At 46.6% G+C, this 70,825-nt stretch overlaps 3 protein-coding genes across 4 annotated transcripts in view; all 3 read right to left on the bottom strand.

Moving 5' to 3' along the window:
• Positions 1-8,341, bottom strand: part of FNIP1 (folliculin interacting protein 1) — a 68,320-nt gene extending 59,979 nt beyond the window's left edge. For both annotated transcript variants that reach the window (XM_068408509.1, XM_068408511.1), the window contains exon 1: positions 8,174-8,341. In XM_068408509.1, the coding sequence (XP_068264610.1) occupies positions 8,174-8,262 (89 nt within the window). In that variant the 5' untranslated portion in view covers positions 8,263-8,341. The remainder of the gene's footprint in view (positions 1-8,173) is intronic.
• A 4,042-nt stretch (positions 8,342-12,383) lies between these two features.
• On the bottom strand, positions 12,384-22,524 carry MEIKIN (meiotic kinetochore factor). Its single transcript, XM_068409250.1, has 14 exons — positions 22,353-22,524; positions 20,638-20,725; positions 20,340-20,418; positions 19,779-19,839; positions 18,946-19,089; positions 18,383-18,502; positions 18,225-18,264; positions 16,934-16,989; positions 16,077-16,171; positions 15,574-15,753; positions 15,191-15,271; positions 14,351-14,499; positions 13,932-14,062; positions 12,384-12,491 (listed from the first exon to the last, which is right to left on the bottom strand). The coding sequence occupies exons 1-14, from the start codon at positions 22,522-22,524 to the stop codon at positions 12,445-12,447; spliced, it is 1,443 nt and encodes a 480-aa protein (XP_068265351.1). The 3' UTR covers positions 12,384-12,444.
• A 2,272-nt stretch (positions 22,525-24,796) lies between these two features.
• On the bottom strand, positions 24,797-65,314 carry ACSL6 (acyl-CoA synthetase long chain family member 6). Its single transcript, XM_068408331.1, has 21 exons — positions 65,241-65,314; positions 54,179-54,399; positions 52,699-52,813; positions 52,003-52,067; positions 51,687-51,788; positions 51,444-51,543; positions 50,722-50,900; positions 50,162-50,194; positions 48,920-48,971; positions 44,471-44,544; positions 41,793-41,870; positions 39,359-39,493; positions 38,174-38,308; positions 35,380-35,475; positions 34,079-34,151; positions 33,003-33,091; positions 32,309-32,425; positions 31,926-32,069; positions 30,968-31,069; positions 30,240-30,311; positions 24,797-28,300 (listed from the first exon to the last, which is right to left on the bottom strand). The coding sequence occupies exons 1-21, from the start codon at positions 65,272-65,274 to the stop codon at positions 28,160-28,162; spliced, it is 2,157 nt and encodes a 718-aa protein (XP_068264432.1). The 5' UTR covers positions 65,275-65,314; the 3' UTR covers positions 24,797-28,159.
• Positions 65,315-70,825: the final 5,511 nt, after the last annotated feature.

The raw sequence follows: 70,825 nt of genomic DNA, 5'->3' as shown, positions 1-70,825 counted from the left end.
AAGATAGGCAATACATAAAAGCCGGAAGATACCTCGATTATCACCCCAAAAACATCAGGCAAGACTGTTTAAAATAAAGAGCTTTTACTTGGAGTCAAGCTGCTTAAGTCCAGAAGTTTAATCACTTGATAAGGGCTATGAAATTACTTTTCCAGAAAAGACAGAACACTTCGTACAAACACACTGTACTCATGGATGCACGCTATATGCACGCACCGTTAATATTCTATATGTAGTGTGTTGTGCTGCAATTCACAGGTTTGAACAAGTTTATCTGTAGCGTGTTGTATTCCGAATAATAGTATCTACAGAACTATTGGTTTCAGAAAAGAAAAAGGTCGTATTACGCAAATGTGCAGAATTACCTCAATTAAAAGCTCTGGCTGAGCACCAAGCAACAGCACAACGCATTGTTGTAAAAATAAATAAATCCTTTTTCCACACAAAGGCTACGTCATAACCGTTCACACTTCTACGGAGCAGAACACATTTGGGCAAGTATTTTTAGAAATAGGTGATTAATCCTGCCGAGAGGACTGCCCCTTTTGAGTGTAATCGTTACGGTCACATTCCTGAGGAGCAGCACAATCACGTGCGTATTTTGTGCAAATGAGTTTTTCCAAAGGAATATTTCCCATATAGGAATTCTGTCAGTACTCAGTGTAAGGTGGAGTGGCTGCTGCATTAGCAAGTCATTTACAGATGAGTAAAATTACTTCCTGTTTTTCATGGGCATAACTTATTTTTTTTTCCTCCAGCAGGTATTTTATAGATTAAGGTTCTCTATCTACACCAAAAATGCAAAATTTTTCAAGTCCTCAGAGACAAATTCTGCTCTCAGCCGGTTCTGGAAGCCCAGCACAACTACACTGTGGATTCGCTGGTGCAACCCAGCTCTGCATTTTTCCTGATGTTACTCACAAACATGTGATCTTGCAGACATTCTGCTCCAGATGTAGCAATAGGAGGGAACACAGCCTCTGAGCATGAAACCGCCGTGTGCGTTACTTTCCACTCATAAAACACGCTTCTGAAGTGGTCACCTCCAGCGTTCAGCCAAAATTACAACACAAGTTTCAGGCTCCAGGTCACACTGGACCAGTTTATTCCAGAACAGAAGGCTGAATTCATCCAAGCTGTCACCATGAGCACACACTAACTCAGAAGCATACACACAGCAAAGGATAAACCCCTTTGAAAACACAAAGACAATCCACCAGTCAACCAGAGGAGCTGATCATCCCAAGAGAGCAAGGTTTACAACGTGAGACACGCAAACACACCTTCAGTTGCCACAAAACAAATGCTGGAATTGTTTCAGAAAAGGAGAAGACCTCACAGTGAACAAACAGGTACATACACCCCATGCTCTTGGCACATCTTCATACCCCTGTGACCTCACCTGGAGAAGGAGGGGAAAAAACAGCACCCTTAAGTTTGCAGAGACACCTTCTTACAACGCTTGCCAGCATAACCCAAGTATAAAGAAGCATTTTTACTCTAGTGTACCTACATACCTATTTCCAGACAGAGAGAAACCATGGCAAGAAGTCAACATACTCTTTCTCCCACAGTGGAGATGATGTACCAGCTCACCCTGTCTCCACAGAACAAGCACGGGAGCAGGCTCTGTCTCAGCCCTGTCTGGTGAAACCCACGGGGAAGAAGACAGCAGACATCCACGCCTTCCAGAGGGAAAACTGCCACACTCGCCTGTCTGACACATACCATCGGAAATCCAAGAAAAACTCAAAGTAAAATCAAAGGATTCACCTGATCAGCTGGCAAAATCCAAACTAGTAGCGTGGCCTGAAGGCCTAACCAGCGGTGATCAAGGCACCACGTGATTCACTCGCTCCAGCCTCTCCTCAAAGAGATTTCTAACTCAGAGGAAGGAGCTGAAAAGCTGGAAGGGGAACTAAGAAAGCGATTGTTCCAAGGGCTGCTTAGCAAGGCAGGAGACCGCAGGCCATCCTCAGACAACCCGTGCCATCCCAGGGGGAGGAAGCGATGGTGCAGGCTGGGAGGAAGCTGAGCGTGCGCTGGCGGCACCGACCTTGTGATGTTCACTAAGGGCAGCGCGACCTCGTGATGCCAAGTTCGCAAGTCACCGCAAGATCCCAACCGCCACGGGAGATGCCAGCATGAAAGGCAATAAGGGTGACCCTTAACCTGGGTATTAGCTGGTTTTGTATCTTTACCTCCTTCTAAAATAGCAGAGAAAAAACGAGCAGAGGGCTTTTCCACCCCACTGTTCATGTTCCCTCTTCCACTGGCAACGGGAAGGAGCTGAAGCGAAGTGAGGGCACATTCCCACCAGGGCATAGGATAATTTTCCAAGACACAAAAGTGGGTACAAAAACCCCAACAGTTTTGAAATTATTTGGTCATTCTCTGCATTCACGTGCACCTAGCACGAGGGAGGTGCTGATGCAAATTAATTCCTTTGGGTCTGATGATAATACGAGCAAATAACGATCACTGGCTGGACCCCCGACCCTCTGATGTGCAGCTCCTTCAGGGACTGCACAGACCCAGCTTGCAGTGCTGCCTTATTCAGAGCTAGCATATAATTTTCAAGGACATGCCAGATCTTTCAGCAGCAACGCATGCCTACCCGGAGAAGCACTTGGAGACCTACAGAGTGGTGTCAAGGAGGGCTTGGAGAGCAGCCCCTTCAGCAGAAACTGTCACAACTTTCTCCATGCTGCAGAGGTGCTTACTGGAACCTATTAATTTATGTGTCTCTGCTTCCAAGATGAAAGTTGACTTAAAGCACTGGAAGGTACAAAAAAGCTCAGATGACAGGAAATGCAAAACAGAATTTGGCAAAAAGAAGTACTTTAGAAAACAGCAGTATATTTCAAAATACAGGCCAAAGTCATCTCAGCAATAGAGAAAACTGTGCATAAATCAAAGTGCAATATTTATTAAAATTTGCTACACTCAAGCTAATGAATACAACCAAAAAGCCAAAAACTCTTCCAGAGATGTTACAGAAGAGATGGGTTTTTTTATAAAAACACTAAAGGGAAGAAATGAGCTTAATAAAAACACGAGAACATTTCAGATGTTTAAGGATTTGAATAGTCTTCAAAAATCTGGGGACAAAAGCTTTTTAAATTCATCAGATAACTGGAAAAGATGAAATGCTGGAGCTATTACAAAATGAAATCCAGCTAAAGCTCTTTTTGAAGACAGGCTTTGAGGTGGTGAAATTCCAGGAGTTTTACAACTATTGGTGAAAGACTTGCAGAATGCCAGAAGTGAACAAATATCAAATCACACTATTTCATTAATAGCAGGTTTTGGTAAGGCTGGTTTGATGCACTGACAGCACTGTTGAGGACCAGCTTTAAAAAGCCTTGTGCAGTGCTGTTAGGATGATGGATTCGCTAGCTGCATCGCTCACAAGGACTGATGGCTTGGCAAGAAATTTGCTTCCCTGGGCTCAGGTAGGCTGTATGTGCTGTCGATAGAAAAGCCTCTGACTGGGTGGAGTGGGATACCTTGTAGAAGGTTAATTCAGTAAGAATTTTGGCAGTGTTTTTGTCCGTTTAATTGTTTAAGCTCTCTCAAACCTCAGACCTGATGATGCTGCAGTGTCTGGACACCGCTGGCTCTGAACTCCTTCAGCACCTCATGAAGGCTTACCTTAAAAATGGAAAGCAACGTGGCAATGTGTGATGGTTACCCCTGCTCAGAGCACAGGAGGAACAAACGCAAAACAGTCCCCGTAACACCACCACATCATTTATGTCACCAGTGCTAGCCACCTTCAGAAATAATGTAAAAACTTAGAAAGAAATTTTGTGGGTAAAACTTTTGACTGGAAAATCAACGTAAAGACAACTTTCATGTTCCTCCTTCACCTTACTCCAGCCTCCACTTTACCAAGTCCCCAGCTACACATCGTTAGATGTCTCCAATCTCTTCACAGTTTATTTCAAGAAATTAGCCCCTGGTTCAAGAAGCAATTATGCCTTTGTAAGAAAACATACAGCATTTTTACTGCGCAAGACAGCTCTGCAGAGGAACTGGCTCGTGAAGCATCTTTGTATCATGCTACCCATATCCACCTCGAGGTTTATTGCAATTCCCTTGATGAATCCCGCTGCCAAAAATTATGTGAAAGGAGACAAATCTCAGGGTACCATTTAAAGTCTCTGCCATGGAGAATAGAAGGAGTCTGGGCTGATGGGGGTACTTGCCTAGACAGATTTCAGGAAATACTGCTTTGCAGCCAGCCTCAGGCCTTTCATATCTCAGGAACCTGGTGAACTATTCTCTCAATAAAGGAGCAGCACGTATCACAGAAAGACCCCAAGAAAGCACGTTTCCAGGAGGACTGAAAATGGCCTTCTCCATAAATAAAGAAAAGAACGTTTAAAGTTATTTATTCCTGTACCTTCCCACTTGGAAAACCGAGCTTGTCCTCAGAAATACGCAGATAACCAAAGCAAACCCCTAAAGAAAGAATGTGCCCAAAGATACTCTACACCGTTGGTAAGACTTGAAACTGGAAGGGGTTCTTTCAAGCTTGAACAACTACCACACAGCTGTACCTCTACAGCAGGTGCTTTAACGAGAGCAAAACAGAGTCTGCAAACATCGGTGGAATGCCCCTGGGGGTGAGACGGTTCTTTAGAGCTCCCTAGATTAAAAAAAAAAGACACACTGAAACTTATCGAGCTGTAGTGTAAAAAGAACTCCTAATTAGTAATCCCTCTAACCCCCAGCTAGGTGGGAAGGATGTCTAGAGATACAAGGGAACAAGTATTTGAACTTCATACGTAAGATGGAAAGAAACACTGAGTTTTCCTCCTACATACAACCCCAAAATGTACCAGCCCCAGAATTCAGTATTAGGGGACCATCCCTCTCCCTCTGAAATAGGTTAATAGTGCTCCCAGCCCAATTACTCTCTGAACAGACGCCCTCTCCTGCAGTCCTTACAGCTGTATTTACCTTTACCACATATCTTAACAACAAAGATACAAAGCCTGAGACCTCTGAGCAATTTACTGAGCTTTGGGCTCATTCTACTGAGCCCATTTTGAAGAACCAAAAGCTGTTTCAGTTATCAGTGGTTTAGCAGCTCCCTTCTCTCCAGAGCACTGAAGCAGACCCCTAGAAAGCCAGAAAAAAAACCCAGTAGCTCAGCGTTGGTATCTGTGGCAGTCAGTAATGTCGATGTGCACTGGAATGCTCTGTGTGCCCATATAATATTTAGCAGAAATGTGTAGCTGCTTCTGCTTAGTTTAAGGAACTATTTGTAATATTGTTGCCATTTTACCAGGGAAATTGATCAGAAAATTCTGGAAGAGGGTTCATTTAATTGCTATTTACAAGTGTGTACACATTTTAGACACAGCACACAACTCGTGAACAGCTTTATATATTGTTACAACAGGAATACTTTGGTTCTAAAATTCTAGAAAAGAACATACACGAAATCTCACATTCCTCGTAACTGTAAGAGCCCGAGCCTGGGCTGAGCTCTCCTGTCACCAGCAGCCACCAGTGCCAGATGCTACAGTATGGCCAAGAGCTCCTATTTATAGTAAAAGTTACCCTCGGGGAAAATCCACTCATGTGAGTATTACTTGCAGTAGACAGCGGGTGCTCTACACCTTGGAACTTACGGGTTTGTCTCTTCTCTCGAATACTTCCAGGTGTTTCTGTGTTTCTTGTGAACAGACTTTACCACTAAAATTTTGAATATTCTTATGTATTTTTATGGCTGTTCCACAGAGTCTCCTCAGTAAGAGGACCAAGCTTTCAAAGTGAAGACAGTGGGAAATAACAGCGCTCAGAATATTTGGAAAGTGTTCTGTTACTTAGAATATAAACAGACAATAATCTATCAATCCATAAACATAACCTTGCCCCCCCCAACATTGATGAGGTTGTTGCCTTCAGGTTTACTGGAACCAGGAACAGTCTAAACACCCAGAGTGCTTGTTTCCAGTCTCTAAAACCCCAGCTGTAATAAATAACGGTCTTTATTTTGTATATTATCCAAAAGTTTCACCAGTAACATAGTGAGGATTAACTAAAGACTTATCCCCATTTGGAAAATGAAAGCAGCCATTAGGCAACATGCCTAGAGGGCACCTGTATCAGCCTTCAAAAAATAACACTTGGCCCTCCTAAGAGCCGGGTCTCCCCCGCTCCCAGATCCTTAGGCAGAAGAGCTGTCAGCCTCCTCCTGGGATTTTATACCTGTGGGTCCGTCAAAAAAAAAGTAACTGCAAATTCCCTAGTTACCAGTTGACAGTTCACATCACAAAGTGAGACAGCACTACGTAAATAGAGGAAGGTAAGAGCAGACAGTGACAGATCTTTTAAATTTCACATCCAGTTTGGCACACAACGATGCAGGTGATGAGGGAAGAAGAGCCCTTGCTGAGTACTCTCTCTCGCTCCTTTCACCACACACAATCCCCACATTTCTACCCCAGGGTCTGCGCTGCAGCTGTGGAATTAACCACCAGTCTCTGTACAAATCCATCGCTAACAGGGGAAAAGGCAAGGCATTATACAGAGCAGCCCTAGAGCCCCTTCCCCACCGAGGGGTCTGACCCCAGTATTAAGCTGATTTAGGAAATAAGATGACACCTCTTAAAGAAGATAATTACAAAAAAAAAGGAGCCACCTTCGCAGTAAATAGCAGAGAGGTGTGTGAGCAGCTGTGAGCAGTGTCTTTAAGAGGTGCAAGCTAGCAGTTACAGCACTGGACTTCAGGTGTGTCCAGGAGCGTGGCCTGACTCTAGAAGGACGCAAAAAGACCCATCAATACTCTGTGAAAACATGATGCTTAAATTAGTGCAGATACGCTGTTACCGACCTAACCTGCCAAGCTGTATCACTGCAGTTAAAAGGGATATCCCACCACCTAAAATTCAACCCATCAGTCAGAGATCTCCCTTTCCAGAGCAACCCAAGGGCTGGTCATTTGTAGGTAATAACTTCCAAGGCAGCGGGTGGGAGGAGAGCTTCACCGCACTGTCAGAAGTGCTCCAAGAAGCGCGTAACTCACTAATGAAACATATTGTGTTTGTATCCAAGGCACAAACTCAGCGCTTTAAAATGATTCTGCAGGTTACCTCTTCGCTACGCCAGCCTGGGACCGCATCGCTTTTACAGCCACAAAAACTACCTGTTCCCAAGCTCCCCAGCCCCCGAGGAGGCCCCGGGTGATTTCTAGGCCCCGGTGCCCAGGGAAGCCTCTCCCCACGCAGGACCGCGACCCAGAGCCGCCACCCACACCCCGCCGAGGGGCTCCGCCACCCCACGGCCGCCCACCGGCCCCGGGGGGCAGGGAAGGGTCTCCCGGAGCAGGGCTGCCCTTCCTGCCTCCCGCCTTGCGCTTGGCACCGCTCGGCGGATCCCGGTTTGTTGCGGTTAGAGCATGACAAATTTCACGAGAAACCCTACACGGCTCTTGGCAGCGGCCAAAACTTCACGTTTTCTCCCCCCCCGTCTCCTTCCTCCGCGTTTCTGAGGCTGCTCCCCGGGGACCGCCTCAAGCGGAATGGCGCCTCTCCCCCCGCCCCGACCCGCAGCATCCCCGGAGGGAGCCGCGGGGGGCCCGGGCCCCACACCCGGCCCTGGGGACGGCAAGGGGGGGGCGCCGCTGATCGCGATCGGGCGAAACCGACACGCAAGCGGCGACGGGCCGACGTGGGGCTGAGCCCCGCTCCGCTGCGGGCTGCTCCGGGCCGGGGGGGCCGCCCTGAGGGGAGGCAGCACGGGGAGAGGGGGAGAGGCACGACCCAGCCCTGAGGAGAGGCGGCCACCGGGGGGGGAGAAGGCGGAGGCAGCCGTGAGGAGGCAGCACGGCGTCCCCGACGTGGCGGCCCCGGGGGGCTCCCGCCCAGCGCCCGCCTGAGGGGCCCGGGCCGGGCACCTCAGCGTCCCGGGGGCTCCCGCTACGGGGCTGGGGACGGGCCGAGGGGCCAGCGGTACGCGGGAGGCGGAGGAGAGCGGGGGAGCCGCGCCAAGCGGCCCCACTGCCGCACGGGCGGCCGCCAAGGGGGAACGGGGCCGCGGCCGGGAAGAAAGGGGGCTGCGGCCGCGCTCCTCCGGGGCAGGGCAGGCGGCGGAGGGCGGCGGGGAACTCGGCGCAGAAGTTTGGGTCAGGGGAGGATGGCGGCCCCGTCGCGGTTACCTGAAGACACAGTCGTCCCTGGCGTCCCTGGCCGGGGAGATGAGCCCGTGCTTCTTGTTGAAGAGCTTCTGGAACAGGGTGGGCGGCATCTTGGGGCGCCGCCGCTGGCCCCCGCCGCCGCCGAGGCGCTGGGCTCCGCGCAGCGCCGTCCCCTCGCCGCGGCTAGTTCCGCCCGCCCGACTCCATTCGGTGTCACAGTCATATGACAGACATTAGTCACCCGGCGCTGCCAGAAGGGGCGGAGCGGCGGGGCGGGGCCGGTGCGGGCCGCTGGCTGGCGGCGGCGGGGGGAGCCCCCCGGAGCCCCCCCGGGGAAGCGGCGTCCGGTGGGGCCGCGGCGATAAACGCCGAGGCGATGGCGAGCGGGGGGGTTCCGCCAGCCCCGCCGCCCTGGGCAGCTCCTGCGGCTGAGGGGGGGCCGCGCCTGCCCCCCGCCGTGCCCGGAGCGCCGCGGGTCTGTGCCGGCACCGCGCAGGGGCAGGGCCGAGGTGTTCCCCCGAGGGGCTGGGCAGGGAGGGGCGGCGATAACGTGCTAATGGTTTGTTTTGCTTCTTCAGCGGGAAGTTAAAAGACAGAAGCAGCAGAACCATAGCAAACGCTCCTTGTTGCTGTACCCAGTGCTTCAGGGACTCTTCGTGAAGGGGTGCAGCAGAGAGAGGGGGTTTCTTTTATCCTAAACCTACACAATCCAGCTGCTGCCCCTTTCTTCCTCCCACGTCCAGTAACAGAAATAGCTCAGCTCAGATGTGTTCAATCCAAACCCCACACGGAAGGTGGGACAGTGTATTTGCCCCCATTACAAATAAAACCTCCCTCTACAAAATAGTACTTGGGATATAATACCCAGCAGGTGAATCCAGCACAAATATATAAGCAAAAAAAAAAAGAAGTGTGATAGATTTTATAAAATCAACAGGATATGTGGATTTTTGCAAAACTTTTTATTAGTAAATGTTTAGATGAAATGGAAGCACTGGTTGCAGTTAACAGCCTCCTTCAATGCCTCACTGTTCAGATAAAACACTACTAGAAAGTTTAATTAAGGACTGACAAAACTGACTCATCTGCTTTCCCTAGAACATGGAATTAAACTAAAACAGTGTATGATGTAAGATTAAATTAAGCAGATTATTTTTAAATGGCATAATTTAGTGCATGTGTAATATATCTATATAATGATTCCTCACAATCAGCCATCTGTAGGAACTTTGTTTTTCATCTACGAGAAGTTGAAGATAATTCTAATAGAGAATAGGAATTAAAGTTTAGATGCATCTTTTTGCCTTGTTCTGTATGGAAGATACACCTGCCTGCCACAGATGTACAGATGACCCATCTTTATATCCTTTCACCATGTGAAAGCCTCCTAGCTTCAAGATGGGCACGTAAATACAGTCTCAAATATAAAGACTCCTCGGGGAACACTACGAAATAACAGAATTTTGGCCAGGATACACAACTCAGGTTTCAGTAGTTTCACAATTCACAGCACTGCAGATTCAGCTGATCTCAAGTGCGTTACAATTCAAGCTGATAGAGTCCCTTTAAAAGTAAGTACTAACCTGTTCCAAAACTCCTAAATTAATAGCAAGCAATTCTGATAGGCTCGATGGACATACCTTAACGAGGGGAGCGGAGGATGGACAGTAAGAGGAAAAAGGGATTAATACAAGTTTAATCATCCATTTTCCTGTAAAAACCTCCCTGCAGGCAAATCTCTGTACCTACACAAAGCACATGAATTTCACCTTACGTGTCCGTCCAGCATGCATTGCCTTGGGCCCCAAACCTCTCCTTTCTGTGTCTAGGGATTATGAACCAAAACAGAACCATTTCCATGTCAGGTCTTACCCTCCAACAGCGAGCACACGTACCCCTACAGCACTCCAGTGCCAGAAGCGCACATCTTTCATCGTCTCTTGAGCACTTTAAGTCAGTCTCCTAGAAGTACACTTCAGATAACAAAAAACTGAACAGCATTAATGAAAAACCTCTTACAGATTTATGCAAAATACATTTACTAAACATGCATCTGCAGTGCACAGTCCCTAGCGAGGAAGTACTGTCACAGATCATGGACTGACTCACTGTACGCGATTCCAGTCAAGCCATTAAGCCTTCATCATGTCTAGGATGTGACGAGCAGCCCCACTGACACTGAGCAGATTTCTCTCCTGAATCACTGCACAAATAAGCTCTTCTGTGCTACCCATTAACTGGCCGTGACCCATAACCTTTATCTACTAATATGGAAGAGCCCGTTTCCACTTTGAATGAGATTTTCTGTAGTCATTCTTCAGTTGAAAACCAAAACATGGGGAAACGCTTTCCCTTTGAGAAAAGCAGAACAAGAGTAGATATTGTTGCGGCCTCAAAATGAATAAAATTCCCTTCCCTGGGGCAGAGCGCTAGCCTGGTAATTAATTATACTTTCTCCAAGAGTCAGACAAAAGATGAAAATAAGAAGCAGCGTTTTCATAACTGAAGAGAAGGACAAGTGAGACTGTGGTGCATATTTCTGCCCTCCTATATAGCCTCATCACACCAAGAAGAACAGAACTTGGCAATTTTCAGGCTGCTACAGCCAACTCCACAGTTACATGCTGTATTTTCTTCTCTTGTACTCTCCACTTTGTCAGTATTAGTCTGTTTCTTGCATAGAATCTACAAAATGGTTTGGGGCAAAGTACATGTTTTTTCCTAGGACTCCTAGAACACCCTTACAACAAACACTTCTCTTATTCTGGGCCATCCTTTACTTGAACAATCATCATAATCACAACTTCAGATACACAACTTTCAATTTTGCTTAAAGCTATATCAAGAAGCTCACCTCTCCCTCCTGGGGGCTCTAGATTCTTGCATAATTACCAGTGGCTTACTATTTGTAAGAACAAGGGTATTGATAATTAGAAGCATACCCAAGAGGACTCCAAGGAGTTATTGGCAGAACTCATTCTAAAGGAAATAACACTTAATGGCATCATTTTTAACCTTGAGCCACAGAGTATGTTTATACAATACTTGTTCATAGATTAATCCAGCAGCATTTATTTGCACTTCCTTCTACCTCAGAGCAATGGGAAAAGGCTCAGGGTCTCAACTTTCAAATGTAGTCAAACTAATTAAAGTTGTGGGTTCTTGACATGCTCTTTTTGGAAATACAGAACTATTTTCCAGGGCATGAATATTCTGGCTGACAACACTGAGAAACAAACTCAGACTTCAAGAGGTTTGGAAAGCCATACTATCATTTTAAAACACTGAAAAACTTCCTTTATGTCTACAAAAGAGTCAGAGTAAGGGGTGTTGTACTGAGAACACTGCAGGGATCCAAATTACTTTAGCCTGCAGTGAATGCAAGTGGAGGAAAACTGTGCTCTTGTCAGTGTTTTCCAAGGCATTCAGCACACTGCTGAAAAACAACACTTAGGGATTAACAACCACAAGCTGAACTGGAAGCACTGGGAATCTAACCTATGTGTGAATACCCTTGTGCTCATGTGAGGTGCCTACTTCCTCTGCACAAGTCTGAAGCCACTAGAAGAAACAATGACTGAGATAGGTGATATTATAACTGTGATGAAATGGGAAGGACTCCAAGGTGACAGCAGTTGGGCAGTGGATGTGCCTAGAATGGTGACAGTGCTGACCAGGAAAAGCCAGCTGTACTGCAGTGATGGCAGGGTGAAGGCCACTTATGTTTAGAAATCGACTTAGAGCAGAACAGAGAGTCATGTACCTCCGAAGTTCTGCAGACCCAAGCATTCAGGTAGTTTAATGGTAGCATAGTAGTGACTTCTGAGAGCTCACGAATGCTTTACATACCCCTTTTCAGGACATGCAGTTACCTGCAGTTAAGAAGTGTTAACGCTTCTTAATTCAAGTAGAGGTCCCACCTTTAGATGCTAACGCTACTAGAGAAATCTAGAAACCTGGCACAGGAAGAGCCAAAAATGATTCCATTAACACAATGTCTGCTGTTGTTGAGTCACACTTTAAAAATGTAAATTAACTGAAGAATCATCTTTATGAAGTCCTTACAGAACAAGGCCCAGAATAAGATCTAGTTGCTTGTACAAAATAATTTAATACTAAGTACCTGAGTAAAGTATTTACAAAGCTTACTGCAAAGCATTATATTAAATTTCTAACAACGTATATACAAAAAATACGGTCGTTAATTACTGGTTAGTAGCTCTGTGTCACCTCCCTGCCACAGTAGCAAGACAGTTATTTCTTCTGTTGACTCCTGCCGAAACCCAGAAATCTCATCGGTGTTTACAGTAGATCCAGTTTTTGGTACTGGTAATAGTATCTGGGGAAAAAGGGATAAGTTAAATGCTATCAGTAATGTGGCACATTCTCAAGTGTAACAGAAAGCTTGTTGATCTGACAAGCTGTTCAGATGCTCAGTAGATATCTGTGCTATCGTTTGGAGGAATCTGAATCTTGTAGGTCAATTGCTAGCGAGAAGAGAACAATAGTTTTGAGTGTATGTACATTCCTAATAAGCATCCTCTGAAAGGCTCCTTGAGCACAGATTTTATTATGCATCCAGCGTAAAAAACCCCACCACCACCTTCAGGCAGCCTAATTCCCGATTCCCAGGCTCCTCTAGAAAAGCAGTAACAAACCCAAACTTTTGTTCTGACAATGCCACTTGCTGATTTCCGAGATCCACTTGCCTACCAAGCACAACCTACGTTCTGCATTACCACAATTCTCTTGGGAACATGACTTGTCATCCTCGTTCTTTGATCTGTACAGAAGCATCAGCTGATTGTCATTAATACATACACAGACTTAAAAGCACTTCCCTGCATTCTAGATGCTCTATGTCCTCAATCTGTAATAAAGTAGGGGAGTATCTGGACCTAGGAGACTGCAATGCCATTGAAAATTTGTGTATATTCAGTATTTTTGAAAGCTATTCTGCAGTACCTCTGTATTAAAATAAAACAGCATAAATGACAAACACAACTTGAAGAAAACTTGCAGACATTGTCTGTAAGAACTACTTTAAACTTAGGAAGACATATGCCATCCAGTGGCACACTGAGAAACTTCAGGAGAGATCGGCAAGGGAGGGGATTTTACCTCTGTGGTGGTGATGAGAGTTTTGTACACAGTTCTCTTTTTTGTTTAACAAAAATCTAGGAAGGGAAGAACGGGAGCTTCCCCTATGTTAAGGGTCTCAAGAGAAAAGAACAGAAACCTTTAGAGAGAAACTGATAATCTTTAAAGAAAAAACATACTCTATTACTTGAACTATTATAGGGGGAAAAATACTGGATGCTAAAGAGCTCAGTTTAGCTGAGAAAGATATAAACCACACCAATGGCTGAAAGCTGCAGTCAGACATATTCACCCTAGAAATAAGGCACAGGATAACAACTTACTAAACAAGCTGGTATCTTCTCTATAGAGTCTCCACACCAGCAGTGAAGCTCAAAGTTGTGTTTAGGAGTAACTTGAAGAGGTGCAGGTATTCCCAGAGTTACCTAGTAGCACCTTCTAGCCTTAATGATCTAGCCTATGAAATGGCTAGATTGTATTAATTCGTTAGTGGGGTTTCTTAGTGCAGCACTGTTGCACAAGAACACTGTTAAGTCAGAAATCTGAAGTTTTCAGTGTGTTTTACTCTTTAGCCTTGTGATTTTTCCAAATATTCAGACTTCAAAAAAAAAAAAACCCCTTTAAACACTCAAATAGCTCGTTACCATCTGCACACTGAACCAATTCTATGTTCTCTTACCTTCAGGCACTCCTTTGGGAAGGTGGAACGCTTTTGTGCTAACTGGAATGTGGTGAAGCCTGGAAGGCCTCCGGCAGGGCGACGTTCTGACAATGGAGCAGATTTCTTGTCTGCCACACAGAGGCTGAAAAGATTAATGACATTTCATTCACACAACTATTTCCATTGAAGAAATATTCTTCTGGCTTTCTTCTAGGGAAATTAGAGCTGACACACAGATTTCAAGGGCTGTCATTAGAAAACATTTAAGACTACTTGTATGCACTTAATATGCTGTTGGAAAGGATGACAGAAAGCTTCAAAGCTTAAACATTCTCTTCAGCTGTTTGTAATACTGTAAGGCTTAAATATATAGTACATGACATACTAGCATGCCAAAACTGGATTTAAAGAGTGCAATAAAATTAGAACCTGAAAAATATTCTTTTTCTTCTGGACTTTGAGGAATAATTTCTTTTTCTGAGCTCAGAGATGCAGGAACAATTTCTTCTGAATTTACATATGGACCTGTGGTGTTCAGGAATAGGTCTTCCCCAGGTGAGGCTTTGCACACTGGTGACAAGCTAAGCTACAGCTCCGTCAAAATACAAAACATACAGCAATAACTGCCCAGATAAATAACAGACAACAATTCAACACTTGTTGGCTCATGCAAAACATGTTCTATTGCTTCAAAAATATGATTTAGGACTCCAGTGATTCCTGTCTTCAGCCTCCAACAAGACCCTGATGCTCTCTATTTGTTCATTAACATCCCTAAACTCAAGTACGTTTGCAACAACACCAGGAAAGCCCAGTATGTTTTCCTGCCAAAGAATCTGGTGCAAAATTAAGCAGACTTTCTACTGTAACGGTTTCCCTTTTTCTAAAAACCAGTACAGTTTGCTGATTCAGTTGGGAGCTATGGTATGAAAGTGACAGAGATGTCACTTCTGTTCCTGCAGAGAGAAGTGGTAGGACTATACTGCCCTTACTGACAAAGAATGCAAACTGACATTTAAATATCAAGTTTGTTTGTATCGAAGGAGTAATGCAAGTAAAGCTACTAGGTGCTGGTTTTGTATTAGAAGATGTTGTAAAAATACAAAACAGATACGTAGGCGTTTTGTTGTAGTTTAACTGTCCAGCTGATTGAATTTAACATGTAGCTTGTTGTGCAATTTGTATTGTAGCGTAAGTATAGCCAGAATTGGACTGTGCCATGAAGAATGATTTGTTTGGTTTTAATAATTAAAAAAAGTATCAGGATAGACACTCACATCTAGCTCTGCAGGCTGAGCATAACCAAGGTTTTTTAGGGCTTTATTTTCCTCCGTGATCAGCATCGTGGAACACATTTGCTAACCAAAAACAGAGAAGAATTCTGTATCAGTTTCCAATTCTTTGCTGTTTATTATTAGTCCTGGAGTATTCCCCTAGTACGCAATACTATTTATAACAAGTCCATTTAGAATTACTAATAGTTCTTAGGGTTTAACTACTGGATTACACACAGAACACACATTTCGGGTCCCCTTCACAACTAGGGGATAAAGCACTTCCTACCACTTCTCATATTTAATTGTAACTTTTGTCATGATTTAAACCTTTCACTTCAGCTTTATGCCTTTGCTAATCAGCAGGGCACAACGGGAACACTCACCACCACAGCATCTGTCCCTTTGGATGGCAGTACTTCTGCTGTCAGCCCCGCTGATCTGGCTGAAGGCTTTCCTGAGGCATCAAGCTGACTGAATGATGAGGTACCTTCTTCTAATGTATTAGAATTTTTTTCTTTTTTCTTACACTTCAGCCTTGCAGGTGTAGCAGTTTGATTGTCAGGCTAAAGGGTGAAACAATTACATTTTGTGTTATAAAGTGAATCTCTAGAGTCTGGTAAACACTAACAAAGAGAGTCCCACTGTCATACTTGAGCTCTACACAACTGATTCGGTACCACTGACACAGTCAGTCTGAAAAGCAACGAGCTCGGGGGCACCCATGACTATTGCTGCTATCCAGAGCTAGAGGCAAGCTCCATCCTCATTCTCTCCGGGCACCCCTTCCAAGGGAACTACTACACTTCTAGGTGGACTCTTCCACCTCTACAAGGAAGGAGCAAGTCATCTATGTTACAACCTGGCTGATTTATTAAGGATCTTTCACCTTTCTGTCCGGTCCTAACGGTGAAGAACAGCGCATACCAGGTTTTAGGTCTGGAGTTCTCTCTCTTGCAGCTGTAATTTTACAGACTTTTTTTCCTGTGGTAAATTTCCAACAAATTAATTAACTTTGAGACAAAGACCACAGCTACTTTCCACCCCATGTCTTACAGGATGGTTTTCAAAGAGGGATCATTCTGAAGCCACCCATGTAAGCTCACTTCCTCCCTTCAATACAATCCTCATCTCCCTCTCCCCACCAACAAGGCTGCTTTACTTCTCTCCCTCTCCTTGAGGAACAAGGTTGCTTATTAATCTTATGTTCACTTGGCTATTTACTGCTAGACACACATACTGTGGGAGCAGAGGAATTGCATAATCACAGCAGCCTTTGCCAGTGGCAACTTCTGCTGCTATTACAGTCCAAATTAAGCAGGGGAAAATTATGTGGTACCTGGGCCATAGCCAGAATTGCATCAATCACAGTTCAGAACTGTAGTTACATGAGGGACTCCTAATAGTATTTGTGAAGCTGAGTTCAAGGAGCATGGCACAAACCGTTCTGTTCCTGGGTAAGTTAAATAAGAAATGCTAATTTTCATTGCACAGGTGATTATATGGAAAAACACAGGGTTTAGGGGTTTTTTGTTCTTCTCCTAACACGCTAATTAGAACCAAGTCTTATTTACAGGGAAGACTTTCAATTCACACTTTCCCTTCCAGACACAATTGAGCTTAGCCTGTGACAGGGGGACAAATGACCCAGTGGAAGCCTAGTTCTGATATTTTGCCATCATTTAAGTTTGGGTAGAATATCCTGTTGTTTCACAGCTAGTACAGTTGCTTCAGGTCATATTTTACCTGCCAGAGTAGTTGAAACACTTAATGCTGAAGAACTGTAATTTGATGGTCTCTTTCTAGGAGAGGAGGAAAAAAAAAGTGAACAATTATTATGAATGAATGTTAATGTTCAAAAAAACAAAGTATAAGGAAATCATAGGAAAATATAGACTGAGTGAAAAGGGATAAAGCTTATTTTTAAAAATATTGTTACTGAGTTACGTCATCACACTTTACAGTTATTCGATAGTTTATCATCAAGTCACACAGCTTATTCTGAAGATACTTGCAATTTAAGACCCACAGAAGACATTCACTAAAGTACTCAGCACTGAAGTGTACTTGGACAGAACATATTTAAGGAGGAGGCAGGGGAAAATGAGGTTCCCAAGAAAATTCAGATTGAATTGTGTAGAGATCTGTAACGCTGTAAGATTGGTATGAGTTATGAATGGAAACGTCTGCATGTAAGCCTGGAAACAGCAGCACAAGGGTTAGAAGAAAAGATAAGTCTTCCTAGAAAAAACACTCATGTTGCTGAGATTTTTACATCAGGACCTGAAGGTGGCACTGTGACAAGGCCAAGCACAGAAGATGCAGTGAAGACCCTGCGTTGTGATAAAACCACAGCACAGATGACTCGCCAACAGAAAACCTGGCAACAACAACAGGAGGGTGGCAAGAGGGTTCCAGCACATCACATACACCATTCTGGTAGACATGTATTCCAAGTCAGCAACCTGGCCCAAGATTTATGAAGGCTGAAGTCAGCAAGATTCTGAAGCAAACAAGTACCCCATAACAGCTGATAATTTCTAAAGAACATGAAAGATCTGCCCAAAACCTAATTTTGTTCTGGACAAGCACAGAACACCAGAGACTTAAGGAGCACTTGACAGCAGCTGCCCCTCATACTCTGTCCTGCACAGGCAATCCTGGCCAGACCACCTGGGCACACACATCTTGCTGGCTGTGACTGACTGAAATGTGACAGAGTAAGTGCAACTGGATAAAAGCAACTTATTTAAGGGTTCTGTAAATAAATGTCACCTTCCCCTTGCATAAAATCCCGCACTGAGTTTTCTTACACTGATATCCGTACAGCTGCAAGGCCAAAAAAAAAGACTGTAAGTCAAACTCTTACCTGACTTAATGCACCAATTTCAAACTTAGTGAGGACACAGGTAGCTGAAGCTCAATAGAAGTGTTTGCAGCATCAGAGGCTTATTCATACTGGCTTTTCTATAAATATCATTCAAAAAAGAAAAACCTGAACATTTAGGTGCATCAAAGAGCCTGCTTTGCAGATTACCTTCTAGGATATTGGTCTTGAAAATCCTCCAATGCAGGTTCTAAAAAACATAAAAGCTAAACTTTAAAAGGAAAAGCTAAGCAGACCAGACCATGTTCCTTGCACTAGACTGAAATTTGTTCATGTATATAGCCTTAAGTATTGTAGAAAAGAATTACCCAATATTGCTGAAAGATTTGAGATCTGTGGTATCTTATCTATGGTCACTGCTTTGCTGGAGTCCAGGAGAGTCGAGTTCTTGTACTTGCCAGAGTCCTCACAGTAAAAATTACTTCTTTCTGGATGTAAAAGATGTAAGTCCGAGCTTGTTATGCTGAAATTCATTGAGTTATTAAATTTGTGACCAAACTGAAAGCAGTCACATTTGCAAGACAGGAACTTTAAAGCAAAGTGAAAGCACTGTCTTGGCTCAAACAGCCACAGAAAAGTTTGGGAGGAATTTGACCCAAAGCAGATTTGTTGGTCATCCCCAATAAACAGCTTGTATCAACACTGAATACTTTAAGTTTACAGTATGATTCAAATTATACCAGGACCTGATTCACATTGGATTGGAGGACCAGATACAGGGGACACAGATCCCATGTTAAGCACAGATTGGCTTATAGCAAAGATCTGACCTGGTGAGTCACCCCAAGAGAGGCCACTAGTCCTTCTACTGTAGATAGTAGCCCCACATTTTCTGCATCAAATAAAGCTCAAAAAAAAATAGAAGTCTCACCTGAAACATCGTCTCTGAATATTTCAGGGGACGGGCAACTGGTCAGGCTGTCACTAGCACCTGTGGTATAATCTGCAGTTGAATCTACATCTAAACACTCTAGGAGAAAGGTCGAAACACCTGTGGGAAGAGTCATTCCTGTACCTAGAGAAAGAAGCAAAAAAGGTGGCTACCAAAAAAAAAAGTATCATCTTGTACAAACCATCAGGATTTCCTTATCTAAGTTTCATTCCTGTGATGAGCTAAATATTGTCAAGTCAGTATCTCATACTGATTCATAATACAGTTAAAGAAACAAACAAACAAAGGGCATCCTGAAGCCAAATTTACATTACCATAAGCTAAAAGAAGACACCTTCCTTGCCAAGGCTCACTAGAAATACTCAAAGAATTTAGCCTCTGATAAGGTAATTCTTAGGCAGGTTTGTTTTCAGAATGACTAGCTATTTAGGCACCAGCTTTTAAAAATGCAGGTTTGAGTATGTTGAAGAACTCATGTCAACAACTCATTCTGTCAATGATAAAACCAAGATCATGTGGTTTTCAACAGGCTGGGCTCAAGACTGTCTCAGGTCTTGTAGGGCTCCCATCCTGTTTGTGCTGCCTACAATCCATTCCTGGAAACTGAGCCACATGCTGGAATAAGAGGCAGAAGTCCAGCCAGTGGTCTCAAAACCTTTACTTTTTAATACCACGCAGTCAGAACCAGTACAAGAACAGCACACCAGTACTTTTATAGAAATATAATTAAAATTATATAATGAATTTTACATTTAGTTTTATATAGATAGAAAAATATATGGAATAATATAATGTATTGCCATTATACTCACTTGAAGTCACTTCAGCATTTTTCAAACTTTCTTTACTTTCAAAGTTGATTATCAGGGATTCCTAAAATTAGACAACCAATACAAACTTGAGAAAACTGGATGTAGACAAAGAAATGCAATTAAATGTATTCCTACATTAGTAGATGTATAACACTTCTGCTCAGTCATCTCAAAATACTTTGTTCAGCTGTACTAACACGAGGAGAAGTCCAACAGTGACTTGCCAAAGGTCTGTGTCTGAACTAGAAGTGAGCAATTCTCTGGAATCACACTCTAATGAGATACCTTCCACACAACACAATTGCTACAGCCTTTCCTTGTTAAGGATAATTAGTATTGATGTTTTCCCATGCTACCAATAGCTCCAACAGCTTTTATTCTGGCCAAAGACATGGTAAAAACGTCACCAAAATACGGGACCAAGTTCAGCCTGAAAAATGCGTGTGTGCACACACATATATAACTCATGGGAAATACTGAGTAGAAAAAGAATCTAACATGTCACATTTCTTTGATTTAGCCTCCATAAATTATTAGTAAAGAGCAAGACAGCATTCTCACCTTCAGCGGTACAGTGCTTTCTTCTATTTTCTCTTCATTTTCTTCCAAGTCTGTTGATTCTTTGACATGCACTTGACTGCTGCAGTTGAAGAACAGAGCTGAGCTCAATACAGAGCTACACTGTTCTAGAGAAAGGCAACAAAAACTACAGAATGGTTTTATGAGGTGCCCACAAATAGTCTGACAAACATCAGCTTACTGAGAATTCAGGCTGCATATCTCCAAAGAGACACCTCATGCAGGCAAAACAAATTTAGCTAGTGTTAATGATGGTGTATTTGAGTGAGTTCTAACAGACCTTTGGTGGGACGAATGGCTGACTTGGGTGACCTCAAGATTTTCTTTAATTTTTGGTAGGGTTTTCACACTGAACTTTCCCTTCAGGCCTAGGGAAGAACAAGTATTTATTTCAGTGATTTTAGTTTTAATATTAGAATTTAGACGGTTATTTCTAATAGGGCACTTCTAGCTGTTCCCCCTCTTCCATGCTTTTTGACACTAGTATCACAAACATTGTAAAGCCTGAATTTGCTTTATTATTTTTACTCAAGCTTTTTTAATCAGTATATCAACAAGACCAAAAAATTAGCAAACTTTAAGAAATACTTCAGGTAGTTTAGAAACCTCTTGATTATGAAAGAAAAAGCCACTTTGGAAGTGACCTTTATTCTACCTAGGTTTGAAGTCGTTTGAGTCTAACTCAGTTTTAAAGGGAGTTTCTTAGGAGTATCATAAGAATTTCTACATAAACTGGTCCTCATTGTATATAATCCCACAGGCCATGATGACACAATTACTGAAGAGCCAGGAAATTTCAGACATATTTTCTTCTCCCAAAACCAATTTTATAAGTTCTTTAGCTTTGTGTTTTATTTTCAGTAGCCAGGACCTAGAAACAGCCAAACTTTCTGGAGTTACACTTTCATGACAGCAAGCTAAGAGAGCATCCATCCCCACACTACGAAATGGGTCTGAAGTCCTGCACCCCCAGCACTGCACAGCACCCTGCAGCTGGAACTCCCTGGCAGTTCAGGACAGGACAACATATGAGCAGGACTCATCCCCTTCCCTCTTTTTTCTGTGTATATGTAAGTATGAAACGCAAACAGATCTCAAGGCTGCTCGTTGCACCCAGTCAGGTACACAAGAGTACTAAGCACCTACGAGAGCATGAGCCAGCAGAGCAGGACCAAGACAAAAACTAATGTTCATTGTACTCCATAACAGTAATTTAAAGTCTTACTTTAAATTATCGAGATCAGTGTGGGACCAAGCCATCCCACACTGGTCTTCCCCATTTACTTTAGCAAGTCATGACATTACTGTCAGCCTTTACTTGAATCCCCTACCTTCCCCTCAGACTCTGTTTTTTTTTCTTTAAAGTCTCCAATTCCTAACCTGAGATCTGCTAAATTGTATTCCACAAGGCTGTTCCTTTTGAGGAACAACTTTAAGGAATTTTTTGAAGTATCCTCTCAAAAGTGGGCAAGAGTTTTGTCATGTCATTTCTAAGGGAAATTATTAGATGCGGGTGGAAGGTACCTTACAAAAGGAAAAACTCTTTTTATTACTAACAGGTAAAACAGAGGAAACGGCCCTGTTTCCACAGCAGCTACCTGCTTTCTCCACGCCCTAAGGCTCACAGGTAACAACAAACCTCTTCCCGACCTCACACAGGCCCAGCCCGGCTGGACACGCAGGGCGAGAGGCCCAAGGCTACAGGGCTGCGGGGCCGCCGGCGCCACACGACGCTCGGCACATCCCCGTCGATAAGAACCTTCCCCGCGGGGTGACTCAACCTGAGCAGCCTCACCCGCTCCGCAAACCGCCCTGAAAACACAAACACTGGCCACAGCACGGCACAGGCCCCGCTCCCCCGCCCGCCTCCACCCCGGCCACCCCCGGCCCAGCCTCCGCCCCGCTGGTGCGGCTCGGCCTCCCGGCCCTGCGGGGCTTCACCCCGGCACGGCGGGGCAGGAGGCGGCCGGCGGCGGCGGGAGGAATCGCGCTTACTGCCGGGCTGCGGCCCGCGGGGGCCCGCGCTCCCGAAGAGGCGCCGCCGGCACGGCTGGGAGGCGCCGGCTCTGCCCGGGGCAGCGGCCGCCCCCGGCAGCGGGGACGAGCGGCGCTTCTTCCGCGGTGCCTTTCCGCCACGGAAAGCGCCCTGCCAGCGGCTCGGCTCCATTGTGGGCCGCGGCCCCGGGGAAAGGCAGGAGGAAAGAGGCGAGGGCTGCGCTCGGGCTGCCCTCAGAGAACTACCACCGCTGCGGGGCCGCGCTCCGCCGCGCCAACCGCCTGCCCACGCCTCAGCCCGCATGCGCGGCGGCGCCCACGGCCGGCAGCAGGGGGCGCCAGGCGGGCGCGGCAGCGCTGGGGCGGGCGTGGGGCGGGGTGGGCTCGGCCCGGCCCGGTGCCCTCCGGCCCTGCCCGAGGGGAGGGCTGTGGCCCCGCAGGCAGCCGCCGCTGGGCCGGGAAGGTTGTGGGCCCGCGCCCCTGGTCGAGAGAAGCAGAGAGCGAGGGGAGAGCGGGCCCCAGGCTGACACCACCGCCGGGGCCGGGGGCTGACAAACCGGGGAGGCGGTGGCCGGCGGCACGGGGGGTGGCTGTGCCCCTGGAACCGGACACCGGACACCGGCTTCTGGTGCAAAATTAAGAAAATGCATCATTGCCCGTGAATAATCCTGCCCGGTCCCGCCCCTGTTCCCTGCTGCTGGGTTTTGCAGGGGCTGTGCTGGCTGCTGCTGCTCCCCATCACTGGTTTTGGCTAACAAATATGCTGATAATTTGGATTTATAATATTACATCTCACTATCAAAATTGCATAAGTTATATTCCTTTTATTGATCAGACGTCATGATTCAGTTTATAGAGCAGAGGAATGCGTCCTTAACATGACAAATGTGAGAGTCCTTTGGCATTACTGGATTTGCAAGTGAAGGGCGAGCTGGAAGCGCACACACAAACTGGAATAGAGACTGAACACTTTTAAACTTTATTGTTTAGACACATAGTCTGAAAAAATACTATGCATTCCCAATTGTCAATTCATATTAAACAAGCATATACATTTGGTTATGTTATTATTGATTTGAAATAAAAAAATGAAACCATTACAGAAAGACTGCCGCATCTTCAGAGAACTTTGCAACAATTTTTTCATATAAGATTGCTAAAATCAATCTCAGGTTCCAATATTCCTTTGGTTGTTAGTTTATTTTATGGTTTGTTTTTTTTTTTTTACACCGTGTTCAGTATAGTCACGCATTCTGAGCGACTTCACACCGATTGTGAGGACAGAGTGCTGGAGTGACAACGGACTTTTATAAAAGAGCTTTTATTGTCTGTCAGTCCACGAGAAAATCTTATGAGCAGGTTTGAGAAATGTGACAATTTAATTCTTTACAAAAGTTTCCATAGATGACTTTTTGATATACATGCTAATATACCAAACCCAAAAAAATCTTTTAATTACAGTTAAGATTTTTTTTTTTACTCAAATTTATATGTTATATTTCAACCCTTTCACATTCAGTTGAAAATAGAGTAGGCAACGCTTACGAAAATGCCTCATTTGCTGCTTGTACTTTGCTAAAATACATAACAAAAAGCTGAAATGAAGTGAAGGGCTTAAAGGGGCTCTAGATGCCTCAGAAAACATTTTATTTTGGAACAATTCCAGGGAGCTAAAACTGTTTCCCTCCCAGACTACAAGCATCCAGATTTCTCCTCCGAAAAGCACAGCCTCAGCTTCATCATTCAACAGGAGTAAAGGTGCCGTAGAAACCACTGAATGTGCAAAGTACTGAAGAATGCTAATTCCAAGAAGAAACAAAGATCTAATTCTGACATCTTTTTTATTTTTCCCACAGACAAAACCAAAGCGAGCTAATGATACAAAAAGTACACAAGAATTGCCTCTAAATAAAATGCTTTTCCAAATTTTCTGTAAGGCATCAAGAGGTCTTTAAGTAATCTGTTACCATGCAAAAATAGTATATTCTTTCCCAGTTTACATTCATCTTGTAGCGGTTTATTTACATATAGATCACCAGTTTGTGCTTTTAACACATGGAAAATAATAAAAAAAAAAAATCTATAGTTAATTTGTTTAATTCCAGAAGATTAGGTCACATTATTTTCTGTTATATGCAAGAGTTTCATATTCATGGCAAAAATGATACTGAGCTTTACTGATGCTGATATACACTGACTAACAGTGAGGACAAATTGCAAAATGGTACTTTATCAATAAACAACTCATCGTTTCTCTGTCACCTGATGTGCATCAACCATTTTTACCTGCAAACGTGCTTTTCAGGACAGAATAATGCATATATTTCCTGCCAACATCAGGTTAAGACTCTCTGGCATGGTTTCTGCTCAGAGCTGTGTGTGTCTTGGACCTATGTATTTTGTCTGTGCAATACATCGAGCAAAGAACATACAACATCTATAACGACACAATAGCATCTTCCTGGAAAAATGTATTTCATTCTGGTTTGTATGTGTGAGCACTGGAGACAGTCTTCCAGTGATTTCACAGGCGTAGCACCAGGCCCAGGAAGAACCTCCCGTATTTAAAATGTCGTAGCCCAGAGTCCCACAGCCTCAGCCTTCAGGGCAGAGGGTGCCCATGGCTCTGTCCCACTTGGCTGCTCAAGGCAACGGTGCTTTTGTGACACCAAGGAACAGCCCCGTGGCCTGACTGACCAGCACCAAGCCCACCCGCAGTGGCAGACCGGAGCCGTGCTCCTTTCAGTGGGCTCCCTGTTTTTTTTTCATTAATTGATCATGGAATAAACCCCCAGATGACAGGGACTAGTGAAAACCAGTCAGCCTGAAGCCCATCAGGGACAGGGCTGTTTACAGAGAAGGGTAACTTGTGTTGCCACTTACACACAGCCCTCAAGCCTCAACTCTTCCAATAAGATGAATATTAGAAATTAGTTTTGTAATTGGTTATCTTGAGGGAAAAAAAAAACCCAGCCTGATTATTGGACAGCCCTGGGGATTTTTCCTTGGTGGTCACAAGAAGTAATTCAGTTTGAGAAAGCCCAATGCAAAATAAATATTCCTGGAATTTGAAGAGAAGCATGTTTGTGCCTAGCTCATGCCTTACGCACGTGTTCAATTTTTAATCTCTTACAACATTGTTATGATTATGGCGAGAGAAAGTGACCTGCAGAGGAAAATCTGATTACACAAGAAAGTATTAAAGAGAGCTTTCACTTTATTTATTCAGCTTTTCACAAGCACTGGAAGTATTCACACACTTGTGGTGTGACAACACAATTTCTCCCAAATTTTGTGTCATCCTAGTGTGGCCAAGTCTGTATTTTTTTCTTTCTTATTCTTTTGGTGTTCGTATCTTTGGCTCTAGTGCATCTGACATTTTGCATCAAATACCAAAAGAAGAATACAGGTATATTATTCAGCATTATATACCTAAAAATAAGAGCCATATAAGCTGTGAATAAACTCAGATTGGGATTTTCTATACTTACACAAAGTCAGCGTTTAGTTGTCTAGAAAAGTCTGGTAAACTGAAATCATCATAGGAGAAAAGTAAATTAAATTCACGTGGTAGAAAAAGGTCAGTGGAAAATAGCTTTTCTGTACTTATTTAGATGATTGGTTATTTTTTTATTGCAGAAGTATTTTTTATTAAAACAGGAAATTGTACTGAATCTAATTCTTCATCGCTTTGAAGCATGCGTATGTAATGACTGTCTTTTGGCTGATACAAAAAGGAGATGAACTAGACTCCGCAGAGACAAAAATCCCTTATGACTTGACCTAAAGAACCAGATTTTATACAGTAATTCCTATCCTCTGTAGACAAGGCAGACACAAATTCCCCAGGGAGGCTGTTGCTGTGTACACTGGTGAAAAATGAATGTACAAGACCATCGGATCACAGTAGCGGTATTTCTTATTGGCTTTGGACTGATATGAGTCATTGCACTGGAATCAAATGAGGAATCAGGCGCAAAAACGGATTCAGACAAATCCACATTTGATAAATCAAATCACTATGTTCTTTAGCTGAGTGATTACGTTAGCTGATACAGTTTCCTTTGTATCATTTTGTTCTGAAATTACTGCAATAAATCAGTCTTTGTGTAACACTAACTCATTAATTCAATTTATTTCATTTTGCAGCATGCAATGGAATTTCAGAGGGAAAATAAGAGATCATTTAGATTAAAAATTTAAACTTTTAGCTTCAAAAGTCTACAGCGGATTCCAGTTTAAGAGAGAAAACAAGTGTTCTTTCACTGTCCTAGAAGAGAAGATCTAGCAGGCACAGCTCCATGCCAGGATGCACTGGTGCAACAAACAGCAGCTATTAAAATACACAGATATATGTAGGACCCTGTTTAGCAGAAGGAAGCCACTGACAGGCCGAGTCTCCAAGCGACTGGACGTTACAGTTTTCTCATTGTTTTGTACCGTGCTTCGTATCAGGAGAGAGCTCTAGAGTCTGTTCCTGTTCCACATGGGATTTATCCCTGTGCCAGTGGCTGCAGCTGGTTGTGAAATCCAAGGCTTCATCCAGCCTCCTCGCTCTTTATTCCAGAGAGGCCACTGGAAGTGCCGACAGCGGGAACTGAGGCTTCCAGACGTCTGAACGTAGAGATGTTTTCTTAGCAGCCCTTTCTGCAACCACGTCCAACGCTTTACCGTACCACGGCACCAACACAGCCCCTCGCCCATCCTCGTGGCCCTTCCGGAGCAGCATTTCCCCCTCTCCCATGGCCAGCAGAAGGATGCCCTCCGCTGCGGCGCCTCAGGCTGGCCTTTCTCCCGGACCAATTTGTTTTGCTAAGCCCCGTTCAGAGTCGCAGCTGATTCCTCGCGCTCCATTTCTTTAGCGTTGTTTCTGAAAAGGAGTTAGTCCAACTGGACTACGCCGTGTTAGCAGCATGTAAAGTAATAAATTAGGGACTGGGAGCGTACGGGTTAACGTGAACTCCCACAGAAAGCCCTGACAGAGCCAGCGATGCCTTTGCAACCTTCTCGGCTTGAGCAGTTCAGATGTCCATGAGCGTACTGTGCTGAAGGAGGCCCTAACGTAAAACCAGCATGCCATGTACAAATTGAACTGGGATGAGAAGGAAATAGAGGGAATTCTATCGCCTCCTAACCTGTTCTTGTAATTTCAAGGTAATATTAATCCCTTAGACATAATATAATAATAGGTCTATTAAGTACAAATAGCGGGATAGTCGTTCCCATTTCTGTTCTGGTTGTAAGTTAGGCCATTAATGATTAAATCAAATCAAAGTCATTTATGTCCCGGAAAATATAAAAACTATCACTTAATATATAAACCAATATCCAGCTTGAAGTTCCAGATCAGGGAATATAGACTTTCACCATCAATCACTGATTGTTTGAGGTAGACCACATTATGGAATTATCCACAATTTTAGTTTCTAATGTATTAAGTTATATACAATCAAATATCAACAGACATACCTGAAATTTTCCCTATGTTAATTGGAAATGTTATTAATAAGGTGAGTTTCCATAATTTACTTGGTCATAGATTGAAATTTCTGTCTATTTTGTGGCGATTTAGCATAATTCTTAGTTGTACCCTACTGTGTACATAGAGTAAAAAATAAATTGTATCACGCCTGATGGAAAAAAAGAAGGAAAGTTATGGTTAGTGGTGAAATCCTAGAGCAGCGAAAGGCTCAAATGTCAGATTCAGATGCTCATCCATTTCAGCCATGTCCTTCTGGCTCTGTACTTTTGAGTATTATTCTAATATTGCTACGAAGTCCATTATTCAGCAGATTCTTCCTGTGATTTCAGATGGAGATGCTCGAATATAGCTCTTCTATTTGCTTTTTGAAGTAATCTCTTAGTTCTGGTCTCTTAGCCTTTAACGTTGGTGTCAGCAAACCGTTTTGTACTGAGAACATATCAGAGTGAATGTAAATGGCTTTAACCTAAAATAAAAAAGGGATATATTTATAGCAAAAATTACAGGCGTCACACTGAATAAGCCTAACTTCTTACACCGGCCTTGCTGCGGTTACCTCTGGCTGTGCCTGGAGCCCAGGGGACTCTTCCACTGGGATTTTCCTCACCTGCCCAAGTTTCCCAAGGTGACACTAAATCCTCCATCACCCCTCACCACTCCCTGCCCTCCTGCATGTTCTCCCGTGCCAGAGCTCTCCGAGGGAATGAGCACATAAACCTCTTTTCCGTATGAAACCAAGGCCAAGACACAGCGAGGCAGGGCGCAAGGGACAGTGTCACCATACACGATATTGTAACTGCAGAGTTCCACACGGGTGAAAGACTGTGCAAGAGAGGGGAAGGGATTAGGGTGGGGAGTCGTGCTAAGAAACATCATCATAACCAAGCTGCAAAAGTAAGCAGCACTAATTCGGTCTTGCAAAATTATTGCGAAGCTTTGCAGGCACAAAGAGTGTACCTGATGATCATCGTTAAAGGAGAACTGATGGTGTTTTACAGCTAATTAAAATGATGTAAAATCATTCATCCTAGCCAAACAGGGTTTTACAAGGCTGCCCTTGTTTGAAGCGGTGCCTCTGGGCACAGCGGGGAGCCTGGCAGCACAGATGGGAGCGAGCTTTTCCTTCCAGGGCATTTATGGGAGTGCTGGTGCGGGAGGAAGCAGAAAACTGCTGCGTGACTGGTCGTAGTCCACCGGTTTAAGACAAAATTCCTCAGCCATCTGCTGCTTTCCTGATTCCCCAAACCAGACTGCTTTGCATTTTGTTAGACTGGGAGTTGCAGGAATACAGACTGAGAATCAATGTTTAAATTCCCATTAGATACGTGATCCATTTTTCCCCTGTAAGCATTGTGGTCCTTTTCCTCCCCCAGTGATGTCCTTCCCAAAATCACTGTTTGTGCTGTTAACACTTCCCCTGCTCATTTTGAAATGTGAAACATTTATTATTAATTTTTAGAAAGATGGCAAGGCTTTCCTCATGACTTAATGATTGCAAACTGCTCGTAGAATAGATTACTTGAGGATATTTTGTACTGTGAAGACTATGACAGGAGCAAACCAGACTTATTACTACAGACAATTATGTGCACTGTGAACCATGCTTTATATTGAATATCATTTGTAAATTAATTTCTTTTTACTATCATTTCATTTGCATATGTAACAGAAATGAAGAATAAAAAGATTATGTTTAATGGCGCTTCTGCTGCATTCAGATATGGTGAATTCTCATTAGAATTACCACCCAGAAACAGTCTAAACAAAAGCAAAAGGGCCCTTCCTATATGTAATGATTAAGATGTTCATTATTTTCACAGAAATAAGCATTTGACATTTTAAAATGTGGTGGATTTTTTTTTTTTTACTGTGTTTTTAATGCTATGTAATCCATGGTTGATTTCAGATCTCTCCTTCTGAAGTGTTTGTAGCTCTGTTGCAGAAATATTTACACAGGCACCAGAAAAGAATTAGTGCACAGGCTGAAAATAAATAAACCAGCAGCAGCTCCTAGGTCAGTGGAATGGTAATTAGTGACCCAGTTTCCTAACGGTGCTGTCAGTGGCAGAAGCAGCAGAGTCCAACAGATACACAGCTTGACCTCTGGTTGTCAGACTGGAGATTATCCATGTCCCTGGATTAGATTTTTACCTCTGCACCCAAAACTTTCACTAAATTTACTTCAAATTTCAAGAATGAGTGGAAGGCAGAATCACAGCTGTGTATTTTTCAAAGGAACAAACACAACTTGCGAGCAATAAAGGTCTCTCTCGGAAAACATCGCGTGCAGCTGCGACAAGGATATGTAGTAACGTAACAAATGCTGACAAACCCCCATCAGTACAAATGGACAGATTGTATCAAATCTGACCACGCTGAATGCTGTATTAATTGTTTCACTTTACCTGCTCGAAGGAATGGAGTCCACTCTCCTTACCTAACCGCACCATGTCTTCCATTATCGCTTGCTGCAGTTCCTGGGTTAAAACACATAAGTTCCTCACGAAATATCAATCTTACATGCAATTACATCATCATTCATCAAGAAAACATGTTTCCGAGTGGAGTTCAAGTGCCTTATTGACAGTTAATACATGATTAGCAAATATTCTATTAAATAAACGTACAATCATTAAACATACATGCAGTGATGTTAACTCTTCCCTCAGTGTGAAAGGTAAGGTTGTGTTTTCAAGCATATATGGCATAGATGCTTAAATTTGCAACCCTTCAACCATTTGCCAGACTTAGATGCTGAATTATTTCCCACAGACACCAGTGGGATGACTCAGTGACATCAGTGTTCGTTGATGTGATACAACTCAGTTACTCAGTATTAGAGAGCGTGTGTAATTAAGGCTGAAATCCTCATTTAAGACATCTAAACGAACACAACCTCTCCTACTGCCCTACTGTTGCTCTCTGCAAGACAGACCCGTGGTGCCCCCATGGAGGAGTTTGCAGAGGTCTGTACCATCAGGCAGCACACATCACTGCATCCAGGGGAACCCTGCTTAATTTTCACTGAGGAAATAATTCTTGTCACTGAGATCATTAATAACAGACACCTCCTCTAACTAGGTTATGCTACAGTGAAAAGATGTCTGTACTGCAGACAGATACAAAGACAAACCTTATTTTTACAGAGTTCTGCATATGTTCCATCAAACCCTCTTTTCTTTGCCCAGCCTGGCATAACTTCGGAATCAGGCACCACAATTCCCACCAGAAAGGCCTGTAGGGGAAGGAGAAGGAGAGTTGCAGGCAAAAGCTGAACAACATTTAAGGCCTTACACTGAAGTGAATACATAAGCCAGCTGAATTTGCTACGTGTTTATCACTCCTTGTTTAATTATGTTACTAATTTGCTAACATGTCATAATGAAGTTATTTTGGTATCTGTGCCTTTTCCTTAGATCAAATGGTTCTCTGTGACTGTTCCTGCGTTTGTCAACAGTTTCAGTTAGGTTTGTGTTCTGCTTGGACATTAATTAAATTACTTGTATTTTGCATAAGTCAGAGCTGAACATAGCCCATATCGTTTATACACATGTGGTTCATGGGCCTTTGGGTCACAGGCAAACTCCAGTGCCAAGGGAAGCCTCGTGTTTGTGGCCAGTCAGTGGAGAGGGATGAGTTGCACTGGTTGCAGAAGGTGTACATGTTTGGATAAAGATGCAAATTAACCATCTTCAGTGCATATGCAACCGCAATCAGTGAACAGGGCTGTAATTTGGGGAGAGGGACAAGGCAAAAACAGGACAAGATTGGTCAAAATGGGCAGGCGGTGGTCGTGGAGCAGCGGTGGCTTTGCCTTCATCTAGTTTACCGCAGGCAACGTGGCAAAGGAGAGCTTTAGAGAACCGAAGGGTAACACTGGAACAACTTTAGAGGCTTGATCTTTGGCCACAACATCCTCCCAGCTGCTTAGGGCCACACCAGCAGCTCAGCTCCTGCGGGGCTGGCAGCCAGCTCCAGAACAGGGCAAAAACATGGCGTGATCCGCTCAGGCTTTCCCCTCCTTCATGCCCAGCTCTCTGTCTTCTATTTACAAAGAATAAAGTAATTTTTTCTGAAAACTTAGTTTTTACCTGCAGGCTGTCTCCATGGACATAGATCTGGGCAACAGGGTCACTGCGGATATAGATATTCTCTATCTTCTCTGGTGCAATATATTCTCCCTGAGCAAGTTTAAATATATGCTTTTTTCGATCAATAATTTTAAGAGTCCCATTCTGTTAGGAGAAAGAAATGAGAGTTCCCGGAGAAGTTATTTAACCATCGAGACTCAGGAAGCAGTCTGCTTTTAACAGAGCTCTTTAAATTGCCAGAAAATGCTTCACTGACGTGTCAAGCTTATTCTGCAAAATATAAACGTAATCCTTTGTAAAGACAGATCTGCTTGGAAATTTAAGTTCAGTACTTGAAAATTTACACGGGATAATACAATTGACATAAGAACTCAGGTACACACAGGTAACCACTTCCCGATGTCTCCAGTGTGAAGCCAACCCTCCTGGTCCAGCGCTTCAGCTGTCTTCTCTTCATCTTTCAGATAACCTTTGAAAACATTTGGTCCTTTCACACATATCTGCAAAACAGTCAGAGTCGCTGATAAATTATTTTATTATTCTGCTGTAAATACTAACAAGCTAAATAGTAATTCACTAAAATTGAAATATTTTAAAGGTTGACTTAATGACTGTGCTCCATGAAACTAAAATATATTGTGTTATAAAATTACCTCTGGATTTTTTTTCAAAGTAATGGAAGTACGAAGTCAGGAATGCAAAACTGATTTGTTTGAAGTTGGTTTGCATTCAGCTTGCACTTAAAAGAAGTTATTTCAATACGTTTAATTTCTGTGCAATATAGAAATATCAGCAATGTAGAAATCACAGCAATTCAGCTCTTCTTAGCTGAACTAATTAATTCAGTCTTAGCTTTTAAAGTAATCAGGCATGGCCTTGGCTGGAAGCACTGCCACAGCCCCTTTTTAATTAATGCTTTGCTGCTCTGCTGCTGAATTGACGTTTTCCTTTCCTGATTGTAATATGTAACACATCAGCAACCATGCACCTTACAAAGGTAAAATACTTCTATAACTACATAACTACTTAATACAGTGTTAACTAGTGAGAACTTGGTATAAAAATGTGATTTGCTACCTCTCCTTCTCCTTTGGAAGCAAAATAATTCAGCTCTTCCACATCCTTCAATTTGATTAAGTTACAGGGCAAAGGGGCTCCTACATGACCTGGAAATCAAAGTTGTCAAGTCACTTGTCATCTCTCCTATAAACAATAATTAGCATTTTATTATTAGTTGCTTGCATAGTTGTAGATACACTGGATGTTCTTGCAGGAGCTGTATCAGAAAGAATTTCCTCATTTAAGGTTCTGCACTATTAAGACTAAATGCCAGCTCTCGCGGGCTGAGGATGCGGCATTGGCACGCGAGTGGTGCTGTGCCCAGCGCTGGCCAGGGCACGGGCAGGGGGCCGGTGGCAGCGAGCCCCAGGACACACCAGTATCTGCAAGGGGCTGGTTTTGGTTTGAAGAGAACCAAACGGCCACTTGTGCTGGGAGAAGAAAGCGTGTGCTCTTCTCCAGCCCCAGAAAATCTAGGTTGGAAAGAAGGAAATGTTTAACTGCCAGACCCATTAGTATCCGATGTGCAGGTTTCCTACTAGTATTCATTTGAATGATACCCATTTCATAACATTTCTATAAATACTGATGAATTATATTAAGAAGAAATTAAGCCACAGCACTTGTATGTATTACCTGAACCTCACTTAGTGCTAATTTTTATCTGATTTTGTCAAGATGCAAAAGTTTTGAAAACCTGAAATATATAAAGTATGGAGTAGTGGTGGAGCTGTATTTGAAGCCTGGGTTTGCTCACTAAGTACCTGACTGTATTAATCTTTCCTTTGTTCCAGCATTTCATTCTAACAAACATACTTTTAAATTCACCTCCCGTGCTCTACGGAGGACTCACAGCGCCGCGAGGGCAGAGATGAGAGTATCACAAACAGCAGCTCAAGGGACAATTTCAAATCTCCCCAGGCAGACAAGCCCAGCGTCTGATCCCTGTATATTTACTCTGGACTAGTGATACTTTCAAGAACATTATATTTGCTGAAGATTATTCACACGGTGGCGAATGTCGCAAAACGCCCCGTGATGTTACAGTCCAGAATTTTCAAAAGAAATTTGAAATGGTGGAAGAAAACCATTACCTGACGTCCAGTCACCTGGGGTCGTAAAGGTGCATCCAGCTGTGCATTCTGTTTGGCCATAACCTTCATAAACCTGCAAAGAAACAGGTGTCTTTAAAACGGGATAGATGATTTCACTATTACAGAATAAAATTTGAAATTGCCTTCTGTGGCACAGTCCTGTGAGCTGATCCTGCCAGCTGCAACACACGAGCGCACGTGTCACACAGGGACACTTTCCCTGGCTCTTGCTGTGTACAAAATTTCATTTACATGACTATGAGTTACCACAGAATCACAGAATCAATCAGGTTGGAAGAGCCCTCTGGGATCATTGAGTCCAACCATTGCCCTGACACCACCATGGCAACTAGACCAGGGCACTAAGTGCCATGGCCAGGCTTTTCTTAAACCCCTCCAGAGATGGTGACTCCACCACCTCCCTGGGCAGCCCCTTCCAATGGCTAATGACCCTTGCTGAGAAGAAATGCTTCCTAATGTCCAACCTGACCCTCCCCTGGCCAAGCTTGAGGCTGTGTCCTCTTGTCCTATCACTAGTTGCCCGGGAGAAGAGGCCGACTCCCACTCCGCTACAACCTCCCTTCAGGTAGTTGTAGACTGCACTAAGGTCACCTCTGAGCCTCCTCTTCTCCAGGCTAAACACCCCCAGCTCCCTCAGTTGTTCCTCTCCTCTGTAGAGATGAAAATAGTGAGAGGACAAGTTCAGCACTTAGCTCATGAGTCAAGAAGTATGTTACTCCATAAGAGGAATTTATTAGTGGGGAAAAAGGTATTTTTGTGGGACATTCTGAAAATACACCTTTCAATTTTTTTTCACCTAATTTTAGGCTCTTGAATGACGCCTTTTAGTTGCCCTGGGCTTCCTAGTCAAAGAGAAATAAAGCAGTGGACATCTTAAGTGGGTTAAATTGCCATCTCAAGATTATCTTTCTCCATTTCTATATAGAATATTCACGTAATGAAGTTCCTAGCTCATGCACAAGCACGTTTAATTGCACATACTCAATTAAGTGCTGAAAGGCGGGTGGGATGAGTCTACGCATGTTTTTGGCAGCTGCCCACAGCGAAAGCAGTGCTTGCCCGCTGCTCACTTCCCAGGGCCACCGGCTGTTCCCACTCCAGCCCCACGGCCACGGAGCTCCGGGGACACCGGGGTGCTGTGACTGCCCCAAGCCCTGCAGCTGCTATTGGATCACTCCTGGTAAAGCTGTCCTAAATGCAGTTCTGAGGTCCTAACCTATCTCCTCCTCAACGGCAGCGCGTTTTCTAGCTCATGGTAGATGAACACCACGCAAGCCCACCTGACATCCGAGGGCCGCACGGAGGAAGCCCAGGACGGTCGGAGATGCGGGGGCAGCGCCTGTGACTATCATGCGAACGCACCCACCGAGACTTGCCTGTTTGGGAGCAGGAGAAAACAAAAGAAAGCATCACAAATTACTACAGATGGCAAAACCAGCAGCGTCCGTGAGTATTGCTTATACAGAGCTTGAACAAAATGATCCCACTTCTGCTCTCTCGAGGATAAATGCAGCCGTGCTATGGAAGCAGGAACTGGGTCTGAATCATAGAATTGTTTGGGTTGGAAAAGACCTTTAAAATCATCAAGTCCAACCGTTAACCCAGCACTGCCAAGGCCACCACTGACCCATGGCCCTCAGCACCACATCTCCACAGCTTTTAAATCCCCCCAGGGATGGTGACTCCACCACTGCCCTGGGCAGCCTGTTCCAACGCTTGACAACCCTTTCCATGAAGAAATTGTCCCTGATCTCCAATCTAAACCTCCCCTGGCACAACTTGAGGCCGTTTCCTCTCATCCTATCAGTTGTTACCTGGGAGAAGAGACCGACCCCCACCTTGCTACACCCTCTTTTCAGGCAGTTGTAGAGAGCGAGAAGGTCTCCCCTCAGCCTCCTTCTCTCCAGACTAAACACCCCCAGGTCCCTCAGCCACTCCTCATCACACTTGTGCTCCAGACCCTTCACCAGCTTCATTGCTCTTCTTTGGTCTCGCTCCAGCACCTCAAGGTCTTTCCTTGGGGATAAAAGCCAGCCAAATCATAGAAGCAATAACTGTGTCCCTCGCAGGTAGAAATAGTGCCCCAAGAAAAAAATACTCGACGTATGGAGGCGAGAGTCCCACGTCTCTGGCAGGACGAGCTGCTCAGTCTCGACTCCTGCCTCTGCCTGTGCCCAGGCAGGCTGCAGAGCTGCAGGAAGCACATCTGGCTCTGGGGAACTGGTGGGTGAAAACCAGACTCTTCTCCTCTCCAGTTCCCTTTGCTTATTTGCACCTCGTCCTTTTTAATGAATTGGCTCCCAAGCAATCTAAAGTAACGGTGTCCCTTTTTTAAAGCAGATGACCTTCAAATATTTGTGGAGGGTATTACATCAATTCCTGTGCCGCATTTTACTCCTTTCCCCACCCCTTCATTTCCTTTTTCTTATTCCAAGAGTAAAAAGAAAACCCAGCACAAAAGAAAACTGCTGATTGAGCCCGCCAGTCTCGCCAGACCCTGAATCAATATGCAGCCTGGCTTGCCCCGTGTCTGCGCTCCCGTCAGCGTCGTGTGAACTCTGCTGGCTTTGCACACTGAGGACAACTAATCTGCAGACTAAAAGTACAGTCAGTTTGTTTAGTTAAAAATAAAGTGGCGTGTCTCCAGATAAGTTATCCAATTAAAAAAAATGAAGTAATCGGAGCCTCCTGGAGTAGTACAGTGCCCAGAAAACCTGGTTTAAAGCCAATTTAATCGTTTTTTACTGAGGAGATGTGTGGCACACAGCAGGGCATTCTGATTTCTTTCCCCTCTTGTTAAACCGGTTACATGTGTGTTTTTCTCTACACCCTTATTCTTGTTTTCCTAGGAAAAAAAAGCAGTTTTGAATATGCCCAACTGAAACTGACCCTAAATCATAGAATCACAGACTGGTTTGGGTTGGAAAGGACCTTAAAGCCCATCCAGTTCCAACCCCCTGCCATGGGCAGGGACACCTTCCACCAGACGACGTTGCCCCAAGCCCCATCCAACCTGGCCTTGAACACTGCCAGGGAGGGGGCAGCCACAGCTTCTCTGGGCAACCTGGGCCAGGGTCTCACCACCCTCACAGGAAAGAATTTCTTCCTCAGATCTCATCTAAATCTCCCCCCTTTCAGTATAAACCTGTTCCCCCTCGTCCTGTCACTCCATGCCCTTGTAAAAAGCCCCTCTCCGGCTTTCCTGTAGCCCCTCAGGCACTGGAAGGTGCTAGAAGGTCACCCCAGAGCCTTCTCTTCTCCAGGCTGAACAGCCCCAACTCTCTCAGCCTGTCTTCATCCAAATCCAATCGTACCTATAGAGAATTTGCAGAAAACTTTGGAGCAACATCTCTTTGACCATCTGCCTGTTTTCATGGCCACCTTCCTGAATTCCATCCCCAGTGGCAGAAGGCAGGAGCGGGTTTGCTGCAATCCTCTCCGTGCCTGTCGCTGGGTGTGAGCGAGGAAGAACCATTTACCCGTGGGGCACAGGCAGAGCCCGCAGCAGCTGCCCAGTCCCCACAGGGCAGAGCACCCAGATAACGAAGGAGGTGACAGCAGACCTGGTGTCAGGCAGGAGGCTACTATCCTGCTTCTGGGCAACTTCACCTGGCAGACAAGAGCCTCCGTGCTGCACCATGTCCCTCCTTGGTGCCTGTGCAGGGCCACAGCTCGTACCCCACAGCCACAAAAAACAGGCACTATTCTGCAAATCGGTGATTTCTCGGTGCTGCCAGAGGAGGGATGTGGCAAAAGCCATCTCAAGCTGCCTTGCATTTCCCCCTTCCCCTCTGGAAAACTATCCCTAATGGAAGTGAAACTTTGGCATCTTATGCATGGTATTAAATAAATAAAAATAAATGTAGAAAAAGTTAACGCAAAAGTTAGTGGAATAACAAACTGTGCTCCATTTCCTTTTTCTATGCAATTTTTCAGTCTGCCGTTCACTAGTGAGTAGCAGTTTCTTGCAGTTCGTCATCGGGCAAGCAGACCACAAGACTTTAAGGAAAAATCGGTCGTTGCTAGAAGGAATGACAGTTCTTCACCTTCAGACTCGCTTCTTAAATTCCTTACCTGTATTTTATTAAAGAAAAGTTTATCCCACAAGCTGTCATTTCTAATGATCCCGTTTCGAACCTCAGCCTTTTTCCGTTTCGCAGCAAATTCCAGGATCCAGCGCTTGAGGGACGTGTCTGCCTGGCTGAAGATCTGCGGGGTGGCACCCAGGAGAGAGAAAACACCAACAGCTGTTCTTACCGGTACAGCCACACACTCCTGCGGGGCCAGGTCGGGTACAGGCACGTGGGCAGCACAGTTAAACAAGACTACACTGGGGCTTTGCTAGTAGGAAAAAAAAAGGAGTGGTTTGTTTTGCTGCATTCGCTATTGTACATGGTGTTTCTTTGGGGAAAAAGAGTATTTTGGTATTTCTGTATGATTTCTGTGATAGGATTCAGTGAAATCATGCAATCTGAGCAACTAGGAGTACTAGAGCAGGTATCAGCGCTGGCTGATGAGGTGATGGGGGCTGCCTTTACCTAAGCCTAATCAGACACCAGCACGAACTCCATCTCTAAGAGAAACCCCCAGTGCCTATCCCTCTAATGAGGCACCAGAACCCCTGATCCAACAGTCCTGACCTTGGGGAAAAATTAAATCAGTAGCTGGTGCTTAAGCTCGTCTTTAGAGGATAAGTCTTCTGAGGAATAAATATTTCCAGCTGGTCAAACAGATTTAACATGATGACCAGACGTGTCTGTCTTAAATACCTTTCAAGACCATCTCTCAGTTTTAAAGGTTTCTAGATCCAAAAGCCAACATCACATTTACACTACCTCCATCCTCATAGTCTTTTTTGCAGTTCCTGATTTTGAGCTGGCATTGCCACCAGAGAGATTCAAGTTCCAAAACTGAAGGGCACAAAAAGTCGTAGTGCATCCAGGTTTGACTGGTGTTTCCGTGATGAAAAAATCCCTCATCTCTGGAAAAGTCACTAGTAACCTCAGTGAGAACAGGGCAAGAGGCGAATGCAGAGGGGTTTCATGTTATAACATGCAATAGCCATGTCTGCAGTCTGTGTAAATCAACGTAATATAGACTTATATAGATTGGAGAGGCTGTAAGGGTAAGAATGTGCTTGCAGTAAGGCAGAAACAGTACAGCCTGCTCAGGAAACCTCCACGACTAAAGGAATTCATTCAGATAAACACTAAAGGGACATAAACTTCATTATTACAAAAAGAACACAATTAAACTCACCTTATCATACATCCTGTTCAACAGCCGCGGCACGACAGGGAAGATGGTTGGACGCAACGCTTTCATGTCATCAGACAAGAGACGAATATCGCCTTGAAAGAACCCAATTCGCCCTCCGTGGCAATACACGACAGACTGATGGGAAGAAAAAGGCACACGTGTGACCTCTTTGCTTCGGATTCCACAGCAGAGCATCCCTCCCGAGCGCAGAAGCGCCTTCCCTGAAATTCTACTCTCAGTAAGGCAAAAACGGGGCTTTAGAAATATATATAAATGTAACCATAAATTTTGCACTGAATAGAAATATAGGGATAGTTCTGGGCACTCATCAGAACTGGCAATTCAGCATCCACCAAATCTGCCACTGTTCCTGGAAGAACAAGGAACCAAAGCTTTTAGAAGGGATTTCCCTTCATTGGGATGGAGAAGTCCGAGTTACGGTCAGATTCTGGATCTTAACTTCTCCTCTGAAGCCCAGACCTACCACAGCAGCTTGCAGCACGAGGACCTAGCGTCGCTAAAGAAACGCGTATTAAGAAACATTGTAAAACATACTGAGCAGCAGACGATGTTTAGATGTTAATGCTTTAGTTTTGTTTAAATACAACAATATAGACTACGTTAGCAATACAGTGCCTGATCCGGTATCCCAGAAAGAGAAGCCCACTTCAGAAAAGGTGCTTTACTTGTATGGAAGCTACAGATCCAGGAGTTTTGTACTTCGGAGGCCCCGACCTGCACTAAAAACTCCTTAAGAGACACCTCAGCCTTTTTGTGCTACTCCTAAAAATCTGTGATACCAACCCGAGTGCTCTCGCCGCTTTGTCAGCCAGTTACAGACTGTCTCCATCAACTGAAACCACAGGAATTTTATACATGTGATGTGGGTTTAACAAACGTCACACTGCCAAATCTGTGTTTTACACTGCACATGCACATGAATTTTAAAAAAAAAAAAAATGGAAAATATAATCAGCGTGCTCCTTGAGAATTAGAAATAACGACTAGAAATTTTTCTCTTTGAAGAGTACATCTGTTTAATTTTAACTGTAGGTTCCAGAAATAATGTTAGCTAACACTAGGGAAGCTTACACAGTGCTTGCTGTTCAGAATGCTTTTGAAAATGACTTTTTACCCCTTTTGAAAAAAAATCTGTATATTTATGAGTTTTTTAGCAGGGAGGATAAACCTGAACATCCTTTGGAGGCCTGTCCCTTTCAATATGGCAACATCCTGTGAAATCAGGTTATTTCAAATATTTCTATTTTTTTTTCCTCCATCAGATGGCTTCTTAATATTTATATTCTTGTTTGCTGGCGAAGCAGTTTGCCTGAATAATGGTGGCACACTGCCCAACTTGCCTTTTAAAATCAGGCTTACAAGGGAAGATAGGCTGGGCTGTAATTCTCCAAATCTTTCAGGGACTTTCTCTTCCAATCTGCAAGTTTTTTAACAGGGCAGAATATATTATTTCTGGCACAGATGTTACTAAGAAGTGGGAGGCTTAGAGATGCTTGCCTGACTCAAAAAATATGCTTTCAGCCCAAAACAGCCCTCCCTGAGACAGCACAGAGCCGCAACTGAATCCAGATCCAGCCTTCACACCTTGGATCAGTTTTTAGTTCGCAGCTTCTCAGGCCAGGAGAGCTCATGTCATCGTCTCACCTGACCTGCCCACCACACCGACTGCAGCACAAATGACCACCTGTCTGTTCAGAAAAGCGATGTGAAAAGCCAGCGCCGCGGGCTGGCACGGGTTAGCGCTTCCCTTTGCCATTATTTCCAGGGGCCGCTGCCTCCAGTTAATGCCCGCCGTACGCTGCCCTGCCAGGAGGATCACGTGTGTCACACCACCGTCTTAGTTTCCTCTTTTTCAGTGTCTGCAAGTTTTTTTGCAGAGCTGGTTGTTTACACAACAAAAGGATTTTAGCTGATGCAGCAGATGGCATGAAATTATTTTTTTACTCCCATGATACCTGATCCTAGAGTGCTTTGAAAAGCTGCCCTCAAAATTGTGCAGGGAGCAGTTGCTGCTCTTTGGCGAAGGGCTGTTTTCCAATCTCAAAGCCACCAGTGAAAACTGGAGAGCCTGGAAAACTCTCCTGGCATCGCTCTGGACTCACGGCCGTGTCACCAAGACATGGCCAGGCCCTGGTGTTATGCACGTGGCACTTCTGCAGTACAAGCTGGTTTAGTGCTACAAGATATCGCTGGTTATTTAGTATTTTATTCATTTTATTGTTTGTTGTTTTTTTTTTTGCGTGGAAAAAGATGATTTCCACTGACACTAGGACCTTACCTGTACCATTCTCTCAAACATGTGTGCTAAAGGCAAATAGGAAATGTGTACATCCTCACAAGTAGGAGACCACTGACTCTGGAAGAAAACACAAGGAGCCCCACGAGGCCTCGTCAGTTCAGGCAGGTTTCTTACCTGTATAACTCTTTCAAACATGTGAGCCAGAGGCAGGAAGGAGATGAGCACATCGTCCTGTCTCGGAAAGATCACTTTCTGCAGGCGAAGGGCATGGGAGACAGAAAGGAAAGAAACACTGACAGGAAGACAACAAGAAAGTCATAAAACAATAAAAAGAAAAATGGCACCAGAGGAGCAAAAGGGTAAAGAGTGTCGAGAGAGGAAGGGAGCGGCGTACGGAGTGAAGCGTTAAGGCACAGCGTCAATGAAGCTCGGTTAGCAGGAGGAGTAAAGAGCACGGAGATGTACACAGAGGGCAACGGAGAGGGCTCCCCACGCTGGCAGCGGAGGCTCACCCTGACAGAGAACCCGAATTTCCTTCACTGCTTGCTACCACGAGGTGCTGAGCCCACGGTTTGTGCTCTCAGCTGTGTGCAGACCCGCAGGACCCTGGGGCAAACCTGCAGGAGCCTCCTGGAAGCCAGCGGGGCTCTGCAGGAGCATCATTTTTCCACGTTGCACAGAGCCAGTCAGAGATTCACAGTGTTACTAGAGTCAAAGCTATAGATTTTTTCTTTTCCTTAGGTTAATCACTGATTTGAATCAGAATATGTTGGGAAAATTAATGATTTTTTTTTTCAGCTGCAAAAATTAATGACTTCTGTTAGTGTTTCTCATAATTTTAAGTGATTAAAATGTGATTTTAAGGGCATTACCACTGCCCCACAGACGGGCGCAGTGGGGAAAAAGGCGGCCAGGCAAATTATGTGAAAAATAAAAATAACGAAAGTTTTCAGTTTGCCAAGGTTTTAATTCTGTCTCGCAGGCTGGAATAAACAAAGGCCCTGAGAGCCTTACCTGAGCTATGCCCCAAAAGAAAAGTAGCCTTTCTACCTGCATTTTCTGGGCAAGTCAGATTTGGGTATCACCCAGGGAAGTCAAACGTCATTGACCACGTGGGCATTTTCAGCATCCCATTATCATATTATTTTATGTCTCAGTCTGAACTAAGCTATTAGGGCCCGCCGAGCTGTTTGTACATTATTTCAAACTGGCTTCATTTTCTGCGAGCGCAGTGATGTAAAGCCATTAGCATCACTAGCTACGCTGCTTTTTGTTTGCACTGCTTTAAGTGCCCAGGCAATAAATGCTTTGGTTTTAAATCGGACCAAAACGATGATGTAGGATAGTGTTTCGTAGCTGGCACGGTTGTCCAGTTAAATGTAAAAATGAAAACAGCTTCTTGGCATTTGAGAACAATCTTATAATAAAATTCTGGGTTCACTTCAAAAACAGTCCCAGTTATAAAAATCACTGAACTAAGCAAAACTGGCACAAGACTATGTACAGCAGATCTACAGTACTTCCCAGCTTCATGTATTTTTATTTCATTAATTGATACTACCTTCAAGTATTTTGCCCAGTTTCACTACTGTGGTTAGACATTGCCCTGGTCATGTGGATCAGCTATGGGCATTTACACTCTCACCAATCTCTGGTGCCTGAAGCTATTGAATTTACAACCACTTACACCACACTTACGTCTCAATCTGATACCTTCGAGAATAATCAATGTTCCGCTGCCACCAGCGAACACTAAATCCATTTGTGTGGGCCAGCCCTGGAAGATGTGAAGCTCCCTCAGCTCCCTCTAAACCACTTCTCTTCCAAAATAAATACTCCTGCCCTTTGAAACTCAGACATACCTACACATGAGCTTTCATGTGAGCATCTCGCTGCCTCTGAACCCCGCGAGAGCTCCGCGCTGTGAAGCCCCGGGGCTCCCTGCAGCGAGCTGCTGCACTGACATTTCGTACTGCAAATTACTGGAGACACAACCCTGCAAATACTTGAACACGTGAGTCCAGGGGGATTTCTTACATCACATCACGTGCCCGAGTTTCTTTACTACAGTGGTCTGGAAATCTCAGAAAGTTCAAGGATTAAGGCAATAAGACTGCAGTATTTTCAGCACCAACAATAAGACCAGCGAGGGGCGTAAGGTAACAAATTGGCCATCCCGTGTGTACGTTGCTACGTTATAGAATTGCCTGTTTACTACAAAAACTTAAATTCTTTATGTTTTTCAGGTACAAGCTGCATATAATCCTTAATGTGCTGTGCTAAAGCAATTCTGCTTCCTGTATTGTTTCTAAACACGGGTTTACACATTGCATGAAACATTTTACACGTGTACTTGGCCAGTGCTGTGTTTTTTTAAAAATACCTATAACAGAAACCAAGATATACTTTAGTATCAACGAAATTAACCATTCTTGTAAAAAAACTGCATGTTCTTCTTGTATATATACCCACTTTATATGCAGAGAGCTTTCAAGTAAATGAGGACGTTGTGTGGGCACCCTTAGAAGTGGATCCCTGTCCTCTTTTTCAAGCACTGGTTGCAACTGTTTGCTTTCCTAATTTTTTGAGAGGAGTTAAATGATTTACAGGAGCCAACATTGCTCCTCAGAAGCACTTTGAGCCCTACAGAGCCAGGGAGCCAGTGCTGGGAAGGGGATTTAATGCCCTCCAGTGCTGTAAGCTCAGACTTGCTCCTAGTTCCATGGATTTGGCCCTCTGAGTAAGAGAAATTTCACCTCTTATCTGCAGGAGCACATTTCCAGCCCATGCAGGGACACAGCTTAACCCACGCACTCCACACATGGCAACACTTTCTAAATCAGGGTATTCACCTCTGTCACCTTCAAAAAGCCTGAAAAATCAGCAACCACATTCCCGTGAGTCAGCATAGCACCTTTGGGGTTTCCTGAAAGGAAACAAAGAGTGATTTTAAAACATGAGCCAATAGGCAATTCCCAAAAGCTTAAAAAAAACAAACCCCAACAAAGCCCCACCAAAACAGGAAAAAGTTAAGATATTCAGTTCTCTTTTTGAATTTTAAAACTTACGTAATTTTCACAGTCATTTCTGTGCAGTAACATGCACCAAAACCACTTATTGCCATCCTCATAATTTAATAAAAATATGCTGTAAACATGGTATAACATGAATATTTCTATTGGAGACTCTGAACACCAGTTTCCACCAGAAATAGCCCAACTGCAATTTATGAGAGTGCTCAGATGGAGCTGCTGGATGGGCACGGCCATCAGACCTGGCTGGCACTTCTCCAGCCTCTCCACGTAGGATTTATTTCATACAGATTTTTGACTAAGAATGATCTTGAATACCAACAAACCCCATTTAAAAGGCTGTTAAGCTCTTACTTAGCCAGTGCATGGGATAACCTGAACAATGCAGAAAACAAGTAATACGTGGTAAAAATTAGGCTGTGAGAAGACCCTATGAGACTGCAATTAAGGGAAGTCATTAATATTGTCAGCAGCAGAGCAGAGGTGTCCTGGAGACAGGGACAGGGCGCTGGCAAAGCCCCAACATCTCCTCCTCACACCGGGCAGCTCTGCACTGTTGGCGTTTGCTTTTTCACCCTCTTTTCTCTTCCGAGCTGAAAGTCCCCCTTCACACCACAATACAATTTCTGGATTTCATATCCATTCGTACGCCAAAACACGGTGTTTGTCACCCAGAGAACGGGCAGGTTGAAGCCTCTGAGCACACAAACCGGAGCCGCCGGTGCCGTTCAAAACGCCCTGCCTGCAGCGCGGGACTCTGCGTGTCCTCCTGTCCCAGCGCTGTCCCTTTTCATCACCCTCAAAGGGTTTATTGCCAAAAAGAAGGTGTAGCTCAGCTCGAATAAAGATTACAGAGCCAGCCTCTTTCTCCAGCGTGTCGTTAAGCAGATTGTTTTAATTCGATCACGCCACTGCAGCGTAGCTCCTGCTGCGCCGCGCGGGAGCAGATTGGAGGAGCTTTACCTGCAGACGCCCCGCGTGGCCCCGGCCCGGCGGGCACAGGGATGCCCCAGGAGCTTTGCAATGCTGTTACAGTTCACGACGGATGCAACAGCCTTGCAAAACCATACAGCAGCCAGAATTTTATTCTGGCTTTCTCAGACTACGAAGATGCAGCATCTCAAATAATAAATAAAGGCCCAAACAAAAGTAGTAATTATTGCACACATTTATTGCACTAAAGCAGGATATTTTGAACACAACGTATTTTACTGAAGATCCGTATCTGGTGTTCCAAGTGCCTTCGAGTAATTCAGCCCCAAACTCTTGCAGATGAATCCAGTGCACAGGAGGCTGTTTTGGTCTCACACTCATCCTCGTCCGAAGCCCCGAGGTGAAGCTAGGGCTGACGTCTCTGCCAACCACAGCTGCTCCTGTCCTAACGTGTTGGACAGACAGGCTTGCAGGCACCAGCTCAGCCTGGTTTTGAGGCAGTTATTTTCACAGCTGGGTGCACACATGGATCCAGACCTCAAGAGAACTCCACGAACCAGTGTCAGTCATAAATACATGCCAACGACCCAGAAATTGCTCGTGTTATTTCAGTTGTGTCCAGCCAAACATGCGTGCTCAGCCCCTGCAATTCTACCAGCAGCCGTACTCCCGCAGCGTGGCACAGGGTCCTCTGTGGTGGCAGCCAGCAGGTCGCACGCCAGCGGAGAGGACGTGCTCAGGACTGGTTTGGAAATTCAAAACTGTGCCCTCCAGCTACACCAACAGCAGATCTGGCTCCTGCACCTTGACACAGCTCTTCAGACTTTTTTTTGGAAGATTTCTCAGATGCATTAAGACCTCAGACTCAATTACTTACTTCACCTCTGACTACTTTTTTAATGCAAATTCAGTGTCTCCACTCAAAGCACCAGGACATGCCTGGAAGCAGTGTGAACATCTTGGCTTCTTCCTCTGTGTCCTGTCCACAGCAGGTTCAGCATCACGGCGTTAACGGTGTCAAAGCAGAGCAGCAGCGTTAGAGCCAGGACATCCTTCATCAGGAGAAATCCAGAACAAACCATGGTGTCACAGGGGAGCTGCAGCTTTTTGGGCTGGGAGATTCCTGTAAATTTTAACCTTCTTCAGTAGTTCCATCTTTTTAAGAGTTAACCCAGCAAAACAGGTGCTTCTCTGCAGTAGCCAGCATGAAAAATTGTATCCTGACAGTTTGGGGACATCTGGGTGCCTTTGGCCCATTTATGAGTGCTGATGATTTCTTGGTACAACAATGAAAGTTGGTCTTGTCACGTGAGCTCGGCAACCTCAGTCTCTCCCTTCAGCCTGTGGAGGCATCTGTCATCTGATCCTATCAAACAAAAGCACACATTAAAGTCCACTTCTGGCTTTTTTTTTTTTATAAACGGTCAAAATTGTTTCCAATTCTACAATTTCCAGGTTACAAAGCCTATAGCGAAGATTGGTTTCACACCATACAAAAATATTTAGAGCCCTTCAGAATTGAAAAAGCACTTGTGAACATATCTGTTGGAAGAAAATTCTAAATCTGGTCGTTAAAAATAACCTGACATGGGCTATACAAAAAGCCAAGCCTTTTACATCAAAACACAACATGGAAAACAGACCAGAGAGTTGATGCAACTCCTGGAAAAACCAGAAGGTGATGTTCAAAGCCCTCCAGCAGCAGAGGATGGGGTGGTGGTTCACAAAGCATTGCTCTGCGAGAGGTTAGTTTGCAGACGATTTGCAGAATTTGAAATCTCTGGTTTGGGTGGAAGAAAGCAAGTGAGCTCCCTGGTTGTCCTATTTCTGTAACTTCAGGCATGTTCCAAAGAAAAGCACAAAGTCAGAAACCAGCCCCTGATTGCATTTGCACATAAGAAAACCAAAAAACACTTCTCTATTCAGAATTATTATTTAGAAATAAAAATATCCACAGATATGTGACTTGAAAAAATAATTGCTCTGCACTTTAAAAGCAGCACAACCAAATTGTGCCCCACTGTATCTGTGGGCACGGCTCCTTTGGCTTCCTACAGATCCTTTTTGTGCCCGACCACTTTGCACTGGCACAGCTGGTGCTCACAGCGAACGTGGCTGGGACATCCGTATCCTGCACTGGGTTCAACCTTCTCCTTTTAGGAACTCCCAGTGCTGAGACAGAGCAGTCACAGGCTCCTTTCACACAGTGCTCTAAAGCACACAGATTTCACAACTAAGAATCAAAAAAAACCCGAAGCCTTTTAATACATTTGGAGTTTGTACTTGGAGTTGATAAAGCAGTTGCCTACCTGGTCTGCAGTACGAGTCTTCTCCAGGAGGTGGAAGATGAAGAGGTCCCCTCTCGCTCAGCCTAATCTGCCGCCTTTGCACTCCCCAGGCTGAGCAGCACCAGCAGCTCCCTTCTTGGAGGGCGGCTTGGTGGCAAGCGGCATCTTCTGCTGGCCTAAAGGAGTGGAGGCCAAATCGAGGATGCTTTGGGGTAGGATCAAGTGTTAGGCAATCCTGAGAGCGCCGGTGAACCTGGAAGAGCCACTCCAGCAGTCCCTGGAGCATGGTCCTTCCCTGCAGGTAAGTATAAAGTGGCTTCCCAAGCAATCACGCCTCGTGCACCTGCACTGTCTGCCTGTCCGTTTGTCTGTACGGCTTTGGGAGATGTTACAGAGGTCGAGTTCTTGAAAGACCCAAATTCCTGCAAGCTGTATGAAGACCAGGGTCTGGAGAAAGGAGAAAGCACTGCTTCTGCTAAGAACAGGCAGGAAAATGATGCTGCTTATCCTCGCCAAGAACAAGGGCTGGTCCCCAAGCCTGCCCCAGCACATGGTGCCCCATGGCCAGCCCAAGGAGATGGGCAACACGCGAGCGAGCTGAGGCACACTGCAGAGGAGACGGCGGTGCTGAGGACGCTGGTGGGACTGGGGACATCGGTGTGCTTAGGGTACAGAGAATGGAAAGCTGTGGACCTGCATTTCTTTTGTTTGTTTTTTTTTTTAAACATCTGCAGAAGACAAATACCCATCCATCAAGCGCTTCATAACTACACTGCAAAATGGGAAGCAGAAACATGGGCAGATTTCCAGACAACTGCAAAATTGTACTGTCAAAGTGTATGTCAGGGAATCCAAGTGAGAAACAAATATATCATTATTTTTAATTTGCAATCTATAGAAACATATGTACATATGTATTCTTAAATATTAAAAATGTACAGAAATATCATTGCCACATCAGATAATAGCACGTTTGCACATATTGAGGTGGTGTTAATAATTAATTTGATAATCTGTTCTAACATTTCGAGATTAAAATGCCTCTTACCTGTAGTGCCACTAGTAAAACAGACAATTGATAGATCTTCTGGTCGAGGAGGCTAGAAATAAACAAGGAAAATAAGAAAATCACATCAATCAAATGCAGAAGGGTCAATGGTAGACTGGTGTCAGTGTATAAACTTAAAGATCAAACCAATTGTATTTCAGCTGTGCCATAAAAAGCTGTCATTCCCCTTGGCAAATATAAAAGACCATCATAAAACACTTTTTATCAGGTTTCTTCAGTTGATGCAGACTCTATTCCTCCCTTATGTTTTTCCCCAGCTGCAGTAAGGGCATGCTTGAGTGTAAGAAGACTTTGATGGAATATTTGCATCTTGCAGTTAGTATTTCACAGAATCACACAGAATCAATCAGGTTGGAAGAGCCTCTGGGCTCATCGAGTCCAACCATTGCCCTGACACCACCATGGCAACTAGACCAGGGCACTAAGTACCATGTCCAGTCTTTTCTTAAAGATCTCCAGAGATGGTGAGTCCACCACCTCTCTGGGCAGCCCCTTCCAATGGCTAATGACCCTTGCAGTTAGTATTTTCAAAGACACCATCTATACCTGTAGGTATGTGGGAAAACGTGAGATAATTTACTGATTTCCAGATAAATTCTGGACACCTGTGGTTATCCACAACAGGGGACAACTTCCCGAAGCTGCTGATTGCTCCTGTTTCCAGTAGCATCGCTGTATTCTCATCACCACTGCACGTGCGTGCTATTTTGGGTCACCAGTGAATAAATCAGCAGCCTGAAAATCAGAGGCTGCTTTTGAAAGTTTTGCACGAGTATGAGCAGCCGCTAAAAAATATCAATGCAGTTTTCCAAAAATACCCCAGAGAAATACAGCCAAGTAGTGTTTCTGGGCTGTAGAAAAACCCAGCAGAAAGCCAAGGGGGCAAATGTATTCCCCTGGTGCCGCCTGGGTAAGGAAGTGGAATTAGTGTGGCTTATCAACGGCATTTAATTACTGTCCCATTAACATGTTCAACAAGGATGAACTATCCCAGCTAAGTGTCCCAGGCGGAGGGTATGATGCAAACACTGCACATCTCCAGTGGATGGTATCAACAGTCCTGGGCTCCTCCACTGCCTCCCACGTGGCCCCCAGAGGGTCATGGGGCACTGCCGTGGCCTCCTTCTGCCCAGAGCCAACCCTTCCCTCTTTGGTCAGCAAAATAAACGGGACATAGTCAGCTGCAGCTGTAGGTGGGGAAAGCAGCATGCCAACACTCACCACAGGCACATGGCGACTCTCACGGCCACAGTCCTGAAAGAGAATAAAGTAACAAAAATGATTTCCACTTTAATTCCTGTGGTGTAACCCACTTGCTAATGATCTGCAAACCGCTAAAGCGAAGTGTGAGCTAGAGCAGAAAAATTTGTGGCTAACACTTAGGTCATCTTTTCTATCCCAAGTCTCTTGCGCTAACTGCAATGCCATCTGTGGATTTCAAGTATCGCTTGGGTTGGCTGAGCTGGATCCAGGCTGCTTCACACAAGTGGAAGGCTGTAGGCTTACACGTAGGAGGACAGTGTCTCGAACAGCAACCCCCCTTCCCAGGTTTAAATAGCAGGTGCCATCTTATCTGAGCAGGAAGGATTGAAATGTTGGCTCCTAACAAGCAATAACACTAAGAGGCAACTGCACTGAGCATCAATATTATCAGCCACAAGCTGCTCTTTCATGCTCTCCAGACACCAAACCTGCCATGCAGCTCACAAGTCCCTGTATATTTTACCTTCTTTTTACAGAAACTACAAAATATAGTAAAAAGAGAGGGAGAGCAAACCTACCTCCACCTCCTGCATGGTCTGGATGCGAACCCCACAGCACCTCCCTCTCTCCATCAGCTCCTTCTCGAACGGGTCCATCAGGATGATGGAGCTCAGAGCCGGCGTTTCTTTCCTTTCCACGTGGTCGAGGAGTATTCTGGCTTTTTCAGGTTTGTCACAAATGACTGTGGAAATGTCAGCTGGAAGAAAAGCAGCCAAACAAGTTGTTTACACTAAATCTTTTTTAATGCAAGACTGGCTACTGGCTCATAGCTAACGTTGTATCAGTTCTGATATTCACTGCAGGCTACCATCAGAAATCCTAGAATATAACATACACTTCTCTTAGAAAATTACTGCAATTTTAGCTAACCTAAATCAATGCCCAAGCTGGAGCTGACATCTACAATTACTGTGGGATTCAATTCAAAATACTAAAATTGCTCACCGTGTGGGCTAAAAAATCTAGAAGGCAAAATACGAAGCAGGACAGGAGTGGGTGGCTGTGGAGTAATTCCTGCAGCCAGCGCAGCCCCATCCATGGCTGTGCACAACCAGGCACGTGGGCAATGCAGCAGAGGCAGCCCTGACCCAGCGTGGGGACACACCGCTCCCCAGAAACCTCTCTAAGTCACTTCAAGACACTCAATGAGTAAAATCACCCACGTCTTGGAAAGCAGAAGAAAATGAACCATTCTGAGCAACAAAGCTGGTTTCTGAGATTACATCAGTTTTGGTTTTACCTGTGTTGACGATGTAACGAATGGCTCCAGGACCTAAGGTGTCGTAGAGGGGAACCACCACCATGGAGTAGGTGTAGCAAGCCAGCTCGGAAATGATCCACTGCAAGAGGACATCGAAGCATGGAGGTGAGAAGGGGACCATGGGAGCAGATTTAACACACTTGAGAACAAGCTTCAAATATAAAGCAAGCTCACAAGTCAGGAACATTATTAATACAGCATCAAGTTGAACTTAAATCTCACCTCTGGGCGGTTTTGAGCAAAGACCCCAATGAACTGCTTCGTGCATGGCTTGCAGCCCTGCCGAAGAAGGCCTGAACCCAGAGCTTCTGCTCTTTCAGCCACCTGGAATTTGGAGAGAAAAAAAAAGACGTAAAAAAGAGGAATATAAGCAATACCAGGATGTGCCTGGCCAGAGAAACCGAGAGCCCTCGCATGGCACATTCGCACCCTCCCGGCCTAGTGCGTGCACCGATAGGTGCCTCAACACCCCTCGTTCTGCTGGTCAGGGTGAGAGCACAGGGACAGAGGACTCTGCGGGGTGCCATCTCCAGCTCACCTCCTTGTAGGACAGCCACTGGTAGGGCTGCTTGGGCTTCCTGAACCCCAGGCAGGGGCCGTTCTCTGGAAGACACAAGCAGAGATGACAGAGTTACGGAGGCAGTGCCTCTACAGACTCTTGGCCTCTACAGTCTTTAGCCCTCCTTTTTGGCCTCTCAACTCTTTTGGTCTCCCACACATAATAGTCCTCTACAGTGTTTGGGCCTCCCACACTATCTTAGGCTCTACGCTCTCTGGACCTCTGCACTTTTTTGGCCTCCCATACTCTTTCAGCCTCCCTCTCTCCTTCAGCAATCGTATCTCCTTGAGCTTCCACACTCTTCTTGCTTCTATGCTCTTTGTGCCTCCTGCACCCTTGGGGCCTCCTACAGTTTTTCAGCCTCTCCGCTGTTTGTCCCTCCCCCATTCTTTCAGCCTCTCACTCTCAACTTCTACAATTTTGTGGCTTCCCACACTGTGGTGGCCGCCCACTCCTTTGTGGGCCTCCCACGCTCCTTTGGCCTTTGAGTCCAAATGGGCCCTTACACCATTTGGGCCTCCCACGCTTTGATGGGCTCCCAGGCTCTTTCAGCCTCTACAGTCTCGGAGCTTCCCTAAGCCTTTGAGCCTCCTACACTGTTTGTGTGTCCACCTTGTCTGGTCCTCCACCTCTCCCCACCTCTGCTCCCAGGCCTCCTCATCACCATGCTCTCACCGGAGATGCTGAATCCCCTCCTGAAGACCTCGTACATGGTCCTGGCGTCGTCGTAGTAGTGTGTCAGCAGCTGCGGGCTGTCCCCGATCACCGACCGGCGTGCCCCATCCAGGCCCTGTGCAACACAACATGACACAGCCATCAGCATTGCCCGATGGGTGGGAGATGGCGAGACCCCAACCATACAGCAGCACGCTCGCCAAATGCCAGGGAAGCCTCTGCAGCCGCCACCGTGTTCCTGCCCCAACACCCAAAGGGATGGGAGAGGTGGGACATCCCCCTCAGCACCCCAGTGACATGGAGAACCACCCGCCCAGAGAGGAGCGCTTGACCAGCTCGTTGCCACAGGAGATGGTTGGTATTTCCCAAGGGGATTTGAGGAGGAATTATAAATCTGCAAGTAACGGAGTGAGGACATCCTGGGGGGAGCAAATGCTCTGGGCTCCACAGGTCCCCAGGACTGGCACCACGGGCACCTTCTCAAGGACATCCAGACCAACATGAAGGACAGACTAGAGCAGAGGTGAGACACCAGCCCCCAGTGCGGGGGTTCAGCAGGGGTGTTTTAGGGGTGGGCAAGGGGAGGCTGGCAGGGTGAGAGCGACCAAACCAGGACTGCGCTGTGAGCCAGAAGAAAGTCTCACTAAAGCCCTAACCACAGGGAAAAACTGTCTTGGAAAATGTAAATTCCTCCCATCCTTTCAAAAAGTTGTTTCATTAAAGACAATAACGTTTTAGAGGGGACATCACAAAAGGATTTAAAATTTCTCATCACACTTTCAGATTAAGTGGAAACAATTTTCGGAGATATTTCTGCTCTTTAAAACAGAGCAGCTTCATTAAACTTTAAAACCTTTTGCAGCCATGAAAATTAATAACTCCTCAGCCTCTAAGCACAGATTCGGGTCTCCTTTTTCTTCTTATTACAAAGTTTGCAGCAGCAAACTCGGTAATGGGCACGCACAAGAAGTGCCAGCTGATTTGATCTCATCAGCTGCTGCCTTGCAGTGGTCTCTCCCATACAATGGCAGCTCCTGTGATTTTCAGTCATGGATCAGAATCACAGACTGGTTTGGGTTGGAAAGGACCTTAAAGACCATCCAGTTCCAACCCCCCTGCCACAGGCAGGGACACCTTCCGCTAGACCAGGCTGCTCAGAGCCCCATCCAACCTGGCCTTGAACACTGCCAGGGTTAACCTTGAACATTTCCACAGTTAAGCAAAGCTAAGACCAAAATGTTACTGAAAATCTAAGAGAATAAGTTAACGGGCTGTATTCCAGCTTTCCAGTTTATAGGAAAAGGTGGATTAAGGAGTGAAGTGATCCCTGGCGTAGTGCGTTACACACCTGATTTCAGGAGGAGGTTGGGGAGCCCTTAAAACAAACCAAAGCACCTCCTGGCATCCCCTGCGGTCACTTCCAGGCACGCAAACCTGGGGTGAATCCCAGCCTGGCCGCCCAGTGTACCCCTGGCCTCACCTCGACCTCCTCCGACTGCATCCGCAGGTCGCAGGGCGGCTTCACGGCCCTGGGCCGGCTGGCGAACCAGTACGCGACGACGGCGGCGAAGGCACCGATGCCCACCAGCGCCGTGGCCGGCAGGTTGCGGAAAAACTGGCTGAGGTCATCGAACTCGGGGAGCCGCAGGCTCCGCAGGATTTCCTGGGCCTGCATCTTCTCCACGAGTGAAACGGCAAACTCTGCAAGAGGCAGAGGGATGCAGTCAGGTCACGGCGTCGGACGGGAAGCGCGGGTCTGCGCGGCTCGGGAAGGGGAGGACGCGCTTCGCCTGGTGAGCCGTCGCAAGCACACTGCTCTGCTGACCCCAGGGGCTGCCCAACAACAACCACCTCAACTCGAGAAGGACAGCATCGATGGAAAAGACAGGAGAATCACAGAGTCACAGAATCAGTCAGGTTGGAAGAACCCTCTGGGATCATCAAGTCCAACCATTGCCCTGACACCACCATGGCAACTAGACCAGGGCACTAAGTGCCATGTCCAGTCTTTTCTTAAACCCCTCCAGAGATGGTGACTCTACCACCTCCCTGGGCAGCCCCTTCCAATGGCTAATGACCCTTGCTGAGAAGAAATGCTTCCTAATGTCCAACCTGAACCTCCCCTGGCGAGGAAACATCCCTGCAAGGGCAAGCAGGAGCAGCCAGCTCCCTCCTAAAGGACAACTAAGCACAAACGTACGTTAGGCAACGCAGCTGCAGTTATCTGGAGCAGACAGATGCTGTGACAAGGTGTGGGACCCAGCTACGACTGTACCCTCAGGGCTGCCAGGAGCTTGCTCTGCCTTCCCGGAGCAGGACGGGGGCTGTGTGGTGGCCATGGCCCCCCGGCAGGGGCAGGCAGCACCCAGGGACAGGCAGCGTGGCAACAGCTCCGGCCACCAGCCCCCGGCTCACGCAGAGCGGGGCAAAGCCAGCGTGCCTCTGTGTGCACAACGCTGTGCAGACACGCTCTGAAATGCCGCTTTGTGCCTTTCTGCCAGCTTCACATTCTCAACTTCGAGTTCCTTATGATTTACACCAGGGTAAATTATAGGTGACTCAAGCCAAGGGAAGTTTCGTTTCATCGCTTAAACGTTTCCTGGAAGAAACAAGCAGGGAGTGCAGAGCGGGGATAAGGGAGTGCCGGGGTATCAGGCGGAGAGCAGGCCCCACTGGGTCCCCACCCTGCAGCCCACCGGCCAGCCACCTCTGGGGGCTCCGCGGGGGCAACGGGTGGCTCCCGTGGAGGGAGGGAGAGGTGCCAGGGCATTCCCCAACGGGCAGGCCTCGGGGTGCAGCTCTGGTGCAGGAAGAGAAGGGCTGGAGGCTGCTGGGGACCCCTCAACTTTTCTCTTTTGCACATACAGAAACGGCCACCAGAGAGAGAAGACGGGCACCCGGCTCACCGCTCCTGGCCTGCGAGGCAAGGCTGTCCTCAGGGGACCCGTGTTTGGGTGCTGAGGACACCAGCAGCATTTTAAATAACTCGTATTTACAGTAACGGCCCGGTATCAGCTCCCGGCCAGGGAGTCTCCAATAACGGCCAGCCCTGCGAGGGACAAGCCAAGCAGATGCTGCAGAGGAGGGGATCCAAACAGTTAAGGTTTCCTGTTAAGGCCCACAGCTCTATTTATGACTCTACCAGCAGTCAAGGTCTCAAAGAACAAGCTTTTCTGCCAGAGGAGCCCAGGCAGCCCCTTTCTTCTCGCCCTCTGGCCTCGCTCCAGCTTGCGGAGCTGCTGAGTGATTGACGGAGGGTCTTCGCTCCCGTGGGGGGCCAGGACTCCCTGCACAATGGCACCCAGCTTTATTCCTCACACAAGGCTCCAGTAGAGGTTTTTAACTTTGCAGGAGCAAAAAATAAACCACAGCGAACAATTGACCTCACCCCTTGTCAGGCTACAACGTGGTGGGGGGCAGCAGGGAGCGGTGGCAGTGACACAGAGCCTGTGTTCGGGGCCATCTCCCTCCTGTGGGCTCTGGTCCAGCCATCCCTTGTGCCAGACGCTGCACCCCGGTGCCAGCCCAGCGCCCCACGACCACCTCTGCTCCTCCGAGAGTTCCTGCCCGTGCAAACCCTCTGGGACCACAACCAGCCCCTCCAAGAACGGTTGCAATGATCACAACATCCAGATGGTGTTACTGGGCCATACCCACCCGTGGGGTAATTTTCTCCTGAGCTTTGAGCACCTTTCCAGAAATCTCCACATCTGATAAAATATTGACTATGTGGTTGCAACGATGTCAGGATGAACGGAGACAGAGTGCTGATTTCTCCCCTCAATATTTCTCCCCATCAGGCTATGAAGAGCATGTTGCCAAACACTTTTACCAGCAAACTACAAAAAGTGGGAGAGCTCAGTGAAGGAGCTATTCATTTGCTGATGAATTAGCTATTTGTGCAAAAGCATTGCAGCGAGTCCCACTTAAAACTGTGCTCCCAGAACCACAGCCTGTCCCACCAAAGGCAAACACCTAATTTGCCATCGCATCGAGTGCCACGAGCAGGGTGCTGCTGGCAGCATCTGCCTCCGCAGCGGGGTACAAGGTGCTGCAGCAGCCAAAGTTACACAAGACCTGCAGGGAAACTGCTTAAATTGCATTTATTCCATCTGCTCCCAGGGGAAATATCAGAACATTTATCTCAATCAAATGCTCATGGTACCTTTATTATTTCTGACCACTTGTGCCACGTTCTGCTGCCTTCTGCTAAATTCCTACTCGGGACGTTATTTCCCACCAACCTGATGTTTTTGTCATGCAGCAGATCATATCCCTGGAACAGGTGATCCTTCATTCACAACCACATCAGCTGGATTAAATCAATAATTCTGACTGGGAGACAGAAATTCACTTTTCCCTGCTCAAGGGAAGCTGCTGGCCCATTTCCATGGTGAACTTACAATCCTTGCAGACTTCATGGCTGCAGGAATCTCTTAGATAATTGTGATTAAATAAAAAAGATGTAAGTACTTCTTGTTGGTGACTCATTTTAAGTACACCGCAGGGCATCTCAGAGGATGCCACAGAGATTGAGATGTCAGTAACTGCAAATAACATCAGAAAATACACTTGGAAGCAGAAATCCATTTAGTTTTCTGCCCAGATGCAGTGACAAGTGTCCTGGGATCCCTGGGAGAGCTAAGTAGAAGTGCTAGTGGTAAGGAGAAGGTTCACAAACTCATCTGCTTATGTTTTCCCACTTTCACTTAATAATCTAAGTTCAATGAAGACTAAATATATACATTAAGAAGAAGATCCTGTTCTCAAGAGTGAACTTACCCAGTCAAGGGAAGTGCCCCTTTGAATCCTCTTATTCAAAGACCTGTCACGTCAGTCACTGATGCCTGTTTCTGACCACGTTTGGTTTTTGCACTACAAAGCTCTCTGGCTTTTGCAACACTTAATCTTGATTTTTGCATCCTGAAGTGATCCGTGATGAGCCCGTACTTGATCTGCTCCAGGCAGCAGCCTGCCTGGGGAAGGTGGCCAGGAAAGGGGCCCAGGTGTGTTTGGGAGGAGCAGCCCTGGCACAGCGTCGGTGCACGGGGGAACACTGGCGTTTCCATCGATTCTGAACGGGACTTCACGTTACCACTGGATTTCTGAAGTGTTCCCATGGCAGAGAAAAGAGCCATGGGTGAGAGCCTGGGGGTGCCCAAGCTGACCCTCCCACACCCAGGGTTTGGGGCAAACAGGGCTCCTGGGTAGCTACCAGTGACACCAGGCTTTGAAACACCACCCAGCCTTCACTAACAGGCCATCACCAGAGGGACAAGGCTTATTTGTTTATTTGTTTTTAGTTACAAACAGCACTATTGTGCTATTTCGTTTTGATCTTTTCCTGCTGGAAGTGCTTCTGTAACTCCAGCGCAGTCAATGGAGTTTCAGTGACATAAACCAGTGTGGGAACGGCCTCAGCCTACTAGTCTATGCATAATGCAATTAAAATTGTACCCGTTCTGTGCAGCCCTACAATCACATCCTTCCTACCATTACGTCAGCGCCCGGGCGCCTGCTTGGGAAGGAGAACTCCTTGTGAGCTGCCTTTATCTTCCTGCCCACCACACAGTCACAGCAGGGTGGGGGATTCATTTCATGCTGGAAACTGGGCAAAGCATCTCATCACTACCCCTATACTCAAGCACAAAAAAAGAGCTATTTACATTTGACTTTATAGCACTAAACCAAAATCAAATAAGCAGCTTTTCAGTATGTCTGAGAGAATTAACTCTTTGCAGAGGGGGACTACAAAACGCAGCCAGTGGGCACCCGATGGCTCCGAGCCTGCAGACCCGCTGCAGCCCTGCAGCGAGGGGAATATCCCCATCACCACACATCCGTGTCCCTGGCTACGGCACCGCCTGCTCGCTCATTTCACTGAGGAAACAGAATTCACAGGATCTCAAACATCTCAATCCAGAGAGGCAGATTTAGAGGGATTTCACTCAAGCGAAACAGCATGAGATCTTTGAACTCTTAAAGCTGCGTTTTCTCACATTCAGCTCCGCAGACCCCAGGCTCTGAGATTTGTAGTTGCTGTCCTAAAACGGGGCCGGTGACAGAAGATTTGCACAAAGAAGCACCCGGCAAAATTTGGACCATTCTCCCTTACCTTCCCCTGCAGAAGAAAAACCCGCTCGCAGCATTCTGTACACGAGGTTCTCAGCTGACTTTGAGATGAGGATTCAAATCATCTTGTGACTGTCACTATGCGAGAATCTCCATTTACAGCGGGTAAGGGAGCGTCAGAACTCACAGGGACACATAAAACTGGCAGGTGTCAGTTGGACTGCCCCACTGGAACACGTTTGCTAATTCAAACGAAAGCCACTGCAATGATTTCGAGTCCAGAGGAGGGCGACCAAGCTGGTGAAGGGTCTGGAGGGTCTGACCTATGAGGAACGGCTGAGGGAGCTGGGGGTGTTTAGCCTGGAGAAGAGGAGGCTCAGAGGTGACCTTAGTGCAGTCTACAACTACCTTACAGAAGAGTTGCCCTGCCATGAGACAGAAAGCCAGGCACCCTGCGAGCCTTACGAACAGCTTGAGAAAGAGTAAAGGGGATGGTAAACATAAAGGGAAAATATGAGCACCAAAAGTATCTGAAACTATGAAAGAATCGATGTGCAGGAATCCAGCAAACAGCCCCAAAACGAAGCACAGGACAAGCGATACTTGGCTCACATCCTCTTGCACAACTCCTGCCCTCTTCCTGGCCTCCACGTGCGATTGTGGTGTAACACGTCACCACAACAGTGACCCAAAATCCATCACTGCTTGGCCTGCATCCCTCCACGAGCAGCTCGGCACCGGCAACCCCGCAGCCCCGACCCATCTTGCACTCACTTAGGTGCATATACAGGGACCCCCTGTACTCAGCAAGGATTAATCAGCTGTAACTACTTGGGATTCAGCAATTATTGAGATTATTGGCCAAGGCAAGGCTAATACTATTTAAAACTTTCTTACACTTTACCTGGTTTTGCTCCTATGAAGTGACACGTTTCACTACAGTCCTTTTCCCCATTTAATGTCTCTCACCCTCATGCAGATCACACTGAAGCCTGAAGAAAAATGCCTGGTGCAGAAAAATTGTCTCAGAGAGAAGGCTGCCAAAGGATTTGGTACCATTATATATATCCATATACACACATAATATTATATATCTGCATATGTGGATGTATATGCTTGTGTGTGAATGTGCATACATATATATATAAAATACAAATATATAAAAGTCACCCTGCTCTGGATGACTGATGATTACCACTTGTGCCATTAGCATTATTGCAGAGATATCGCACGCTCCTGCTCTGTGTTTCTGAAAAAACTCCTTCTCACCAAGCACCTGGTGCACGAAGAGCACGGGCTCCTCCTCAGCACCCGGGGACCGAGCTGGTGGGCACAGGGACCCCACTGACCCAGCAGCCCCCTCCAGCCCCCAAGGCAAGGCACAGACAAAGGATGGGCATCTCCAAGCAACCCAGAGGAGCGGCACTGGCCTCTGCTCCCTCCTGCTCTGCACTGCCGAGAAATGCATTTGCAAGACACAAGATCTTTGCAAGCATCCACTAAGAAGGGAAAAAAACCACTAACAAGGAGCTCAGTGTCCTGAAAGTCCAATTTTACAGAAAGAGCACAGTAATCACACATAAACAGAGGTATTTAAAGTATCTAAAGTATCTACAGCCCCTTGCCAAGAGAAATTATGCAATAAATAATTCAGTGGCTGTGTGGAGATCTTACTTTATATGCTTGTAATGTTTCAGAGAGCAAAAGCCACCCCATGGCTGGCTGGAAACGCCCCGTGCTTGGAGCCACGCAGGGGCCACGCCGCCAGCTCATCCTCATCCCTCGGTGTCGGGTCCACCTATGCAGCCGCTGATGCCAACCCCCACAGAAAGCTCCATCCTCTGGTCCCACACCTCCTCGCCACGCTCGGGCACAGCTCAGAGATGAGAACCAACCCCAAAATACCTCTCGCAGCCCCGAGCAGAGCAGCACAGCAGCGCTCTGAAGCCACCGTGACTCATGCAGACAGCAAAGCTGAGACTGAGATGCTGGTCCAAATCTGCCACCCGTCTGGATAATGAAGCACTAGGAAGCCTCTGCAAGTATTTCAAATTTCCTACCAGGAGGGAAAAACTCAACAGCTCTGTTGTCTCTGAAGCCTATCAATTGCCTAAGGCACGGTGACACTAAAGCTCCTCCACCTGCTGAAATGTCCTTAAAGTGTTACCCAGCGCCAGCACGTGCTGAACCCGACTCACAATATTTCATTGACCAGGCTAAAAACCTCAGCCTGTCATTGGCAAGGGATGAAATTCAGATGGCAAAACCCACCTGGGATATTTTTGCACCCGCTGTCCCCCTCATCAGACTCATCTCGCCCCTCTCGTGACAGCACTGCTGCTCTGCGCTCAGGCAGTTCCTCCACGCGAAAACGTAACCCAGACAGAAGAAAAGGCAAACCCCCAAAGCTGTGTGGTTTTATGGCTCTTTGGTCTTTTGCCTGCAGCTCTGTCAGTCCCGCTCTGTGCCAAAACCCACTCAGGGGCTGCAAAGCTTCATCTGGGGAAGCCGCAGCCAGATCCTTCCCTACCCGCCTCCTTGCGCTCGCAGGTATGTGAGCAGCACGTGGAGGTGACTAAAGCAGGAGAGAATTTGCCCCTCAGCCTTATGGCGAGGTTTAGATGTGCCAGTGAATCCTGTGTGTGTTTGCTGGGGCTCCGGTTGAAGCGCCGTGCCCTGCAAGCAGCATTATATGGGGCTGTTTCTGTCCCTGCGTTGCCAGGGCTGGGGTTCAGTCCTGGAAGCTGCTTACAGAGCGTCTGCAAAGCTCCCCGCTTCGCAGAGGTACCCGTGGTCATTTGTAAATCTTGGTTCTTGTGGACGAGGGGTTTTGCTGGGGTTGGTTTATTTGGTGGGGCTTTTTTTTTTTGAGTGACATTGGTGGTTGATTGTCCCATATACTATATGGTTCTTGAATGCCACGTGACAGGCAGCGAACAAACAGCTTAACTATTTTTATGCAATTATTTATCTGGGGCAGAGTATAAAGAGAAGCACTGAATGGAGAGGGAAGAGGCAGCTGCACCCACAACAGCTGGTTTTGCAGAGCGGAAAGACGAAGGTGCTCTGCAAGAGCTTGGTGGCTCGTTGCCAGGCAAAGTTGTGACACTTGCCTTCAAATATCGGTTGGATTTCAACAAACCTTAGCACTGCCTGCAGAGGCCGTGGCACCACTAAGAACCCCAGTAACCCGGAGGACTGCAGCAGTGGGGGTGCTGGCTGGTACAGGGGCGCAGGGACCACCCCGGCCGTGGTGGGGGAAGGAAGGGGTGTGCGGCCACAGCACCCACTGGGCTGGGGAAGTTCAGCTCCAGACCTTGCTAATTCCCATTTCATTGCTCTAGTTTCTTTTTCTTTTTTTCCTTTCTTTACGAAAAGCACAGCTTCCATTGCTCAGCAGAGGCTGCAGTTTGCCATAGTGCCGTCTGCCTCAGCCCCTGCTGCACCCACGGGCTACCCAGAGCCCCCAGGGATGCTTTTTGTACCCCTGCAGACTACGTGCTGCCCTGCATCGTGCCCAGGTGGGATGCAGTCCCCTCCACAGCTCACTACAGGGCTTGTTTTAGTCTCCCTGCCTTGACATGCCAGAGCCAGGTCCTCTGTGGTCATCTCAGCCCACACAGGCTGTGATACCCCACTGCATCCCGGGCCGTGGCTGGATGGTGCAGTGAGTCCTGCCACTGCAAGGAGCCCTCCTGCCTGCCTCCTGCCCCTCGTGTCATTCCCACTCCAACCCTGCCTTTCCCAGGCACCAGCACAAATATTTGTGCAGCGGTCCAGGAATGGCACAGGGGGACCAATCCAGCCGCAAACCTTTTTGGGCTTGTTGCTGCTGTTTCTTTTGGCGGCAGCACCAGCTTAAAGTAGTTTCTGAATTAACACTCTGAGCATCCTGCACAGCCATGGCATTACACTCATGCAAGTCTGGCAGCCCTGGGAATGCATCACCCCAAGTGACAGAGAAACCCAGACAGGCTTCTAACAGAAGACCTTCCATAACACTTAAGAGACAACGCGACAGCACGCTCAGAGCTCGTCCTGCAGAGGGTGGGAAAGAACAGGAACATTTCATACGCCACTTCCCAGCCCCACGTTAGCCTGCGTTGTTTTGCTGACAGCTCAGACTGGACTGAAGCTCTTACTTGGTCAAATTTCAATTTCGTGTTGCCTTCTGTAATTTCAACAGTTACGTAGAAGGTGTTTGCAGCAGGGCTGAGCGGGCCAAGCTGCAGCTGGCATTGCCTCCAGCCGTGAAGCTCTTGGAAATGGAGCCTGCTGCTGTCTGCAGGATGCTGCCCATCGCACAGCAGACCTTCATCTTCATCATTCAGAAGACGTAGGCTGAGACCTGCTAGCTTGGCACCGTGTAACAGCTAAGCACTGTCTTTACTGTAAAGAGCGATTCTCTGCAAGCCAATATTACAGCTTGAAGAGCTCCTAAACTTACTGCCCTGCCACTGCAGTGAAAGCAGAGCCACGTGAACAAATGAGAGGACTAACAGGCCCTCTGCCAGCTGTGTGTAACCGTGTGCCCGCGAAGGCGGCGTTACGGCTGCCACGCTGGGATCTGAGTCTAGAAAGTGACATCGAAAATGAGAGCTTAAAAAAGTAACAGTAGTGTCATGATCTAACTATAATAAATGCAGTTGTATCCCTCACTTACAGTAAGCTGTCTATAATTAGACCAGGTTAATTACCAGTCAAGTGCCCTGCAAGTTGTAGCGCTTTTCTGAAGGACCCTGCCTGCACGGACAGAGGGGAGGCAGAAGGCAGAACACCTGGAGAGAGCAGGGTTTCATCCAGACCCTGTGCACACCTAACGTGACTGCCTGCACCAGGTCCAGGCTTCATCCCAAAACAAACTCACAGCCAAAGAAGGCTTTGAAAGTCGCCCAAGACTTATTTGGCAACCTTGCAGTGCAATAAGGGGCAAGAAAACAAGGGTTAAGAAAGAGGCAGGTCATGTGCCAAAAGACCTGAAGGAAAGCAACTCCTTCCTCCAGCTGCAGGTCAGGGAAGGCAGCGGGATGGGGCAGCTTCGCCCGCTGCACAGACCTGCCGGCTCCCGCATGCCCGCTGCCTGCCCGGGCCCCGCGCCAGCAGCCTACGGCCATCACCGAAACGCGGTGCCCGCACACAGCCAGAGCTTCTCAAAATAATCTCTGCATGTTTTCTGTGCCCGAGAGCATCGCCGTGCTTTTAAAGGAACATAACTTTACGTTTCTCTCTTGCACTCGAAGCCAATAAAAACAGACGGTTTGCTGCAGAAATGGTCACCGCGTTAGGGACCGCTCTCACTGCGCTGGAAAATAGCAAATAACCGTGTTTGGTTCCTGCAGGTGTTCCTGCAGCTGCACACAACCACCTCAGCAGCTGTACTGAGCACCCGTGCCGACCCTCTGTGCTATAAACCACCACCAGGAACAAGCGGGGACCCTCCACCCCGCCGGAGCCCCTCTGAAACCCCTGAAAGCTTCCTCTTCACACCCCCAACCCAACCCAGCCTGTCCCCATCATGCCAAAGGATGGGACACACCAGGCACGGGCACACACTGATGCAACATGGCAAGCAAGAAACCACACTCGACGTCCAGAGCGGGTGTTCCCTGCCCACAGGTGAGGTTTCCATCTCCTGTGCCCGACACTGAGGTACAGCCCTGGCAGCGCTGGCACCCCGCGCACCAGCAGGCTCTTCCCACGGGGATGGAGCATGGATGTGGTTATGGTGTGAATCCACAGCGTTTGATTAGGAACCAGACCACACAGTACGTTAACACTTGTAACCTGCAACGCTGTGGCAAAGGCACATGTGGGCCACCAGCACGTGGAGATCCCAGCGGGCCAGGACAGACACACAGACAGCAACAGCCACCACCAGAGCCAGCCTCCAGGTCCGGGTGGTTAAAGCACATATACAGAAAGCCTAGAAACCCGCAGGGTGCCAGCCACAATGAAACGAGTTTGCCGGTCTCTGCAGAGCTCCTGCTATGGCAAACAAGCCCCGATCCCTGCGGCCAGGGGAGCGAAGCCCAAACCAGCAGAGCCCTCCTGGGGCAGCCCCAGGAACCAGCCCCCACCTCCGCATCCAAGTGACCTCGGGTCATGGTCAGAGCCGCCGTCCCCGTGAGCCCCCGGAGGTGCCGGGGGGGTCCCCGGGGACCCGCTAGAAGCAGCTCCCCCCCCGCGCCGAGGCCGTTAGAAACATCGTTAACAACAGGGAACTGCCAGAGCCTCAGCCCCTGCGGGTGCTTCACCCCCGGCCCCCCACCGCACGGCAGCCCCGGCACCCGCAGCCGAGCCCCCCTTCTCCCGCAGCGCCCGGGGGTCCCTCTCTGCTCGGAGCGGGGTCCCGCAGCCCTTCGTTTGCGGGATGGGCAAACCCTGCGGGGTCCCGCCCGGAGCCACCCGTGCTCCTCACCCAGGTTTCAAGAATAAATAAATTAAAAAAAAAAATAGAGGTGCGGACTCACCAGCTCCAGGGAACCCCCCTGCCCCTGCGGGCATCAGCTCATGGTGGCTCTGCCGCCGCCGCTCACGGACTTGTTGAAGAACTGCTGACTCCAGGACGTCCCACCCCCTTCCCATCTGCAAACTGCTGAAAGAAGTTAAGCTTGGCTAATATCAGCTTAGGCTGTATTAGCGCAGCAGCAGCAGTGCCCCGGTGTAACCCTTGAGGCGCTGGGAGCCTTTGTCCGGCTTCCCACACATGGGCAAAACTCCCCCCCTCTGCTACTGAATATTGGGTGGGGGTTTGGCACAGCTCTCTCTCATCCTGGAAGCTTTACAGCTCCTAACAAACTCGGGGCAAGGTTTTTGGGTGTAAAACTGCGCAGCCTGCCTGCAAATGCTCAGTTTAAAATGAAAGACAGCATCATTTTTTCTTCCCTTTGGGAAAAGTCATCATAAAATGAAGTTTCTGACACTGAGAAAGTCTGCGTTGCCAGTCCTAGTCTGCTAAATTAAAAACTTCGTAGCTGGAGTAGGATAAATGTAAATCACCTGAATCAATAAAATAGTAAGAGAATAACTATTGCCAACGTCATCCTTACATTGTGACATATATTAAAAGCAAAGAAAAAAGTGGCATTTGAGCCAAAACCAGTTTTTGTTAATTTACACTGATACAAACAAAACAAAAACTTTGCAATTCAGTTGGGGGGGTAGAATCGATAATACCTAAGATTTGAGAGGTCTGGCTAAGACGTTTATCCTAATTAAAAGACCATTCCTTCCAACTGAAGGCTAACAGACTGATTGCTTCCAACTCCCCCCTCTGAGCCTGCATGACCCGGGGGGGCCACTCCTCCGGGCCCCCCCAGGACCCTCTCTCCACATCACCACGTTATTTATCCCAGGGAGGGATACCTGGCTTTGTTAGCTTTGAAAGGATCATTTTCCTCACCTCTTTTTTTCCTGGATCTGTGTATAGGTTCTCCACAATCGCTTGGCAGAGAAGAGGGGAGCAGGGGGGAGATGCTGTCTGAACACACTCCCACTATTATCACAGTTAATAAAGTTTCTGACCTGTCCTAAATTGTACTTGCAATATCATGCACTTGGAGTGCACGATGGAGAATTCTCCAAGAACACTTAACACTCATGAATGAAGAGGGACAGATATTTAATGAGATTTCAGGCGAGCTTGTCAAACATCCCTCATTTGGCTCAGATGTGGCTGTTCTGCAATCAGGCTTAATTCATCAATTTGCCAGGGTAGGGCAGGAAGCACTGGCCTAAATGGTCTGCAGGTGTAAATCAACATCACAGTGCTGGCTTAATGGGACCTCAGCAATATTCAGGAGCTCAGATTCTCGCCCCTTTGTCCCTTATGAGCCACAGCTTGACAGCAGCTTTGTAGTCAGGAAAATATTTCAGGTGTGTGAGCAGCCCCGGGCTGGCTGGGCACTTGGGTGCCTGTAGCCCACGGGTACAGCACAGTTGTGCTAATGGTAGAGTGCTCCAGAGGGGATGGGGGAACACTGATTGTAAATAAATAGTGGGTTAAAAACAAGTTACTGTGCTGCATTTATGTAGAAGAGGTCTTCTTTCAAGCTCCTGTTGGTAAGGGATGCACTTGCCCACCTCCGTGGAGATGGCAGTGGGAGATATGCCCTCAGTGTAGGTGGGGGGCTTCAGTTAAACAAGTGTTTCAGGACAGCTTCTGACCCTTCCACCTCCCCAGTAAATACCCTGAGCAGTTATTCCCTTTCCCATGTTCTGCTTTCGTTGCACGTACATAAGGACTCCCTTGCTGGAACAACCACAGGAGAAACATGAGACACAACAAAGGGAGAAAACTGGATTCAGGCTTCCTACCTTACGGGAAGATGGACATAAGCACACTCTAAGTAATACACAGAATAAAACCTTCCCCAGTGCCCCAGCATTTTCTGCCAGGTGATTCGCAGAGCAGATGAATGGGGAGAGTGTTTTATGGGTAGACAACCTCCTTTTTTGGACACACAGCCGAGGGAAAGCGTGCAGTTCACCATAAACAGGGATTTGCTCTAAAAGCCTTTGGCACTGGAACTCGGAGGACGGTTCAAGTATGTGCAAGATCCTCCTGCAGATGGATGAGCTGTGCTCTGCAGGACGTGAGGCTGAGGGCTGCCGGGGCTGAGCCCAGAGGTGCTGAGCACCCAGGACCCGGCTGAGGCAAAAGGAGCCACAAAAGCCCTTTGTGCTTCAAACCAGGCGACTTCTGCTCCTGTGGAAAGCTGCCTCAAACTGACTCTCACCTTAGTGTTAAGTAGCAGGGATGTTTATACTCCACGAGTACAAAGGAAATAAGACTTCACCTTTTGTGCTGATTACTGCTCAGTGTAAAGCTCAGTGAGATCCAACTACCAGTAAAATCAATGGCAAGACTTCAAAGGACTTTTATGGGATTTGGCTGAGACCTCACCTGTCCAGGAAAAAAAACAACTTGTATCAGTAAATCACAGTGCTTTTAACTGTCAAACACAACGTCAGAGAGTACTGTAAGAGAGAGTAACCTATTGAATTTCTCTATGCTCTTATGCTTTATCAAAATTAATGAGAAACACAGATTAAACTTGAATTTTTAGACAGTGATGCTTATAGCCAGGAGGATGCAGAGCCATCAGAGCAGCTAACTGAGGCTGTACCACCAGGAAACCATACTGGGCTCAGAGCTGGCCACTCCACAGCCGCTCCACAGCCCAGAGTCCCGCACAGCACTTCAAAACTCTGAGGATACCTCAATCAAAACTGCGGCTTTGTCTTTCAGGACAGTCCCATAACCCAGGACAATAGCTTCAGTTACAGAACAGAAAACTGTCAACAGTATCTCTGCGTTTCTTAAGGCCCATCCATGGAAAATCTTGCCATGACTAGAAATAAAAAACAGCCACTAATTAAAATATTGTCAGTCATGTAAAAGATGGGGGAACTTTACTCCTTTGTGTTTCTTTTCAGTAGTCTCTTTTTCCTTTCTGTGTCTTTTGGTCAGATATAATGCTTGTATTGATTATACAGCATATATTTTTGACCACTTACAAAGAGCAGCGGGAAGGAAACACACTATATGAACAGAGGATTAATTCAATAATTAGGAGCACTAATATGAGGCTACCAGGCAAGTGTTTCTGCCTCCTCTCCCTCTAGCCGTCCATTTCCTTACACTGCAGCGATGCCGATGCATGGCAAGGGAACAAAAAATAAACCCACGATGATGATTTTATTGCTTACGCATCTCTTCCCAGCTGCCATCCTCAAAACAGTTCCCAGGCACCCAGAAGCACGGTCCCCGTTTTACAGCTGAGCGCGGTGGGTGCAGCACGCAGCGAGGTGCAGGGGCCGTATCCTGTCCCGGTCCAAGGGGCTCCTTTCTGCATCCCGGCACCCACCAGCCTCAGACCCCAGCCACAGCCCGTCCCCAGCCCCAGCATCCCTGACAGCGAGGGCCTGGCCCTGTGCTGGAAAATGAGGGAAAAGGGGGGGATTGGCATCATGGCACAGAGGGTTTGATACCCCTGTGGCTGGGCTGTGATTTGAGATGTCCTTAAATAGTGACAGTTCAGGACTCCACTGAACCTTTCTTTGGACAGCACTAACAAGTGGTTGGTTACATTGTTGGAATGTTTCTAAACACTTGGTTTATGTTGCAGGATCCTTGCTGTTGCTTTAATTTGTTTGTTGTTTTTTTGGTTTATTTTGTTAACTTCAGTAGCGATGGGGCTATTTGTGGGTTTGTTTCTGGTCAGTTCCCCTCTCTGGTTTCACACCCTACAGCACACTGTATGACTGTGCCTGGCACTACCCTAACTTGCTTTTCCTCTCCTGTTTTCATAGATACCATCAAGTCCTCATGAAGGCATTTCTGTCCATGCTCAATTTTGCAAACTCTCCCCAAGTCTGTCTGCAGCTGCCCACAAGCCAGGTGCCAGCTCAGCGGTACGTGGCACCTTCCTCTGCCTCCTTGCTGCCCGGTTATCCAGCCCCTTCCCCTGCCCTGCTGCAAAAGCAGCCTTTAATCCCCCTTTCGGGCTATTTCAAGACGCTGGAGCAAGTTTGCAAAGAGTTAAAGCGGGGGGAGGCCCTCAGACAGCCCATTCTTCAGTCCCAATGACCCAGAGCTTTTGCCTTTTCCGACGTGGTTAACCAAATAAAGCGAACAGAGGATATGCAAATGCCTTTTCCGAAAGGAAACACAGCCCCGGAGCGTTGTTGGCAGGGCAGCGCATCACACCACCCGCAGCAGCCTCTCAGCGCCGGGATCTGCCTGCGGGAGGAGGCTGCGCTCGGCCGGCACCGAAAAGCCCTTTTCAGGCAGGATAAACCCGGGGTCGGGCACTGCGGAGGGCAGAGGGAGGGGGGCACCGGGGGCTGGAGCCCTAAGGCTTATGAGGAGCGACTGGGGGTGTTTAGCCTGGAGACAAGGAGGCTGAGGGGAGACCTTCTCGCTCGCTACAACTGCCTGGAAGGAGGGTGTAGGGAGGGGGGTGTCGGTCTCTTCTCCCAGGGAACAAGCAATAGGACAAGAGGAACCGGCCTCAAGTTGCACCAGGGGAGGTTTAGATTGGAGATCAGGAACAATTTCTTCCCCGAAAGGGTTGTCAAGCGCTGGCACAGGCTGCCCAGGGCAGTGGTGGAGTCCCCATCCCTGGAGGGATTTAAAAGCCGTGTAGATGTGGTGCTGAGGGACATGGGTTAGTGGTGGCCTTGGCAGTGCTGGGTTAACGGTTGGACTCGATCTTAAAGGTCCTTCCCAACCAAAACAATTCCATGATTCTCTGATCCTGTGAGTGCTCCCCGGCAGCAGCATGCGTGGGCTGTGCGGGGGGACCCCGGGCGAGCACAGGGCGATGGGCATCAGCCTCTTCTCAAAGGTTCCCCGGACATCGGGGCGCTGGTACGACTCAGGGCACCTCTCACAGCCACTCCAAGGAGTTATTTGAGCATTTTGCAGAAGAAAAAATAATTCTCAATTAGGTCATCTGGAGTTATGTGGAATGGTTTCACCTAAAACTGTATGGGAGAGACGAAGTAAACTACATTTAACATTCCAGGAGGGATTCTAATATAGTTTTTTTGCTCCACCATTGGAAACAATCTTGAAACAAGCTCTAAATAATGTTCTTTCCACTTTCGATTCTGAAAGACATTTAAATCTGCATCATTCACATCTTCTGTAATTTCGGTACAAGTTTGGCTTAGATCACTTCCAATTCATTTAAATCAACAGCAGAACGATTTACTCTTTTTCTAGATACTTCTTCAAAGGAAAAAAAGTTACATTAAACCAGCTTAGCAATTTCAGTGCTGTGCTGACCAGCTCACACTTGCCCTTGGAGAAAAAAAACCCTGAATCCCAGCTCAGCAAACACCTCGGTGCTTTCCCTGGCTGCGCTCTCAGCTGGTGCCATCTAGCAGCGACTGGGACACCCCACATGAGCACAGCGATGTCTGTAATGCGCTTTGAGCTGATTTTAGGGAGTTGGGAGCCCTGGGAAAGGAGTAGCTTGTTGCTCTGGAGGCAGAGGAGAGCGCGGCGCTGACCCTCACCACGCAGAGATATCGTGTTGGTCCTGAG

The sequence above is a fragment of the Nyctibius grandis genome, chromosome 10, assembly GCF_013368605.1.
Source record: "Nyctibius grandis isolate bNycGra1 chromosome 10, bNycGra1.pri, whole genome shotgun sequence".
NCBI classification, from domain to species: domain Eukaryota; kingdom Metazoa; phylum Chordata; class Aves; order Nyctibiiformes; family Nyctibiidae; genus Nyctibius; species Nyctibius grandis.
Note: the sequence above shows the minus strand (reverse complement) of the source record. Positions and strands in the feature narration are given on the sequence as shown.

Excerpts from the sequence above, each read along its gene's own strand:
- MEIKIN (XM_068409250.1), bottom strand. The coding sequence starts at position 22,524 with ATGGAGCCGAGCCGCTGGCAGGGCGCTTTCCGTGGCGGAAAGGCACCG. Across the intron at positions 18,503-18,945 it reads ATTCAGAGACGATGTTTCAG|AAAGAAGTAATTTTTACTGT; the intron begins GTGAGACTTCTA and ends TTTTACATCCAG. Across the intron at positions 14,063-14,350 it reads AGTCCAGAAGAAAAAGAATA|TTTTCAGCCTCTGTGTGGCA; the intron begins TTTTTCAGGTTC and ends ATGTCATTAATC.
- ACSL6 (XM_068408331.1), bottom strand. The coding sequence starts at position 65,274 with ATGCCCGCAGGGGCAGGGGGGTTCCCTGGAGCTG. Across the intron at positions 51,789-52,002 it reads AGTGGCTGTCCTACAAGGAG|GTGGCTGAAAGAGCAGAAGC; the intron begins GTGAGCTGGAGA and ends TCCAAATTCCAG. Across the intron at positions 50,195-50,721 it reads AGACCATGCAGGAGGTGGAG|GACTGTGGCCGTGAGAGTCG; the intron begins GTAGGTTTGCTC and ends ATTCTCTTTCAG.